A 60,948-nucleotide genomic window follows, 5' to 3' on the forward strand; every position below is an offset into this window, starting at 1 on the left:
GCTCCAATGCGTCATGCACTGTCTCTTTCTCGTGGGTAGAGCTGAAAGCCCTCTAAGTTTATAGATAATCAATATTTCTTCTTCTTCTTCTTCTTCTTCTTCTTTTTGGCAGTAATTGAAACTGTGTGTGTGTGTGCGTGTTGCCAAATATACTGCAGATTTCATGAAATATACTATTTCCACCATATTGTATTACTACACATGCCTATTGCAGGACAGCTAAACATACTGCTTTTCCTCGAAAACGTACCTTTTCGGCCCTGAAAATATATTGCAATGCTATTTACGAGGTTAACATCCCTGTTGTATTACCAAACTTGTAATGAACTTCCATCAGAATTAATAACTCAGATACCCTTTATAGATGTTCCGACCACAAGGCAGCCTAGTGTTCTCCGAATCCGGCTTGTTGGAGGGTCCAGTGCCAGAGAAGGGCGTGTCGAACTTAACTATAACGGAACATGGGGAACAGTCTGTGACGATATGTGGAGCCTAGCCGAGGCTGAGGTTGCGTGTCGGATGTTGGGGTACTCAGGGGCAGAGGAGGCCCATTATCGGGCTGAGTTCGGTGAGGGAGAGGGTCCCATCATCATGGACAATTTGCGTTGTTTGGGCAATGAAGAAAGTCTCGAAGACTGCTTACATAACGGTTTTTTGACACATGACTGTTACCACCATGAAGATGCCGGTGTGACGTGTTCCGGTAAGTTTTCGAGTACTGTAAAGTACTCTGTCTCTGTATGTTACGATAGTGAATATTACTTGATTTCTTTCCCAATTTTTGTAATCTTGATAACTATAATGACAAGAATATTACTCGGTTAGCTTCCCTTTCAAAGGTGGAATTAATAATTGTATGATGCGCAAAGAAGGGAATATACATGTAAATGAAACTGATGTCTTGTCCAGAGGAGTAGCTTCCAAAAGATGAACATGACACGTATCTTCGCTGTCTGGCTGTGGTCACACAAATCCAACAGGAACTGATGTAGCTGAGATTGAGGTAGAGGTACGACTAGCAGACGGAAGCAGTGACCGGGAAGGTCGAGTCGAGGTCAACTACAACGGCACGTGGAGCACGGTGTGTGACGACGGCTGGGACTACAGAGACGCTCGCGTTGTATGTCGGATGTTGGGATTCCCGGACGCAGCGATGGCTCTCTCGGGCGCACACTTTGGTCCCGGATTCGGGACCATCCTACTCGATGACGTCAATTGTTACGGTGGTGAGGCTAACCTGCTGTCTTGTTGGCATCGGGGAACCTACCAACATGACTGTGATCATTCAGAAGACGCATCAGTTGTCTGTGCGAGGAAAGGTATATTCTATTAACGTGTCTTTCTATACAATAGTCATTAACTAAACATAGGCCACCTTAACGAAATAACAGAACAAAAAATTAAACAACTAAATCATCACAGTGATACTACAATCCTTCATGGTTTAGATGCAAGAATGAACATGAAACCAACAGATACAACTCGACAAAATTATTCTAACATTGATTAAATGGAATACACAAGTCAACATTCTCAGACAATTGCAACTGATTGACAAATTGCCCTACATCGACGTAAATAGGGCAATTTGTCAATCAGTTGCAATGAAAACATCTCGACGGAAGAAAATCATGAATTTGAATTCTCAGACAACTTTGATATCGTCGTAGCTGTATACACACTGCATTGTACGAAGCAATGTGTTAATTATTTGCGATCAAGATCTCTGTCTCTAACCCTCTTCCTCTCCCATTATTTACTGGAATTCGATATCGTCCACTTAGTTTCTTATTGAAGGGAGAACCATTCATTTGCTCGCCTCCGTCTAATCAAGAGTTGAATCTCTTTCCCCGCGCATAAAGTAGCAGACATTTATTGTGTGAAAAGAATAAAATTTTAATGAATCTTTGAAAAAAAAAAAAACACAAGCACCTCATGTCTTACTTTTAGGTAGGCCTACTCTGGTCCTTCTACTTTCGTTTTGACCACTTTCACCTTTTTCTCCTGTCCTAGTGCGGCTGAGCGGAGCTAATTCTTACTACCAGGGAGTGGTCGAAATCTACTACGACGGCACGTGGAACACGATCTGCGATGACGACTGGGACATCATCGATGCCGGCGTGGTGTGTCGCATGCTGGGCTTTCTCGGCGCGGAGGAAGCAATCAGCCAAGAACGATTGGAGGGCACCTCAGGCAGGATTCTCCTCGACCACATACAATGTGACCCAGAGGACGAGGACATCCTTGACTGCTCCCACAGCGGGTTGTTCAGCCATAACTGTGGGCGCCGCAAGATCGCTGGTGTTGTTTGCTCGCAGGAAGTCAGAGACACGTCACGGATGCATTCATCAAGTATTAACCGTCTTTGAATTTTATAGATCACGTTGCAGGTGACACTACATTTGCTCCTGCGACAATTGCTCCTGCGACAATTGCTCCTGTCTTATTTTCTCCAAGGACTTTCGGTTGGGGTTAAGGTTGTGATAGGGTTGTAGGTTGGCTTGATATGAAAATTAGGAGTATGTTAAGATTTATGTTTGTGGGCAGATTCTATGTTTGGTTTAACGTGCAGATATTTCGTGGGAGCAAATGTCGCAGAAGCAAATGTCATGGAACCCATGTTGCAACGTATCAGTTTGACCGTAATACACGTACTTTTGCTAAAGTCCATGTAGACATCATAGTCACCCTAGAATTAAACATGCAGTTTTACTCTGTCTCTTTTTGTACAATACGGATTGTTCCACAATGATGATGTAGCTTTTTCTCTGTCTCCCAACCTATACGCACCTCATACGAAAAGTTTTCAAACTTATAGTGAGACATGTACTTAGAGATGAGATTGACCCCGACGAGGGTGGCTATGGCTCTCACTGCCCTTTTTTTGGCGAAAGAAAGCAAGTAACAAATCATCCAAGTCTGTATTATTCTTGTTTCCAGATGGAATTTAGCGTGCTGTTCGTGGCTGTCAAACATTAATGTTATCATACTGAAAGAGATCTTCTCCTCCCCAGCCATGCATTCAGAGCGCCCATGACAGTACTGTTCTTCCTGATTCTCTGAACCCTCATATACTTCTCAGCATCTTCTCATTTAGACCAGTCTAGAATTGGCATGTAGACTACCTCCAACCATTGCGATGTTTGTCGATGTGCCCTTCAGGATATCTTTACATGCTTAAAGTATTGCAAAGATGAATGACACACTATCTGTCGGCACATCGCATGGGCTATATTATATAATTGCCGGTCACCCCATTAAGTTCTATATATTTCATCAATCCAACAGGAATTGGTATAGCTGAGATACGGCTCGAGGTACGGCTTGCAGATGGCAGCAGTGACCGCGAAGGTCGAGTCGAGGTCAACTACAACGGCACATGGAGCACGGTGTGTGACGACGGCTGGGATTACAGGGCCGCCAGCGTTGTATGTCGAATGTTGGGATTCCCGGACGCAGCGATGGCTCTCTTGGGCGCACACTTTGGTCCCGGATCTGGGACCATCCTACTCGATGACGTCAGTTGTTATGGTAACGAGGCTAACCTGCTGACCTGCTGGCATTCGGGACTCTATCAAAACGATTGTGACCATTCAGAGGACGCGTCAGTCATTTGTGCGAGGAGAGGTAGACTTAACACTTTCTCATTTCTACATTAATTTACGTAACGTTTGGCTCCAAGAGGGTTAATACCGGTAATTAATCATCTTAGAATGCTATTCTAGCCGCCGAAGTCACAATTAGGGATTCTTCCCTCTTTGTAACAATCTTAATTTTCAAAGGCAGCATTTAAAGGGGAAAATGGAACGAATGATTATCAGAGCAAATGGACTGATAGTATAGGTTGTTACAGAAACACTGATAGTTTATATGTCACGGCCATCCGTACAGAACATTAAGCCTTTGAGGACGAGCTGATTTTGCTATAGCACACATTACCCTAGACACCTGCCTGAGTATACTCAGGACTAGTGTTCGATGGGTTAACTTGGAACATTATAGGCCTCCTTTCCACTTGATGTGAGTTTATATTAATGAAAGCACCTTGGTTCGACACTCCATTTCACTCGACACTCAAAACACGAGGAAACATTGTTTTATTTCTATTCAGTGCGGCTGGTTGGAAGTACTTCGGATTATCAGGGTACAGTCGAACTCTACTACGACGGCGAGTGGAATTCAGTCTGCGATGACGGATGGGACCTCGTCGATGCCGGCGTGGTGTGTTGCATGTTGGGATTTCCCGGTGCGGAGGAAGCACCGGACTTGGCACAATTTGGTAACGGTTCGGGCCAAATTCTTTTAGATGAGGTTCAATGTGTGGAGGGGAATGAAGACATCTTTGAGTGCCACCACAACGGAATGTTCGTCCATGACTGCACGCACAGGGAGGATGCTGGTGTTGTTTGTTCACAAGAAGGTATACCTGTCAAAAGTATGTACATGTAATTTACATACCGGTAATACCAAGGAAGTTTTATACATGGAGTTCTAACTGGCTGTAATTATTCAAACAGTTGTCAGATTTCTATTGATACACAAAAGAATTCCACAGGTGCACTTGTGCCTTTGATGATCGATGTTCCAATCCGCCGTCTTGCTGAGCAATCTGAAGATTCATTTTGAACGTTATCATAATGTTGGCCATATTTTGCTTATTTCTTTGTTAAATGAAATGAAATTTCACTTAATAATAAAGCATGTAAAACAAAAGTTGATTCCGTCCAGAAATTTGCACAAAAGTGTAAATCAGAGCTGTATCATGTGAAAATGTTTTAAAATGTACCATCCTGGAAAGCTGGGGCCGTATTCTGAGAGCTAATTAAGTGTCTGATTAGCACTTAATTACCGAATTGGTATTCTGAGAGCATGATTAAGTAGGGGGTATATTAACTACCATAGCAACAAGCGTTTTGGCGGGAAGGACCTACGCGTTTGCGCGTATCAATGCGCGTGCACCTCTGAGAGGACTTAAAGGGGCATAGTCCCGGTAGTGTAGATGGCGCTGTTGATGATACTGCCGAAGATTACCGAAGTAGAGCTGTCATCAAGAGTAAAGTGCGTAGGTGTTGCTAAGTAACGTTGCCTTTGTTGTCTTCTCTGCGCATCGCGCAGTCTGTAGTAATGCCAGGGTGCGTGCATATGTGCTTGTTATTATGACATCACAAAAGAAGTTTGCTGAAGCTTTCATCCCCCTCAGCCGAATCATGAGCCGAAGTGTGATCGGACCACTGACTACAGTGAATCGGTCTTCTTCGGACTCGGGAAAGTGGGCCAAAGCGTAAGCGCCAAAAGAAGTCGATAGCGTAGGTCTCTATAGGAAACTTGCGCCGTGCGCCCGCGTACGCATTTGACTAAAACACGGGGACCATGTACCTTTAATCACAGAGTTAATTACGAATCGGTATTCTGAGGGTGTAATTAAGTATGAAAGTTAATGGAAAACTTAATGATACCAAAGAGTGTCATTAACTACTCCGATATCACGCATTACATCGTGTTTTCTCTGCCAAAACGATGCTTACCGTCTTCGGTAACGGAGGAGCGGTTGAATCTTGTTATCATGGTATCCGTAGAATTCAGAGAAAAAAAGAAATATAGCCGATCTTCGAGGAATTTTGTCATTTTATGTGAGCAAAGAGGTTGAGATCTTCGTGTGCCTAGATGAGGGGTTGTAATCAAATCCCGGAGTGTGCGCACGGAGCTCTTGGGTTGTAATATTACAGGGGGCGTGCAGGAGCCCGTATTGAGGGCATATTTGCGCGTGTAATCATCATTTTGGCTTCTAACAACGCGTCTGATTGGATGGAATAACAATTAGATGGGAGGGACCTAAGATAATTACAGGGGACTTAATCATACCTTAATTACGTCCTCAGAATACCGATTTTACCCATGATTAAGGGCCTATTAAAGGTACATGGTCCCCGTGTTTTAGTCAAATGCGTACGCGGGCGCACGGCGCAAGTTTCCTATAGAGACCTACGCTATCGACTTCTTTTGGCGCTTACGCTTTGGCCCACTTTCCCGAGTCCGAAGAAGACCGATTCACTGTAGTCAGTGGTCCGATCACACTTCGGCTCATGATTCGGCTGAGGGGGATGAAAGCTTCAGCAAACTTCTTTTGTGATGTCATAATAACAAGCACATATGCACGCACCCTGGCATTACTACAGACTGCGCGATGCGCAGAGAAGACAACAAAGGCAACGTTACTTAGCAACACCTACGCACTTTACTCTTGATGACAGCTCTACTTCGGTAATCTTCGGCAGTATCATCAACAGCGCCATCTACACTACCGGGACTATGCCCCTTTAACTTCACGACTTAATCACGAAGTTAATTACAGACTTAATTACGACCTCAGAATACCACCCCTGGTTTTATCACTTTTCGACTTAATTTCCCCAATTAAAAGTAATATGGAATAATCTTCAAGTATAATTCTTTATTGATAGATATATCAGATTAGTGCCCGCATATGCCCAGTCGAGTAATTTTCATCTTCATTTCAGCATTTTTCCTCAATTTCTGTTCGCGCATCCTCGTGTCTGTACCACCTACCTTTTATAAGAAGGGATAGCGAAAAGTAATTACCATCACAAAGACATATCTTCCTTTGAAAGTGGCTGGTGACTATGCAATGAGACACGAGTCAATTGTCTTCGTGTCGGCGCGGCAGATCCTGTTTGGCACATGCTTCAAATAGTTTTGAGCGGCGGCTTTGAACATAGATCAAAGGGAATAACGCTCTGTTGTTACTCCATCTCTTCAACCTCCTTGGTTAGGGTATACGGACCGATGGAGTTACATGTGATTCCTAAATCAAAAAGCCGGTACAATTGTTAGATGCGCGAGTTTCGCCGACAAAAAAAAAAAAAAAAAAAAAAAAAAAAAGTAACATCGCTGTCTTCTGGCGCGCTAATAGAAGGTTTCCATGACACAATCCTTGGTGAAATAATTCCCTTGATATACCAGTCTTTCTCCGAGAATTCTCGAGAAGCCGACTTTAATGTCACTATAAGAAAATAATTCCATTTTACCTGCTAAATTTAAAAGCTTTTAAGAGTCCTTCAGATAGAAGATTGACAAGAACCATTTCTCCTGCAATCATTTCCCCAGTAGTCATCCTGGCGTATATAAGATTATGTACTTTCTTTATAAAGTGTCAGAAAATATCATGACAACCAAACTAACGTCATGCATATAAGTTATTTACACCGTCAGATGTGCTGTGCGGTCGATTTCACCTTCTTGACATAAAAATGATTACTATCGCGGCTTCGGTCTGGAATCGCTTGAGTCACTCCTCTCCGTTCGAATGAATGCTTCTATTTCTTGATCTTCACTCAAACCAACATAGATCATTTCGTAGACGGCGATCTGCAATTGTTACCCTCCCTCCGCCAGTCCCAGTGGGCGCGGCCATACGCGGGCGTGATTCTTGTATTCTCGGGTTCATCGTCGTCGTGGGGCAGGTTCTGCGCCGATACCTGGTCGCAGGAGAATTCAGATGTCGCCTGCAAGCAGCTTGGATTCCACGGCGCCTCCGAAGGGGTCTTTCCTGTATGTGTCCAAGCCTCATCGACTTTGATACCACATGTTACTGATGTATATCTAATTTATGTACAGAACCCGTGACATGAGTAGCTTTCAAATCTTGTGCGTTACAGTGATCGCCTTATAACATAAAAGCAACCGAAATATTTACTTGCGGCGACTGGCTACGTGTACCGGCAACCCCAGCTGGTAACATGGAAATTCAATTGTAATCGATGTGGCTTGAACTTAAATTGGGGTTAAACGTTTTGTCTCAGTGCAAATTATCTACCTCCGATCGTTTAGTCGAGTGTTATTTTCTGACATATCAGGACGACATCGATTCCGATGCTAGCCAGTGGACGAGCTATATTAGGGATGTCCAGTGCAGAGGCTGGGAATCCAGTCTCATGGAGTGCCGACACACGTGGTCTCAAGATGGGAACAATATCACGTGTCACAGCAACGAGTTGGCCAAGATAGCATGTCATGACGAACTCACCAGAGGACTTCCCGAAGGTTAATGATCTCTTGTTTACCACCATATATCATAATCACTGACAATTTCTTCTTTCCGACTACTTGATACTATTAAACTTACAACAATTTTGTCATGATTTATGTTAAGCACAATAATTTGCCGCACATGATTTCGCAAAATGAAAGTCTTGCATTAATATGACAACAGGGGTTTCAAATCTTTAAAGATGGAATCTGTCCATACAGCTGCAAATACTTGCTTTTCAAATTTCTATCTGGCATACTGTCTTGAAATGAAAAGACTTAACAATTTAGTATTTTTAGAAAAAAAATCGAAAAAAAAAAAACCGAACTAGCATTATAAAATAATAAAACTTTAATTTCAGGTTTGACATCCGATATGTGATAAGCTGAGATTTGATGATAGAACCTATGTATATCCTTTTCCTCCGAAGTTTGAGCAACGATACGTTTACATCGTACACTGTATATGAACAGACACACCATGCCAGTATGCCGAGATATCATAGACGAGGTTTGCATTTATAGTCTTAAGTCATTCTTCAACTATAATTTGCTCATTGGTAAAATAAGTATTTCACTTGCATTTCCCCTCCTAACTCTCAGAGCATTGGGAAGGCGACGGGGAAATGCAAATGGAAAACTGCTTGTCGGCCGGTGCATTTTTCGAAGGCGCGCTCCTGATGCAATATGCCAAGATCTGGGGAGCGGTGTGCGCTGATAGATGGTCCATGGCAAACGCCAAAGTCGCCTGCAGACAGCTGGACTTCGGAGGGGCAAACGCAAATCCTGAGGTACGATGGAATTATGTTGTATTTATAATAATCTACACGGGAAGCGTGAGGTTAATACATCACCCTCGTGAATAAACAAACGAAAGAAATCAGCAACGGATTTCATAACTGCGAACGTTTTAACTTTTTTTTTTTCTCGTATCTTGAATGTCTGTCCATTGTGGAAAATTGTTAAGTTATGCTTAAATGAGCTGTTATTCTCTTCTGACTATCATTTAGAAGCAAAGTGCAACATCTACCTATTTTGCAATCATGCAGAATCTTATGTTACAGTGACATCCATCTGCACATAGATAGAATAAGAAGGGGTATTTAGGGTGGATCTGTTTTCCATTCTGAGAGGGATTTTATGCACTTTTAATGCGATGCAATGACAGCCAAAAAAAAAAATAGTAATAATAATCATACTGACATGATATCACGACATTTACATGGGCCCTTGCTAAAGACACAGTGTACGTTGCAAGCACTATGGATTGTAACAAAACTAGAAACATGGAGGTACACAGGTAGGTTCAGTTTCGATTTAAAAAAAAAAGAAAGAAATGTTTGCAAGTCATTTCAAATAAAAAATGAAAATAAACCATGGATGTAGATTATAGTAAGTGAGATGAGAAATGCGGTGTAAGGGCCTCAATAAGCAACAAAGCTTCAACAGATCTTCAGCTACATTTCCCTGTCGTTTTTTGCTTTTGTTTTCTGTAGTTATGAAATCTTTCTACATTTACTCGTGAAACTCAACTTTTATCTACTGTATTTGGATTGGCAGGGTAATGTGGACTTGGGCATTGGTTCACGGAGAATCATGCTGAACAATATCGAATGCGATGGTTCGGAAACTACACTTGTGGACTGCCGCCACTCCGGGCTGGGAAACCCCGACAATCACTGTCAGAGCGGAGAGATAGCTGTCGTCTCGTGTTACGTCCTACCAGGCCGAAAGGATTCAAACCGTGAGTATTCTTGTCATAATTTAAGCAATGATGTGATTCAGTCATGATTATCAGCAGTTGTACGTTAGTAAATGTTGCTCTCTCGATTAAAAAAAAAAAAAAAAAAAAAAATCTCTAATTACATCGTCAAAGAGATATCTTGAACCAGTGCTGATAAATGTGAAGTTTGAGCTTCCAGTCCAAACAAATATTGTCATGTTAATTAAAGTAAGTATAATACTGAAGGCTAAAACAACAATCCCTAGATAATCCTTTAACCACAAGCATATCCTGTTTTGTGTTGTTTACCTAAACTCCAGGCTTGTACAAAGACATCCTCCTCTACACACGTCCAGTCGTATTCGTGGGGATCTTCATTTTGTCTGTCTATAAAATTGTGAGTGCCCACAATCGTCACGCGGTTTCCCAGCAAACAGGTACCAGTAGTAGAGAACATGGCCCGGACATGCAACACGATCTGACTGTAAGCTCGTCAATATCTCAACATTCACACCAGCCTACGCCTGAACCCAAAGTCATAACTGTAGCTCCACGTCAACTTACATCATCCTTGTCACTCGTGTCCGAAGAAGCACTAGAAGTACGGTCTTACACTAGTGAACAATCTGGAGCTACCGGATAAATCTAAACTGTGTCCAGTATTCCCTGGTTCCATTTTTTTTGCGGTGACCATCCGCACCAGTCCCGTCCTCCGGTACCCGTTTCTAGGCTAAGACGGACGTAGCCCAACATCCTCTAGTAGACCTGTGGCCCTCCGACATCTGTCGAGGTATCCGATCATCTGGCCTCCCCAAGCATGGGATGAGTAGACACACAACCAGGCAAAGGTCTATCGGGGCAGGGTCTAATTGCCACATGAGATCGCAATGACGCTAATTCAGAGCAAAACGGCGACGGTCGAATCATGGACCATTTTGGGAACTCTGATAACATTTTTTTTTTCTCATGAAGGAGAAACGTTATGAAGTTACGGTACAATTGCTGTTGAAGCTTCCAACCTCTGCAATCTGAACTGTGGTACATGTTCCCGATTGAAAATGTCAGATATGTGTCATTCTGCTACTAATGAATTCGAAATATGTGATGCAACAATTTGAGTTGCATCAGTACGTCATGCCATAATTGCACTTTCAGAATTTACATCTGAGCACCCATGATGTCAGTTTTTACATTTAGGCCTACTTCTTGTGTATAAATGTGTCTTGAGTTTTTATTCAATGGTAGTGATAGTAGACTATATTACAGTAATACTTACACACTACATGTGTCTTAAAATCATTACACTCGATATCTAATACAATCGATAGTTAACGAATTAAACGAATCAAGGGGTAAAAATCGAGTCTCAGACCTGTGTTGTGAAACGACATTTGCGAAATTTGAGTTACAGGAATTACACTGACAATGGTAATATGTATAAGTCTGACTGGTTGTAATGTCGCTGCTACGGTTTTAAACTTGCGAATGTTCATTGCAGGAAACTGCTCTAGAAAAAAGGAACTCTGGGGAATATTTCATCAAGCTTTGCACGATATTATATATTTGGTGGGAATGATGGCGTGATTTCAGTTGCTATAAATTAAGTGGATATACATGGGTTATTTGTGTATATATTCTTGTTATATACCTATTGCTATGTAAACATCTAAGATGGGAAGTGTCTCTAGTTCAAAGCAGAAGCAGGGCTGGCGCAACCGGGGCTTGGGCGCCTCCATTTGTTTTTCTATTGCAGAAGATGTACGGTTTTATTTTTTTTTTTGCCCCACCCCCTTTATGCAGAAAATTTAAGGTGAAACATATAGGCCTATTTTGTTTTCTTTTCTTTTCAGTTGATTAACCCCGGAAGTGGCATCAAAAATGTTGTTCTTTTTTCTTTCTTTTTTTTTTCTTTTTTTTTTTTTGGGGGGGGGGGCTTGTCAGCCCGTTTTGGTAGGCAAGTGGCAGCAAAATGCCGCCGCCCCCCCCCCCCCACATTATAAAAAATGAATCGATGTTCCTGCTCCCATAAAGTCGCCCCCTTAGCTAGAAAAACGTAGCATCGCCCCTGTAAAGTATATTCTAAGCGTTTGTGTTTGGATTGCATTGGCATATACATTTTAAATATTCATGGTTTCCTAATTCATGTATTTATATAACGCGTCGTGGAAAATAACCATGAACGTGTGCCATGGTACCTCTTTCCCAACCCCCGCAAAAGTCATGAAGTACGACATCAATACAAATTTTGAAACTCGTTAAACAAATGAACAAAGAATATATTTACACATCAGGAACTGGAACTAAGCAAGTGGACTATTAAAGAGAGAGAGAGAGAAATAACATTAAAGTGTCATTTATCCTGCCATCATATTACTATACTGATTCCGTTCATGATGCACAACTTGATAGATGCCATCTTTTGGACAATTATTCTAAAAGCTGGTCTCGTTCGTATACTGAGTACTCAGATCTATGTGTGTGACATTAAAAAAAAAAAAAAAAAACTGATGAGAAGACCTAGAAATTGAAATACAAACTAGATTTCTCCTCTTTATCAAAAGGGATCAAATACAGCTGAGAAATGCTATGTTTCTATCAATGAAGTACAGTAATTTTTGAATGAAGGAAATGTGTTCTGTTTTATGTGATAATCATTGTTTGCTTTAAAAATAAATTTGAGGCAACTACACGTATTGTCTCTTTTACCTTATGGACCGAAGCATTACTTATGCTCAGTACCTGCATGTGGGCCTTTTCCTTGTAGTACTGCTTTGAAATTAAATACTGTACAAGTGTCAACTTTATCCTTCTTGCAGTGTCTCAACATTTGAGATATGGAGAGGCATTTATTATATTAAACGTCTGTTTCATTCAATTTGTAAGCCCGTTCTACTCCTTCGTAATTCTGGGTTTTCAAAACCGTTGTTTCAATGCTTGCATTTACTTCAAATAATTTGGTAATGATGGAAACGGAATTATACGTGTATTTGTACTAGGTGTTACTGAAAACATTTCCCACATTTGATCCTGAATAGTTCAAAAACTGTACATCAGATAACACTGACATTGATGTGAGCAATAGCTGAGTAGTGTACATTTTTGTTGGAGGCAATTTTAAAATCACAGCATAATTCAGTTTCATGAAATTAAACATTAAGTTTTCAGTAAGGTTTCAGATTTTGCTCTATTTTCAACCCTCTGCACAAAACTTTAACTTTGCACAGAAGTCAATTGGTGTGAATGGGAGTGTGTAGTTGGCACCTAGACAATGGTCCTTGACAATGACCAGGAATTCACGAGGAATTCCACTATCACAGCTAGTCTTTATTCATTCTGAAATGTGGTGTATGCAAACACATGGAAACATGTGCTCACTTTTTTGGTTTTTCATGTGCATGCATTTCACCCTTTGCTAGGAATTCAAACTATCAGTGCCCAGGGCAATCCATCATGAATGATTAATAAGCATTCATGTGCCTTGGAGCAGAGCTCTGAACAGGTGGTATCCAGGGGCCCGTTTCATAAAACTTGTTATCAGTGCCAACTGCCACATTTTTATGACAAATTTGCTCTCAGCCGATCAGATGCAAGCATTTCAGTAGCTTGTCACATCTATGACAATTTGTCACTGATATAACAAGTTTTATGAAACGGGCCCCAGGTCCATTGTTCTGGGTCATTGTAAGTACACACTCTCATACACATCATCAGTTCCTGTGTAAAGTTCAGGTTTTGTACAGAGGGTGCAAATAAATCAAATTTGACCAAAATAGGGAACCTAACTTTGAAATTGACCATGGATGTCATGAAACTGGTATCGGTTTTCATATTCAAATTGCCTCCAACTAAATTGTACACTATTCAGTACTCGTACCAATGACAGTTTTATCTGATATATAGTTTTCGAGCTATTAAGCATCAAAAGTGGGAAATGTTTTTTTGTATAACACCTAGTATATCCAGAATCTTAAGAATTGACCTGTATTCACATTTTAATGCCACTGTAGAGGGATTACTTGCCACTGAGGCCTTTCCTCCCTATATATATATATATATACATATATATATACATTGTATATATATATATATTCCACCGGGTTGGGTCACGAAACAGTAACATATTGGTAAAAATTCAACATCAGTTTATTCAAGTTGAACTGAGTCTTTGGAACCATTAGTCATTATAAACATTTTTAAGCGAACTTTAAACAACAAACTTCATTTTAGATTTTTATGGCTGAATAAAAAGGGCCGAGGAGTGACAGCATTTTTTGAAATGTTGCATCCAATTTTTAAATAACATTTTAGATGTTGAATCTAGCAGGAAAACCAACACTTTGAAAATGTTGTCACTCCTCGGCCCTTTTAAATGCTAATTCAACATTTGTGTTTTTAGAGTGTATATATATATATATATATATATATATACATATATATATATGTATATGTATGTATATGTATATACATATATATATATGTAAGCTACGCACCGATTTTCTCCTTCCTTTCTCATATTATATATATATATATATATATATATATATATATATATATATATATATATGTATATATATACAAAAAAAAAAACGCAACAAGATTTGATTCAAACTTGTGAAAATTGTGTTAACTTTACACCAAAGTGAGTAGCAACATCTTAAATCCACATATTCCCTCTTTCCAGTGATATCTTAATATTCATACACGGTCATGGATGGCTGAGTATAATTCTTTTTGGACAATGGGTCAAATTGGACATGGGACAAAGTTTAGACACTGCAAGAATCAATGCACCTTATTAGAAATTAACTTAACAAATGGAATAATGAAATTAATAATCGCAACTTACCATTGTCTTCTTTGTGATATCTCATTTTAACAATACACTGCACATCCCATGCCCCTTAACATGGCCACCATTCCTTTCCACACAAAGATTAGCTCTTTTCTCCATCTCACGCACAGCCCTGCGAATCATTGGGGCTTGGTGGCGTAGAGCTTCAAACTCATCAGTGATTCTTTGTCAGGTGGAGGGGTAATGAACATATTGCTCTTGAGATAACCCCAAAGAAAAAAGTCACAACAAGTCAGATCCGGAGATCGTGGTGGCCACTCCACATCATGATACAAGGCAATCACCCGATTTCCAAATACCTCAGCCAATCTGTTTCTTACTGCAACTAGTCGATGGGCTGGTGCGCCATCATGTGCCCACCATAGGCGTCTGAACACACCCATTTGTTGCACAGGAAAAATTTCCATTAATTCAGGAATCACATGTTCATTTAAAATTTGTAAGTATCCATTTCCATTCATGTTGTTTTCAAAGAAGAAGGGCCCTAGGAGCAAACCGTTTCCACAAAGTCCAGCCAAGACATTCAGCTTTTCTCTACGAAAATCGACGTCATAGTTAAATGAAACTGAAACTTGGTCCCAAGTCCAATTTGACCCATTGTCCAAAAAGAATGATTACTCAGCCATCCATGACTGTGTAAGAATAAATAAGATATCATTGGAAAGAGGAGATTTGTGGCTTTAAGATGTTGCTACTCATTTTGGTGTTAAGTTAACACAATCTTCACAAATTTCACAAATTTGAAATTAAATCTTCTTGCATTTTTTTATACGCACTGTATAATACACGCATGTTATATTATATATTATTTTGCTCTACATACATCTTGCATGAACCAGAATGAACAAATTTCAATTATGCAAGTTTTCGATGAAGATGAATTTTGTTTTCTGAGTCCGTTTGTATGCAATGAAGGTAACCTATAGGTTATATGTGATGCGAACACCGTATCCGCATCACACAGGTACAATATCGTTCTTGAAGAATATTATAGTTGACAAAGTCTTTATTCTTCCAGCAGCTATGCAGTCTTAAAGACTTGAATATAAGTGACATAGTGGAAAGAGTCATGAATAGAACTAAAATGTAAGACTGCCAGAATGGTGAAGTGACCAATGACAAAATGTATTTATTTACTCATGTTTTCTTTAAAATTACAGGGTAGGCACATTCAGTTCGATAACTGCTTTACAATGCGGCGTCCTGTATACATACACAAAATATAAGATTACAATGCATTTATAGTAACATGATTCACACGATGACAGATCAATGACAGAAAAAAAAAAAAAAAAACTTAACTACATTTCTGTTACGTTTTATATATACTGGATATATCAAAGGTTACTATATAGTATACGGCCTTTGCAATTTGGAAAAGGGGAGAGTATATAATTTGGTGTTTGCATCAATATATCAGATATACTGTTTTTCGATGAAAGGATGTCAAAGGAAGCCTTCAAAAATGTTCTTCTGTCCATAAAATGCATTAAACTTTAGCAAATGTTGGGAAAGAAAAAAAAAACAAGTTAAGATTATCTGTTTATAGTTACTATATAGGCCATGACTGACATGCAAATGTACGATACTTATGTGATGCGGACACGAATTTTTGGTGTCCGCATCACATAGGAACAGCACAAGTTGTATCATAATCTGGCTAAAAAAAGGTTTGTGTGCATTATTCTCTTGTGCTAAAAGGACATTCTTTGATACTTTCACTGTTTGATTTGATTTGATTTGATTTGATTTAATGGTTTCTGTATCATCATTGCACATGCACATTCATGTACAAGCATAAATATAAGTTGTTCACAGAATATTTTTCCTTCATTGCCTTTGCACAGCAATGTACAACAAAATGTACAACAAACATACAACAATGAATGATACAGTGGGGCTACAGCATAAGCGTGGCTTGATTTGCGTGCAGCCCCCGTACATAGTTATATAAATTATATACATCGGAAGGAGAATAGAAGGTGGAATGACTTGCATAGAGATAGGATAGTTGAAAGGAGAAAGGGAAAGGAGAGGTCTGTCTGCTTTCACTAAAGGTTTATACAAAGTAAGATCACCTGTATCACTGATTAGCAAGGCATAACAAAATATTTTCTCACCGAGGTGCAGGTGAACAGTATAGTAAACAGGTCATGGTCGGTTACATATACGTAATAAATTAAATGCGTTGATACTTCTGCGAAAGAATTTCGTGTAACACATTAACAATGACAATGGAATTACTGATATCCAGAAAACAACATTGTTTTTACAGCTTTCCTAAAAGAGTACATGGACTTTAAACTTCGAATTTCAGAAGGAAGAGAATTCCAAACATCGGGTCCGGTGTGACCTGACAGATTTCAGAGCCATCACTGTTTTGGGATTATAAATGAAACTTGTCAGGTTGTCTTGTGGGATAAGAATGTATGTCCTTGTTTAATTGAAATAGTGAGAAAAAAGAAGATGGCAACTGACCATTATGTAAGCGAAACATAAAGAGTGAGTTTTGCAAAGGGTTGATGTTATTCACCTTAAGTGTTTTTAATTCTGCGAATAAAGGATCTGAATGGTCTCGATAACCTGAGTTGGTGCATATACGTATAGCTTTCTTTCGTAAAAGTAATATACTATCAATGTGGCTTTTTGAAGTTGCCCATACAATGTTGCAATATGAAATATGCGATCATATCAACGAATTATATAACATAAATAGAATATTCTGAGGGACATAATACCTTAACTATGAAGTATACCAACATTGCGAGACACTTTATCAGAGATATATTGCACATGAACGTTCCATTTCATATTTTCACTTTTTTAATATTCTTGGGTATTTGATACTTTCTTTTTGTTCCAATAATATACCATCCACCATAATTATTTAAGTGTTGCATTTCATTTTTATGCTTCTTATTATAAAAATACATAAAATTTGTCTTTTTCAGATTGAGTGATAATTTATTACTCTTAAACCACATAGATAATTTTGGTAATTCAGTATTGAGAGTTCTTAGGAGCGAATGAAAATCAGAATTGGAACAGAATACATTGGTGTCATCGGCAAACAATATATATCTTTACGAAATGACTAAAAATGATTAGGCCCTTTTACTCAGATTATATAATTTTCCATACTTTTTTTTGTATGCAACTTAATATGTACCTGCAGAAATATAGAATGTACCTATTATGTGATGCAGAAACCAAGGACACGGTGGTGGTACATAAACCTTGAAAACCTACTGCTGCAGCCTGCGTACGGGATACGTAGGCCGCTATATGGTTATCGCGTCGATCAGACTCTTATCATGGTTGGACCTACTACTTATCGACCGCCTAATGTTTATTTGCTTGATGAGAATATTTAACACTGAAATTCACTTAAAAACTTGACCTACGTGATTGAGAAAATCCAGCTCTATCAAATGCCGTTGTTCCCTTTTCGATTCGAATTTTCAGTGCAAAAATATCGCCGACGAACTTGCGTTTAAATAATGGCCTCGTTTCAGCTCCCCGCGGTAAATCGCGTTATTAGGATCGACCGCTGTTTTTGCATTGACAATGCACACAAACCGAGTTGTATTGAACACCGTGTTGTACGAAGCTTTTTAGAAGCCTTTTAGAAACTTCCATAGACATTATATTGTGCTGTCATTACGATTCGGTGAAAATATTCATTCGAAATTTTGTCCTTGATTAAAACCAAATGAACAGTGAATTATCGCGTTTTCCCACACCATCCTCATCTACATTCAAAGCCAATCCATTTTTATGTGCTTTGCGCGCAGAGAAGTGCGTACTAAGTGTTCAGTGCGCGAATAATACGCGGTCGGTTTCAATAAGGGTGGTCGATTTGTAGTAGGGCCCAGTGCCGTATATAAAGAGAGTCTGGCCAACTGGTGATGAATTCCACTACCTTTTTCAGTGTAGACTCTTTAATGAACAACGAAAGAAATACTTAAAAAAATATTACTGGAAATACCCCAACACTATGAAGATGGATCAATTATTTAATAGTCAAAAGAAAACAGTCCTTTCCAATTTATCCAAGTTTTGTAATTATATAATGACACATGTTTAGATTATTAGTATTTTTTATCCTTTTTGCAAATACTATACATGCCTTTTTACAGGCTGTGCCTTCTTTACAATTGATATGTAACTTATTTGTCTTTACATTCTCTCCTCCTTTTTTCTTCCCCTCTCTACTTCTTCTTCTTCTCGTTCCCGTCTCCATATTTCCTTCATTCTTGTTCACTTAGCGTATGGATTCATTTCCGTATGTCTTTGCGTTTTTCTTTTTCTGTTTCTATTTTTTCTTTTTTTTTTCCTGAACCAAAAGTCACTCGTATATCTTTTGTTAATTCACCAGTCTTGTGTCCTTCTCACTCTCCCTCTTCACCTCCATATCCCTTCTCTCTCTCTCGTCATATTTTCCTTTCTTTGTTTTTTGTTGGTTTTTTTTTTACCATATATCGTGTATATATTGTATATTTCTGTACATTTTTTTTTTCTTTTCATCAATCGCATTTCATTCTTATTTTGTTTGTTATAGTTGTTTTGTACACTTTTCAGAGTTATTTGCAATTATTATTTATTGATATTATAATGTGCTATATGTTTTTTATTGGACTCCGATACCCAGAGTTTGGGTTGTGAGTAAATAAACTTTCAAACTTTCAAACTTTCAAACTTGCTAATTTGGACGCCATGTCGTTACCGCGCGTATTACGCGTTACAGGGTTAGCGTGTACGCTCAGACGTAACAAAATAACCAAGCCAAATAAGGGGTAGTTAACAATGGGCACTGCGTATGAGCGCACTTCAGTAACGACATGGCGCCTGTAGATCACGGGACCAGCTTTTGACCAATCACAGGCTTCAAAACACATAAGCCAAAAACCGAGTTGGCCAGCACCATATACGTACATGCATGGCACATGCTTGAAAGTGAAGTTGTACTCAACTGTTTCTCAACCTTCTCAAATTGTAGATTCTAGTTAACAAACATGGGTACTAACGTTAGTATCCTTTTCTTCCCTTGGCGTTTGCTTCTCTTCCTCGTCGCCTGTAAGTTGTCAGAGTCGACAACTGGTGAGTAGAAATGTAACAAATAATAGATCTAACATTAACAAAGTTAGATCTACAATGCCTAACTAACGACTCTAACAACTGTTAACGGTGTTCTTTATCTAACTTAGTGCACTTCCAGTTTTCCATCCAAAACTTACAAGCCAAAGCCAGGCATAAAATACTAGTATTACTACTGTTCCATAATATTAATAAGGCATAGTCTATGCCAATACTCTGTTACTACAATGTTAGTAACATTTATTGTTATCGCAACTAAACTCTCGTTACAGATCCTTATTGAAGACCTAACGACATAGGGGTCTACCTACGTGTAACTACGCTAGAATAATAATTATAACTCTAGGCTCTAGACCACTACTCAAGTAGCGGTTAAACCAACGTTAGACGTCTAACGTTATATTATATAGACACCCCTACTTAGGGTCTACACACTCGCTCTTCGCGAGCGATCGCGGCCTAGGCCTATAAATTAACAGTTAAATAGGCTGTCTTTATAAATTATAGAAACACTAAACAGTGATACGGCACTGCGGGTTGTCTGCATGAATTTGAACTGAAGTTAGCGATCTACTTAGTAGTAGTACACTGTATATGCAACTTCTCTTTCGAGTAGGGCCTAGGTATCAAGAAAGAAAATCAATTTACAAAATGATACTGCAAGTTTATTGAAGTCGGATGAATAATCTTTTTCCACATCAATATGCAGTTACTAGTAATACTAATAGATCAAACAGACAGACACACACATACACACACACACACATAAGTAGTTACAGGTCTACTCATGTCTACCTAGGGTCTAGATCTAGGCCCTATTCTCAGTAACCGACTTCTCCAACTTGTCAAAATCATTGCACGTTGATAATCTAACGACATAACGTTAGCTCCCTGGTAGAGTCCGTTCGCATTGATGGCTAACTTCAGTTTCGGATTGTGCAGGCAGCAAAAAGTGATTTTGTTTCGAGCGACGACATGAAAGTCGACATCTTCCGATGACCGATTTGGTTCAAATCAACTTAAGTGATTGGAAATAAACTACAAATATCCTGTGATTTTGGTGCATTTTGGTTCAGCAGAATTTGAGATTATTCCTTTCTGTAGGTAGGCCTAGTAGTTACGTCTGTATGGCTACGATTGTCCGAAAGCACATGCCCAAAGTTCCGTTATTTCTGAATTAGATCCTACCTGAATTACCTACGATGACGCCCAGTAAGTTGAAAACTTGTAGAGGACCATTCAAAGGATTCAATCCTGAGCCTAAGGAGATCCATGTGATGTATCGACGGGATGGTCAGTGTATGCAATCTGGATTTAATAGTCTAGGGTTTCTAACTCTAAATTTGTTATGTTTCTGCTTCCAGTGATCATTGAGCTTAGACTTGAAGCTGTTCACCGATGTTGCCTCAACAGCTTGAACTGCACAAAGGCTAGAAGCTATTCAGTAGGCCTATTCCAAGTATTTACTAGGCCCTACTCTCTGACTGAAAGAGTTCAACCTTGTATTATTTCTAAAGTAAGCTCCTGTCGGCTGTAGAACAATCGATTGAAAAGGGTCTAGGAAGTATCGTACGCTGTAGCGTGTGTGTGTGTGTGTGTGTGTGTGTGTTTTTATCACGTTTTCATTAGGGATTGAGGTGTATAAGAGCTTTTTCATTATCATTTCAATGGATAGAATGTCATTTGTAACTTTACCACTATAGTGTAGAGGGAGGTACGTTCCTTGTTTGCGGCAGGGGTCCATGGCAGGGCAAGGTTAAAGATGCTGTCTGTGCTAGCCTTATTTTGAAAAATTGGCCTCTAAACGGGAAAGCTAACAGCTACTAAAATGGTTATTAGATACCCAACCTATTCATTTTAACACTCTGCAGATTTTCCGTTCGTAACACAGCCGAGTAGTGTTCTCCGAATCCGACTTGCTGGAGGCTCCAGTGCCAGAGAAGGACGTGTCGAACTTTACTACAACGGAACATGGGGAACAGTCTGTGACGATATGTGGGGCCTAGCCGATGGTGAGGTTGCGTGTCGGATGTTGGGGTACTCAGGGGCAGAGGAGGTCCATTATTGGGCCCAGTTCGGTGAGGGAGAGGGTCCCATCATCATGGACAATGTGCACTGCTTGGGCAGCGAGGAAAGTCTCGAAGACTGCTTACATAACGGTTTTTTGACACATGATGAGTGTTCTTTCTATCGAGGCGCCGGTGTGACGTGCTCCGGTGGTAAGTATGTGAGTAGCCGTAGGCGTCAGTAGTATCTTGCGATCATGGCCGTATACGCAGGACCATTTTTATTTATTTATTTATTTTTTTTATTTTATTTATTTTTTTTTTGGGGGGGGGACGTAATCAATATCACTTAATCCGATAAAACATTTTGTTATCAAGATTTTTAAAAGATACAATAGAAATGAAATATGTTAGGCAACGATGTCCATTTTGCTTATTTCCTGTACTAAAATGCATTTTCTCTATTGGTTTTCCTCATGAAACACATGACAACATCGCAATGGGATATTTTTGTCATTGTCGGCGAGTGCTGTCCACCTCCATAGATGTAGTACACAGTGAAGAAGCATTGGCGGGACAAGAATAAAAGTGACAAATACAAGTGCATGTAGTTAGTCATTCGTATTGCCCCTTATGTTTATTTTTGTTTTACCTTTTGCGTGACAATTTTCAAAATATTCCTGTAAAGGTACAGGTGTACAAAATATCGTGAAATTTCAAGTCTAAAAATGCAAAAGCCCCCTCGAGTGGAAAGAGGAATACCTTCACCCTCTCGCTCCCAAACGACTTCTGTATCAAAATTAGGTAGGCAAAGAAAGATACAGACGGTGAACAAGAGTTACCGGTGGCGGATACCATGACTTAGTTTTTGTATCCAAAATTTCCTACATATTTTACTAAAAGTGCACACAGTGCTGATTGTTAACCCTAAAAAATGGCGGGGGATAGATACCGGTAGAGTTTATCGCATCATGTGATACTAAATTTGAAAAAAAAAAAAAAGGCCATTAACACGATTATCACTAAACTTTTTGATTGCAAATTTCCAAATATGTCATCAAATTGTGCACCAGGTCATTGAATTTCAGTTCTTAAAATGTAAAATCTCGTGTATGTTAACCGCTCAAACAACCTCCCTTTAGTTCACGTGAACTGATGATCTGGGGGGCGTTTCATGAAGGAACTTGTCGGATAAAATGTCCGACAAGTCAATTATATCCGACAAGTTCAGATAAATCAGCCAATCAGACTAGAGAATTTCTCAAAACTTGTCGGATATAATTGACTTGTCGGACATATTATCCGACAAGTTCCTTCATGAAATGCCCCCCTGATGTTAAAGTACCCTTATCAGTATTCTTCAATGCTAAACATAAACGTATTTTTGCTGTCGTCACGAAAATCTAACAGGAAATAATCTGGCTGATGTCGAGTTGAAGATACGACTTGCAGACGGAAACAGTGACCGCGAAGGTCGAGTCGAGGTCAACTACAACGGCACATGGGGCACGGTGTGTGACGACGCTTGGGACGACGTCGACGCTGACGTCGTATGTCGGATGCTAGGCTTCCCAGGGGCAGTGATGGCTCTACCTCGCGCACACTTCGGACCCGGATCTGGAAGCATCCTACTTGATGACGTCAGTTGTTACGGTGGCGAAGCGACCCTTTTGTCCTGTTGGCATCGGGGAGTCTACAGTCATAACTGTGTTCATGCAGAGGACGCGTCAGTTATCTGTGCGAGGAAAGGTGAGGCTGTGTGCATTTGCTTTCACTTAATGCTATCTGTCACACGGGTCTACTGGAATAATACTGCAATCTCATTTACCATTCAACATAACAGTTTTATGTACCGAAACTATCAGTTACTACTTGTAACTGTAAATATTCAATCGTTATCATAACTCATGATGATCCCAGGAAATGAATTGAAACAATATACAAAGACGCTAAGTCTGTGTAGCTAGCGTATAGCGTTACGTACTCTTCCTTCATCCCATGGGGATCCATATGTTCATCCCAACAGCCTAGCACACCAAGCCATGGGTTTGGTACTGACGTGACTAACAACCCAACGATCGGCACGTTCTGCCGTTTACCCTGACAACTGTGTCACTGACCTTCCCGTTAGTCTACGGACACCATTGCTCTGCACCATAATGAGTCGTGGCTTGTTACCCAACATTCGACTTCTCTACTCCGAGCATCTTCCATTGCAATGTAATTATCTACTTGTTCATTGCACACATTCACTCGAACATTTCCATTCAACGAGGCTCTACAGCATCCTCAGCTTTGTACCCTGTGCTTTCAAATGTCAGCATGGTTCAATGCGGCACATCAGTGGCAATACAGCATCGCATTGGCGATTGTTCCTCGCGTTCCTCGCGACCACAAAGGTTCCCTGTTCCCTATACATTCCTTATTCCAAAAGTCCGCTATTTTGAATATGAAATGGAATCCGTTATTCCGAAGGATCGCTAACAAGACAATGAAAAAAAGGTTTGCTCTGAATTATATTCATAATTCCGAAAGTCAAATAATAACCAAAGAACCGTTAATCCGAAAATGAAATAAGGTTCGTTACTCAGTTATTTTCGAAGTTTCGAAGTGTTTGTTAGTCTTTACCTGTATCTTTTTGGTCGGGTTTACGAACCTTATTTTATTTTTGACTCTTAATACTTCTGATGATTATGTGATTAACGAACCTTTGGAATAACACTACAGATGTTTCTAATAACGAACCTATTTCATTTTAAGATTAATGGCCATCTATCGCAGAATTTCTGTGTTTCGGAAGAACGAGCCTTCGGAAAAACGAACCATATTTCATTTTCGGACTATCGAACTATCGGAATAACGAACACTACCCTGGGATTTTCCTTATCGCTCGCCACCCTTGCTTCATATGAACCAATAATTGTTCGAAAATGGCGATTTCTATTCAAACAATCTGAAATTAAAAATCGTTCGCTCATGAAGAGAGGCTCTGTAAGTGTTTGTTTGTCTATGTGATTTCTTAAGTGATCCGCAATTCATTATGACGGATCACATTTCTTATCGTTTTTCCTTTTATCAATGCCGATTAGAATTGACTTCGTTAAAAGGAGAAATTTGCTGTAATCGTGCTCATTGTATAATCAGCGAAGTTTGCGCCATTGACTTTAATGATGGTAATTTCGGGACCTGACTCTTACTTTGTTATGGCAAAATTTCGTTCTAACTACGTTTGTTGTAACGGTAGTGCACTGAAGTGAAGAGTGTAGAAGTTGCTGCAAAACGGTCATGATTCAAATGTCTCATGTACTGGTTGAATCATGGCCAAATTTGCTCATGCTGTTGAGTTTCCCATTAAACGGGACAAGAGTGCTCTCTGAATTTGTTATGACATTTCACAAGCTATCAAAGTCTATTATGACTTATACCCTTGCTTTCCAGAGCCTTGCGAATCTTGTAAAATGCTCAGCATTTCGTACACTATGGCTTGATAATTTCCATAAACCAATTAAGTTGCACGTGTCGTTTTGTCTCGTGTATCTGCTTCTTAGTGCGGCTGAGTGGTGGTGGTTCATACTATCAGGGTACGGTCGAACTCTACTACAACGGCACGTGGAATTCAGTCTGCGATGACTCCTGGGACCTCGTCGATGCCGACGTGGTGTGTCGCATGCTGGGATTTCCCGGTGCCGATGAAGCACCGGGAATGGCACGATTTGGCCATGGCTCGGGACGGATTCTCCTCGATAACGTGAACTGTCTATCATACGATGAGGACATCTTTGACTGCTCCCACAGCGGGTTTTACAGCCATAACTGTGTACACAGCGAAGATGCTGGTGTTGTGTGTACATTTGCAGGTATCGTAATCAGAATCAAACTCAAATCACCAGAAGTACTTTTATACCTGCTTCTACAGAAAACCCAGAGTGTTACAATGTGATTTATTTGTATGCAAAGTATTCTATATCTTCTGCCAGAAATTACAAATAAAAAGAAGTAAAAAAAAAAGAAGTAAACGGAATAGATTTTTCGCCAAATTTTATCAATTTTTAAAGCAAGCGAAGAAATTAGCTGAATATATGTCTGAAAAAAAAAAACACGATAAAGGTTTTGTATCCGATTTTAACTGGAATCGTATTCACATTATTCAGACTGTGTGTGTAGCTGCCTGTCAAATTGTACTATCTGTTTTATGTATCACACGATGTGACATTTATTTGTACCTTGATGTTGGAAAGTGAATAAAACCTCTGTGAAAAAAAAAAAAAAAAAGGTATCCTCGTAATGAACCTTCTTTCCATCCTTCCGATGGTAGAAAATGTACAACACACCACTTTTTTTCTTCTTCATTTGTGTTATTTTTCTGGCCAAGTTTGATAAATGCCAACAAACCTGAAACCCTAGTATACTACAACACTGTTGATAATGACCATTCTCTTTTACTTTTATATGCAAAATAACCTTAACAGGAACAACGCCACCTGCACTTGAACCAGAGGTGCGGCTTGCAGACGGAGGCAGTGACCGCGAAGGTCGAGTCGAGATCCTCTACGACGGCACGTGGAGCACGGTGTGTGACGATAGCTGGGATGACATCGACGCCGACGTTGTGTGCCGGATGTTGGGCTTTCCTGAGGCAGAGATGGCTCTCTCAGGCGCACATTTTGGTCCCGGATCCGGAAACATCCTACTCGATGAAATCAATTGTTATGGTACCGAGGCGACCCTTTTGTCCTGTTTGCATGCAGGACTTTACCAACATGACTGTCAGCACTCACAGGACGCGTCAGTCGTGTGTGAGAGGAAAGGTACGTTCTACTCTCTTACCTGCTTACTGGTACCATTGCTGGTTCAAAATGAGAACGATTATAGTTAATGACTGGTGTGTTGGTTGCTCTAGACCACTCAACCCTCTTAATGCTGAGTGTTACTGGGTGTAATTGTGCAACAAAGTCAGTCTATGCATTTGCTCTCCTAGAATATAATACGTTATATCTTGTCAAGATTTCTTTACCAAAGGAAAGGAGGGCGCTGCCGCGATGATAATTTTCACTGTCGACAGATACCGGAGCAGAATTATTCATTACTTCGTAAGTCAATTTAAGTATTGCCAGGTATAATTAGGCAATTCAAGTTTGATCGGCATCTTTTCTAATCAAAGCAATCTTGAATTCCAAACCAAAGTTTACGTTGTCATTGAAACGTTATTATCTAGTTAGCATGCTCTTCCTATTCCTATGTAACATGTTATATTCGCTGGAACATAAATTATTTTTCAAATAGTGCGGGTTTGATAATGAAGGCACCTATAGATCATCTTCTTCTCATTCATTCAAAAACAAACGAACAAACAGACCCGAAAATGAAAGAAGGATATCTTTTCATTTAAATTCAGTTCGGCTGAGCGGTGATGCTTCAGATTATCAGGGTACGGTCGAACTCTACTACGGCGGCACGTGGAACACGATCTGCGATGACGGATGGGACATCACCGCTGCCGGCGTGGTGTGTCGTATGCTGGGATTTCCCGGTGCGGAGGAGGCTCCGGGTTGGGCACGATTCGGTTCCGGCTCGGGCCAGATTCTTTTGGATAACGTATACTGCGTGGAGGAGAATGAAGACATCTTTGATTGCCACCACAACGGGATGTTCGTTCATGACTGCTCGCACAGCGAGGATGCTGGCGTCGTGTGTTCACGAGAAGGTATGTCAACCAAAGCCATCGATTTATACGTCAAGTTCAACGGCGTACAGACTCATGGAAACGCCCAAGACGACATCTACCATTTTAACTTGAACATGATTGCTTATGTATGTTGGTATAAGTGACGTGTGTATTTTTTCTTTTTGCTGCAGAAAATCTCTCGCAGTTAGCGTTAAGTAGAAATCTATTCAAAGTATGTTTCGAGATACAGTCAACCACAGATATTATTGACATACGGTTTTAACCGTCTAGATAATAAATCAGTATTATCACGTGTCCCTTATGCCTAAACATGTGTTTCTTCTTCTTCTTTACAACAGGTACTGTCACCAACAGCACTATTGGTTACATATTGTTGCTACCTTCCGTCCGGCAATATGAGTGGGTGCGTCCATACGCCGGAGCTGTCTTTGCATTCTTGGATCCGTCTTGGGGAGGGGTCTGCGCCGATACCTGGTCGCAGGAGAATTCAGATGTCGCCTGCAGGGAGCTTGGATTCCACGGCGCCTCCGATTCTAGGTTCATTCCTGTACGTCTACAATGCACTGCAATAAACTACAATTCTTTTAACACAACTGCCCTCAAAATAATCACCTTGAATACCATGAGCCAAACTTGATTCCAAGATACATTAGATTTTGTCCTATAGGCGTTTTTACTGAGGGGAAACTGTTTTCAGACCAGTTAAAATATAGTTACGTGTAATCTGGTCTTCACTTTAGTTTAATGAGTTAATCAGTGTACCATATATTGACCGTGGAGAACGTAATTTTGTACCTTTTATAAGATGTTGTTTGAAGCTATATTGTGACGTGTTAATCCATGTTATCAACTAGGTGATTTTTCTTTGCGTCACTGCCAGGACGATATCGAATCCGACACCAGCATGTGGACGATCACTGTCAGCGATGTCCAGTGCGGAGGATGGGAGCCCAGACTCTTGGAGTGCCAACACACATGGTCTCCAGACGGAAATGATATTACCTGCCACAGCAACGAGTTGGCCACAGTAGCATGTCATGACGAACTCACCAGGGGTCTTACCGAGGGTAGGCGAATAATATTGCTTCAGATTTCATGATAGCCTTTCACTTTGATTATTATGTTCCACTCGTGAGTTGAACTGATTTTAAATATATACCATAATTTAAATACCTACTAGAATCTGACAAGATCTGCCTTCATATTTTGTGAAATTTAGCACAACCATCACATATTCAGCAAGATTCACCTGCGTTTCATTTTCTGATTAGTTGTCGATTCATGTTTTGTTTCCTTGCCTTCACTCTCAGATCATCGGGAAGGCGACGGAGAAATCCGATTTGAAACGCCAGAGTATTCTTGGCGAAGTTCTCTGTACGACCAGCCTCAGGATGGCGTTATCTTGATGCAATATGCCGAGATTTGGGGAGCGGTGTGCGCTGATAGATGGTCCATGGCAAACGCCGAGGTCACCTGCAGACAGCTGGACTTCGGTGGGGCATATCACGCGGTACGTTTAGGGACTTGCGTTTGTGTGTGTGTGTGTGTGTGTGTGTGTGTGTGTGTGTGTTTATTTTAAGTATAGTATGCTCTTTTAGTTCGATGTTATTGCAAAGTGCAATGCCCGCATTGGGCAGAACTGTGTCGAGATACTAGTACATGTTCTGTACAAGTTTAGTGATTACGCACATGTATAAACAAGCATCAAATCTAATACAGTAAGCCACTGACCGATCTTCTGGGTAACGAGAGTTGAATTACGTATAGTCTCTTGATCATCCCTAGAAATTGCAAGCACTTAAACATACTGTGTATGGCATACTCTTCGTAACATAACAGCACCACAGGAGTTGCATAATTTCGTAAAATCAAACGGGTATCATGAGGAAAAAAAAGAACCCGTGTCCAAATTTGTCACTTACATCTTCTAGCACTTCTCGCTGATGACGTTGACTTCTAGGGCTTTGCATCCTTTCTTCGAGTTCTCCTGATGGTCAGAAAACTTGTCATAAGAACGTTTAAAAACCTTTTCTTAACTGGGGGTGGGAGGGGAGCTGCTATAAGACACCAACTCGTGGCGGTATGCAAAGTGATCATACGATGTCCGGAGTTCTCATGTATCCTCACAAAAATGGACATTAAAGTTGACGGTGGTCGCGGTTGAGAGGGCGCTTCTCTCAACACCCGCCCAGTGCGATAAGTAACTATAGGTCAATAAGCCAGTTCACAGTTTTAGCACTAGTCTGCAATGACCTCTCCAACCACAGACTTTGTAAAACATGGAATAGTCTTCAAGAGGAGCAGTTGAACACAGCCATGCAGGAAGTGGTAATTTACATGTCAATGCTGCATGAATGGCTTTTGTTAAATGTGGCTGAAAAGAATGCACATTCATCTGTAAATACCAATCTGCACCTGGTTCATTTATAACACAGGTTTTGAATACCTCAGTTGCAAATCCACTTCAAGAGAAGGTCTGCAATGATCTTTATCTACACATGCTCAGATTGGAACTGTGAACTGGCTTATAGATCGCTCTGCACGCACCGAAGTAGTTTATGTTAACTATCTAACATGTCGTGACATTTTGATGATAAATCAGGAAGTCTCGGCGAAGGTCAAACTACTGAGATCTACATTGTAATTCAATCTTTTGCTGCCCAGTGCACGAGCTTTTGCTTGGTACGCGATTGCACACGAGTTCCGTTTATTACAATCTGAAGCTATTGTCTTCAGGTACCTCTGAAGGGCCGGGTCTAGGGCAATTACCCCCTGGGCAATTACCCCGGACCCTTGCCATGGCCCTAATCCTAATCCTAATCCTGAACCTAATCCTAACCCTAAACCTAACCCTAATCTTTACTCTTACCTTACCACTATAACCAGTATTTAGCCGGGAGGTAATTGCTCTCTGGGGGTAATTGCCCGGATTCGCTCTGAAGGCCTAGCATGCCCGGGGATTTTCAAGACATTGCGAAAAACGGATGATTTGGGGCGACACACAGATGACCTGCGCCACGCGTTTTTATATGTCAATATCTATACCGATATGTTGGCAAACTGTCGATCGTTCGAAACGCAACTTTACTTAATAAATAGTTTCATATATTAACGTCCATAGATTTTTGTAACACATTGTGGCTTTATTTTTGTACTAGGTTTTGCGGCCAATTTCATTGTTTTGTCATTCAGTTTCATATCAGAAGCATTCATTTCGTCAAATTTGCTCAGGCATCGCAATACAATGTACCGTCATTCAAAATCGTTTTTCTTCGTTCAAATTGACTAATTTGCCAACCGATTTTGCATTTGCGCATTCTTTAAGGGCATCGAATGAGCATTCATTTTCGGCAATGTTTATTCAATTTCGTTTCCACCTGTCGCCACCTCTTTCCAAGATTTCAAATTCGCATAATTATGGACAAACAAGTTCTTAAAAGTATCACCCATAAACCTGTATGAGGCCCATTTAAAAGTACATTACCTGTACTGCGTTTTACATTGAATGTAAAACAAAAAAACGCCCACATGTGGATTACATATTGATGCAAACAAAAAAAGAAAAATGAAGATCGCAAAGCAGTGACCATAATTATAATAGATTTATCAAATGAAAATTATAAATGCAATAATAATGATGATCCTAATGAACATAAAAATGGGGATTATAGATGGAGAAAAGGCTCTACCAACGATTATCCAGGCGCGGTGGAGCACCCCAATTTGCATCTCATTATCGCCCCGTTCTATTTGAATTTCCAACGGGCATCCACGGCTGCCCGAAACTGTGTGCATGAAAAAGTCAAATCTTTATCTTCTCCTTGTGCCGCTATGCGTGCCGCTAGTAAACTCAAACTTCCCACACTATCTAAGTTTTTAAAAACATTCCTTTTGATGAAAAAATTATGAAATTTGCTGCACTAGAACTTGAGATATTAAAGCGTTTTGAAAATCACCTCTCGCAAAACATGCTCTCTGTTTTTTTCCGACTGGACTATGGCCGGGCTCCAATGTGTCCGAAATTGACAACATAAGTTTATCAGGCCTCAATCCATATATGGTGAAAGTTTTCGCTTGGTTCCACCTGTACTTTTTGAGAAATCAACATGTTTCTACAGGGTTTGGAATAGAAAATTGTAGTAAGCGAAACAATTGAAAATGACGTCATTTCTTTTCCCGTAATATTGGGCATGCGTGGTACGTAAGATTCAGGATTTCGTGCTCATTGTTGGTTTGCATGTGACGCAGTCAATTTTGCTGAGTGTCGCACGGCGGTGACTGCTGAGCTGCTGGCGCGCACGCTGCATGCAGCAAAGCGTTGTGTGCTGTGACATGCAACGCTACAGTCACGCGATTATATATACATGGGACCGACCTGTACGCTTTGCGTTCGTGTCATTTTTGACATCACCTTCTGTTTTTTCCCGACACAACCATGGCCGGGAATATTACGGTATGACATTTAAAATGCAAGCAGATAAATAAATTTCGGTGTACTTTGTTGGAATGGCGCTTTGGTTCCACAATCACACTTCGTGAATTTTAGGATGATTTTCGAGGCATATTTTTGGTAATTTTGCTCGCCAGGTTTTCGCTAAAATTTCACATTTTATCATTGTCAAATCCTTTAATATGTTATATGTGCATATTCGGACATGTTTTCAAATTCAAACTAACTCAATTTTAATCCGAAAATAGGTTTCCTTAAATTGTTATTAGCTTGAGAAGTTGTTTACTTTTTCTCAACTACGCGAGTACATGTTGTTTACTTTATGCAAATAAGAGGCTCGGCTGCCGATGGATTTCTGCGAGATAATTGGGGTGCTCCACCGCGCCTGATCTGGACATATCATACTCACTTATACTTATTTATAAGTGCACGTGCATTTTGAAATTGAATGCGCAATTGTAAAATTATTTTGCTCAAAACGAAATAGGTGTTTCAAGTGCTTATCGAGACCACCGCGCGAATTTGAATGCACAAACTTAGAAATATCCATGCCCAAACACGAAATTGAATGCTTGCATTCAAATTTGAAATTGTGTCAACTAATTTGGATGCCTTAAAAACGAATCTGAAAGCATTAAACGTGAAATCGTACACCGCTTCAAACATCACTGTTTACAAAATTGGCCGCGAAAACCTACATTGAAAAGTACAACATTGGACATAAGATTTGATTAGAACATATGAATTTAATTCAAACGTCTACTTTCATTAAATGTATTTGGATTGACAGGGAAATGTAGCTCTCGATGAAAGTTTTTGGGGAATCATGGTCAACGACATAGAATGTGACGGATGGGAAACAGTACTGGTGGACTGTCGCCACTCCGGGTTAGGAAACCGCGACAATGTGTGTCAGAGCGGAGAGATAGCTTACGTCTCGTGCTATGCTAAACCGGAACATCCAGACCCAAATACCAACCGTGAGTCTTTATACCACTTAATAGATGATGCGATGTACTTATCTTCACCAGCAGTTATTGCGTTCCATAATATGCACTAGCAGATATAAAACTCCCCTAATCTGCCATCAATGTGATAAGGCCCAGCCAGTCAGAAAGGAGATGTAGGCTTGTTCTGTCAGCCCTCACAATTGAAACAACTCACAATTGAAACAACATCCTTTGGAGTTTGAGCTTCGTTAACAAATTTGGTTATTATTTTGATATGTCATATTATAACCTCGTAAATCAAAGGTCTTTCTACTATTTGTTTCCTGAATCACAGGCTTCAAAAGAGACATCATCCTATACATGCTTCCGGTTCTATTCGTGGTGATCTGCATCATTTCGGTCGTTATGATAGTGAGGGCCCATAACTGGCGTGCAGTTTCCCAGCAAACAGGTACCAGTCAGGGGCAGGCAGAGCCGGATACACAGCACGGCCTGACCGTGGGCGCCCGTATGACAGGACATTCCCCCCAACCTGGTGCAGATCCTACTGTCATTATCGTTGGCCAATCTCAAGTGACATCTGCCATCCAACCTACCTTCCAGGAAGAATCAGGGATGCAACCATACGGCGGAAAGTCTGGTGCTACATCTCCCGGTTTCCATGGCCACCATCCGCAACAGACGCTTCCTCCGGTGGCGGTCTCTCACTCGCCTGGAGAGGGCGTGGCCCTACCTCCACCAGCAGACCTCTACCCTCTCCCGCCTGTTGCACGCCCTGCCCCTGCGACTTCTACTCAACAAGGGATAAGTGGCCCAACTGCCCAGAACCAGCCGACTCCATGAGCTTGAAGTGTCGCTAATTCAAAGTTGAATCTTAATTCATGATTTTTGAAGTCATGAATGATGTACCCTGTAGCTCTTTCTCGAAGAAAGACTCTGTTGTACTTCCAGGGTCCCGTTGCATAAACTTTTTTAGCAACCTTAGAAAATTCTGGTTGGGATTTGCCCAACCTGAATTTTTAAAGGTTGCTAATGTAAGAATGTAAATTCCGTTGCATAAAAACTCTGGTTGGGAGCTTCCAACCGGAATTTTGTGATTTCAACCGGAAAAAAATCTGGTTGGAGTTTTATGCAACGGGCCCCAGATATGAGTAACGAGTCACAATGAACTACAGTTAAGTTTTTATGCCCTGGATACTACAATTGTAACGATGTCATACGCTCTAATATTTTAATTGAATGAATCTATTCTGTTCCTCTTGTTGGAGAAAGATTCTGTTTGATGTATAAAATTCATACTATGTGTACATGTATAATGTGACAATGGCCCTAGCATGCCATCTGCACATTGGAGCTACTTTATCAAATTCATGCAAAAAGGTAAGAAACATGCACACATGTACCTTACATAGAAATGATATTGATTCATGACTGGTTGGCACAATCGTCATTTCCCTTACAACAAACAAACAAACAAAACACACACACACACACACACATGAATTAAACTCAACTCAATTAAGTCACCACCATAAAGTGAAAAGACAAAAACGTGCTGAAGATATTTTTGGGCAGAAGTAAATCATAAATGTTTTATTCAATAAAAATTGTCACTATTTACACATGAAACAAGATCAAACATCAATTAAAAAACCACACCAGTGCATAGACTCTCAGCATGTTTATCTAATATCCAAGCAGCTGGCAATTTATAAATCAAAGCTGACAGTGATTTCATCAGCTGCCGCAATAGATTCTTTGGCATTTTACATAATTACAGCATTTTATCTCATTGTACAGTGCAGTTCAAAGTCATCCAGCTGCCATTTACAAGCCGTATCATTCTTTCACTGATGGTATGTCCCACAAAAATATGAACACTTTCAGGGCAAATTACTACCTTGTAAGCCATGGGCTTAGACAGGGAAATAACAGACATCAAACTTCCAGTACATGAAAGTTAATACAGGTCTTACCTTCACTTAAATGAGCTAAATGTAAAACAACAACAACAAACAAACAAACAACCAAACAAAAAACCAAACCTCAATTACTGTTATATTGAACATGCCCATTATGCTCATATTACCTACTGGTATTTTTCATAGACTTATACCCTTTTGAACAAAACAATACAATGTACAGTGTATCATATAGTTATGCACCTACATGTATCTTCAAATATGAACAAAACACATATACATGACAAGAAAGAGATAATATTTCAGTGTTGTTACAATAGAGTGACAAGATATGATAGAATGGTAAGACTAACATTCAAAATAACATTTTCAATATTTAACTTCATGCTTAATTACCCATCTACATGTTTAATATTTTTGAATGAAACAAGACATCATTTAATGTGTATTCTTCAGATCTACATATTTGAACGGAGGTAACGAGGCAACATGCAAGGTTTTTAAAGAAACTGTATACAGCTGTAATGATTTAATACTCCTGGTAGTGAATCTGAAGAATACACCATGCTTGATAGACACGGGGTAACACATTCATTTTATTGCTAAATATACTGCAAGAAACTGGAATGGTTATGCTTTTGTGCATTCACAGAACAGAAGAGTTGATGGTTTAAAATGCCAGGTCAAATGGACACGGTAGATTTTATTTTTGAGACCTACACAAAACTTACTTGGGAGTCATTATCATATATTTTACATTCCTATTGCGTGATATATTCAAGAACCCAGAAAAATAATAATCCTTTCCCATATTACAGCAAAGTCAGAAATGATCTGTGAGCATTCACGTGCTTGCCCTGGTAAAAGACATTATTATAACTTGCACTGATTGTAAATGCTGCCACTAATTGTTATTTCTGAGTGCTTTGTGTTTTGTGGCCCTAATCGATCTTTCAGCATGACATAATTCGTATGACATATCTAAGTTGCAATTATTCATTTTGGCCAGCAAATTGAACAAGCTTTATTGTTATCAAGGAAAAACTTTTGTTCTCAGGTTGTGCATAAAATTTTGATCTGTTGGAAAAGTGCCTTTATTAGCCAGTGGCAACCAGAATTAATTTTGGAGGATGAAATATCCTGATGCACTTTATATTGAAGTATGTACAAGAGTGTCTACGTATTACCAGATGAGGTGTATCAATTACACGTCAATAAATGTATGAGGATACAGTTTAAGTCTTTGTAAAATGCTGCTTTACTTCTTTAAATTTCTACACTTTTACACATCTTAATGGATTTCGGACAGCAATATTGAAGCCTGATTTGGATAAGTTAGTCTACAATTTTTGAGAAAGTGTGACGTTTTATATAAGTTTATATCATATGGGCATTTGATGACATAAATGGTACCCTGGGGTACCAGAAAAAAATCGGCCATTTTGTTGAATTATTTTTTTTTTTTTTTAGGGCTGTACCCTGGGTTACCAAAAAGTGGGAAATTAATTTTTTTGTGTGTGATTAATTCTTCAACATTCAATTATGGCCATTGTTCTTGTAAAAAAAACCCTCTTCATCCTGTAGTTTTCTCAATTAATCCCTTGTTAACGTTATGAGTAACTATTTTACAGTGTATCATTGATATTGTTTCATGCTGTTATGATACTTGTACACCCTGTATTATTATTTATATTGATTCCCCATGAAATAGCTATCTTGTGTACTGATGCTATCTATGTTCAACAGTCATAATAATTTCATGTATATTGGAGAATAAAACAATCCAATTGAATAATAAAAAAGAACATTAAATAATCAAATGTTATTGTCTTTTATGCATATTTTGTTTGGCACAAAGTGCACAAAGCTTACAAAATTACGGGATCGAAACTACGTCTACGAGATCGTAACTTTGGCACAGCTAGCGGGCTATTATAATAGTGCGTGTAGTCAGTGCATGAAGCGCTATACTGAGTATCGCACCGTACCACGGGTCAGTACAGTGCGCATATGTAACGCAGTAACTCTGCGGTTGTACTCGAGTGAACGTGAGATGGCGCTACACAACGTGGTACCCCGGCTTACTACGATACCCCGGGGTAGCGCGTGGTGCATCATTTTGCAAAATAGAGTCTGACAGTTCCAGTACAGAGCCAACATTTCAAAGGTAATGTTGGGTGATAAAAAATATTTACATTTTTGATCTGATGCTCTGATTCCTACAAGCAAAAATGACTTGTAGCAAAAAGATAATTCTGTGAGTTCATAAGCAGGTTTTACAAAACTGTGCATTTGATTTTCATCCAACATTAACAAACTGCTATGCACTTAAGTTCTGTAATCAATGAATTGGTCAAGCATAACATACTGTTGTTCAAAGTTTCACATACATGTGAAAGACAAACTTCACAAAAAATGACATACACAATTACAACCACGCTGGACAGCTAGAGAGACAAGATATGAACGAAATGGATCCAGCACTCTTGAAACGGAAGCAGAGAGTGAGATGAAATACTGTATACCATCTGAGATGTCCTGGTCATTACGGCATTCCTTAATATTTGCTGCATCTCTAAGGCAAACAATATAAATGCCCTAATACACATACAACTTTTGTTTTCTTTAAACATACCTTACATGTACATTGACCATGGTAGCAATGTGGTACCAAGCCCATAACCAGTTGCACAAGTTGATTTAGAATGAACCTGAAAATGTGGGTCAATGAAGTTGAGTTTGAAAGTTTTTAGGATAAATCTACATCTTAAGAATGAGCAAGAAACTTTAGTGTAGTAGATTTTGTTGTTGTTGAGCCAAAGTATTTTGGTTTGACAATGATTTTGCATTACATTTCAGCATTACATTCCAGGCAAAAAACTGCAAGAAACCCTCCTATTTTTTTTTAATGTTCACAACATCAGACTTTACTTCATATTTCGCAGGGATAGGAATATGCAACCTGACATCATATTGGCATATGTCATGAAAAATCTCTCCTATCTAGATCTGATCTGCACTAAAAAAGCTCATGCAGCAACTTTGCGCCAGCTGTTAAGGGGCTAAGATCACAAATTGCCTTCACATAACAATCAATGTCTGTCAAAATGTGGCCAACGTCCACAGCAGGAACTATGCAATAATAATAAGTTTCTACAATCAGCATAACGAAAGAAAAAGACAATTCTTCGAAAATGGATACAAGCAGAATACACTGTATCTTCCTCTCACAGTTTTGGTCGTAAAAGTGACTCCTGGGCAACAGTCACAGCCAGAGTGCCGTCACGCCTCCAGAATCGCCCAAATGACATTCCACGACCATGGCCTGTGAGATAAACATAGTAAATGTATGATGAATATGCTGCAGTATGAGGGATTACTCATATAGACTGCATGAACACAACTACAACGCCAGGGTCATCATTCATATGTAAGAGACATGAATATGTAAAGCAATGGGGACCAGCCATATGTTGACAACTTGGATGACTTTTAAGATGATGAAAAAGTTTCTCTAATACTGTAAAAGTGGAAATTTTTGGGGTGATGAAATTTTCGTGCAACCACAAACTAGCCCTAAAATAAAAGCACACGAATATTTTTGCTTGCCGTTTGTTCCTGTACTTGGTGTCTTGATTCCGCGGAATTGAAAACATGCGAAACTCTTCTCACCCTGCCAAGCTCAAAAAATTAGTCGCGCGAAAATATCCACTTTTACAGCAGGAGTAATTAAGTAATACATTACTATCTACTGTATTTCCCATGTATTTCATAGTGAGCTTACTTTTTTGGGAAAAGAGACACTATAATCATTTCATATTGCCTTGGTGCACAATTAGGAGCACAAACTCACCCACCTGTGAAATCTATCTCACATACACGTAATGATTTTTGAGAAATTATGCTTCCAAAATTGTTGGCATCTTTACAGTAATACTTCCAAAATACAAGATATGCAGATACTTATAATTGGATTTAGGCAAATACATATCTCCAAATCAATGGCATATCTAGGCTCCGTTTTATCAAAAGATATAATCAATTGTATATTCCCTTACCACACAGGCTGCCATCAACTTATGATAGAAATCAACTATATAACCAGGGCTCGACACTAACGGTGGCCTGGTGGCCCGGGGCCACCAAAAACGCACGTCGGGCCACCAAAATTTCAGAAATGAAGAATTTGGTGGCCTGATCGGGCCACCAAAAAAGGTCGGATGTTTGCCTTTGGGCCACCAAAAATAAAAGTTAGTGTGGAGCCCTGATATAACAAATTATAACTCTTCATAAAACAGGCCCTGGTATACAATATTACATTGTGTTTTGTTTGTTTTCGTCAAATCGTGATGCATTACTGCTGGAGTGTCTTGATTACCTGACTGTGGACTTTCACACTCGTACAGCATCCATTCATCGATGCGGAAAGGTGCATGAAACCACATGGAATGGTCCAGAGAGCAGATCATACCAAGGGCCTTGTCCCTGTTGGGCATGGTGGGGATTCTGGCAAGGAAGAGGTCTGAAATGTAGGCTACACAGCAGTGCTGCATATTTATTCCATTCTCACCTGGCGTTGTACAAATACACATGTTTGTTTGTTTTTTTGTTTGTGTGTGTGTGTGTGTTTTATGATGTTTTATCATAAAAAATAAGAAAGATACAAAGAGAGAAAATACATATCAGATTTTATATACTTATATAATATATACAGCTTTGGGCAGATTTCACTGAAATAACTGCCATTCATTTGATCTCACACTGCACTGAACTTGAAAGAAAAAACACTGCTTTTTAATATAAGAAGATACTACAACACAAAATATGTTTACAAAAATATACCTAATTGTCCTGATATCATCAATCCAATCAGATACACTGAATTATAAATAAACTAGATATATCGCTACGGCGAATGATATGCCTCCGCCATAATGCATGGTTGTCCTAATAGGTCTATAGTACAATGTCTTGACAATGTGTGACGACAGTTTCACACTATTGGCAAAATATTAAAATGACAGGTTTGCCACAAATGTGCTGAATGTTCACTTTCCTAGAACTAGGTTCAATTGGATGAATGATGAAAATGTCAGAGTGCAGGTATTTGGGGAACTGATGATTTTTACTTGACTTTTGACCCTTTTATAAGTTTATGCATTGAGTAATTTTCAAGGTATTGAGAAAAAGTATAATTTCAGTATCAAATGGGAAAATAGCATTATCTAAACCTGGCCTTTGACCTTTGACCTCACAGTTCCAAAGAGAATCACTGTTAGGTTGAACATGCATAAATATGTAAGTTTCATGATGATACCTTGAGTTACTTTTGAGATATGGAGGAAAAAGTGCAATTCAGCACTTTCACTTGACCTTTGACCTTTTGACCTTTGACCTTTTGGCAAGAAACTTCCCACAGAATATATATTGGGTAATACATGCATACATCAAGTAAAAAAAAAAAAGAAAAAAAAACCTTCAGGCATTGCATAAATATAAAGAAAGTAGTGATATTTTGAGGAGTTGACCTTGACCTTTGACCCCCTGACCTTTGAACGATGACCCCCAACTTCCCTAGATAATCACTGCCCATTAGAACAAGCATATATACTAAGTTCCATGACGATACCTTTAACTATTTGCGAGATATGGAGAAAAACATGAACTTTCAACCTTTTTTTTTCACAAAATATCCTGTGACCTTTGACCTTTGACCCCGTGACCCTAAAATCCAAACAAAGTATTATCCCCCTAGGATATACCCTCATACCAAGTTTGATGTAAAACCACTACACGGTTCTTGAGATATTGACAAAAACAAAACGGGACGGACAGACGGACGGACGGACGACCCGAAAACATAATGCCTCCGGCCACTTCGTTGGCGGAGGCATAAATAGAACAGGTCTCCCTACACAAGCACGAAGCAGGAATAAGTTCATTGTAATTAACCACAGCACTTGGCCTGGATGCCTCTGCCTTATTGTTACATAATTCACCTCAGTACATATGAAACATTATACGATGTGGACTTACCATTTACTGAATTATCCTGAAAAAGAGGACACTTTATATTTCATACAAAACTACCCTCATCCACAAACTGACAAAAGACAAGCAAAGTTCCATGAAATTGGCTCATGAAATGGTACTCATGCAAAAGTTTGCTGTTTTACAGTATATTTTGCCAAAAGTAGACTGCTAAAAAAAAATGGTCTATGGGTGCTTGAAATCATGCTATATTTGAGAAAGATTACACAAATTGCTTCAGCAATAAAATACAATACTGCTAAAGTCCTTCTTGGCACGCCTGAGTGACTACAAAAACCAGCATACTAAAGGAACACACTAGTTTCAAATGAACAGGGGTTAATGACTAACCCGAGTTTTCTCCAATATGACCTTTGACCTTCACCCAGGTGAGGAGAACAGGGTCAGCAGGTTCACATCTTGAGAGATCCAGAAGTTCTTCTCTGCCAATCCTCTTGGATTCAAATGGGATTTCCTGAGCTATCTGCTTCTGCGCCCATTTTCTTGCTTTTTCTGGGAGATCAGGATTTCTAAGGACAGAAAATTCAATCAATACTGGTTCATTTACATCATAAGGCCACAGTTTAATGAGGAATTTCTTAAAGACAGGACAAATCTGCATTCAAACACTTTCAAATCAGATTCTAATTCACTGAAGCTTACCACTAACAAAAGGCAGTCCCATACCCATCCCCTATCCCCTAGATCCTGATTCCTGTATCAGGAAGAATTGCAATCCAAAGCTCAAAATCATCTGTTCTATGTTACCATCTGCAACTACAGGACTGTTTCATTATTTCAAATGTAGAGAGTTTGGCAACTATGTGACAAAAGGCAGAAAAAAAGGGCTGCAATATACATCTGAAATCAGAGAAAGGGATATTTAGAATTTCTTTGAATCATAAAATCGATTCAATTAACATGAACCATAGGTCTTCCATATGATAACAGAAAAGTCTTTCCATATGAGGCATCAATTGAGCTTTTGAAAGTGCATACAAACATGTAAGAAAAGAGACACAGAAAGGGATTTTGCAAAGGGAAATGTGTGCTGAGGCACCTACTTTACATATTTCTTGAGCTCTTCTATGTCTGTCATCATGGTATCGGGATCTGGAACGGACGGCATGCTGTACTGATGCTGGAACGGGGATTCCTCATAGCGCTGGTATGATGCCATCATGGTAAGGATGGTACGCCCTTTCTGGGTTGCCTCCACAGTGCGTGTGCTGAAGCTACCTCCATCACGTTGGTTGTGGACACGGTAGAGGACCGGTAGGCTGGAATCCCCTGGTAAACACAGAAACTCCCACTTAATGACTGGTAGACCACAGCAATATTAATTTCTCCTTTATCAACAGGTGGCAATGTTCAACCAGAGATCAATAATCAGTTAAATTCTAGACTTTTCAACATCTGAGGGCATTTCATGAAGTGTTTTGTATGACAAAACTGTTGGACGAATTTGCTCTCAGCCAATCAGATGCAAGGATTTCAGTAGCTTGTAAGTTAAATCAAATGTCAAAAAAAAGATATCTGACAAAACCCTTCATAAAATGGCCCCCGTTACAAACTCTACGGTCAAAATGTGCATCACTGAACACAGTTTGTAAAATCCTCATCCCACTGTGTGATATCAACAAGAGCAGTGCAGAGAGGGTCCTCTGTTTTTTGTGGCTGATGCTGCATCACCTAGTAGTATAATAACATTATGTATGCTTTAAACTTTATATTCAGAAAACACTCACTTCACCTGTAATGTATCACTCTTTCAAGAAACAAAAATATTACAAATCCTCTTCCAATCCCTTGCACTGTTCAGATGGAATAAAAGATCACAATTCTTTTCACACAGAATTTCACCAGTTCTATGTCTCAGGATATCCTTTAGAAGAACTTGGAAATGTTCATGTTCTGAAAAAACATCTAAAAAATGAAATAGGACAATGACTACTAATGCATTTCACTAACACATAGCAAAGAGCTTTGAGGTTGAGTAATGTCACGTGAACAAATGCAGCAGAATGTTCAAGCAATTAAATCACTTCAGATGTCAAACAGGGGGTGTTTCATTAAGTTAGTCAGCGCTAACAAGTTGTCAGTCTCTGACAATTTCAGGGTTTGAAAAGCTTTTTTTTTTTTAGTCTTTACCTGCTCTCACAAAGTAGGAATGGAGAGAGTGGATGGTGAGGTCTTTAGACACTGTCTTTCCTGCGGCCACCATTGCCTGACCAATGACCTGACCTCCAAAGAGACGGCTTGTCCCTGGCCATGAGTGCCACATGTGAGAAGCTCTGAAGGAACAAAACAGGAGAAGAAAAAGAAGGGGGAAAAAATGAGAGTGCTGAAGTAATATTTGTACTAGGTAAGGTTTGATTAAAAAACAAATTCTTGAACCCGTTTCTCAAAACATCATATTCACATGCAGATATAACCATCGATAGGGTATTTAGCATACAGGTCTATGAATGTGAAAAAAGAAGAAGATAGAATTCAAGAAAGTTGGTAGAAAGATTGAAGTTGAGGTACGTCATCACAACACCACCACGATAATAACCTAACTGGCCTTTCTTTCTATCGGTATACCAACATTTTGAAATCTGGTTGAGTAAAACTGCATTGTTACATAGTCTCTATAATATAGCACTTAAATTTGACAGACAATGATCTCCACAACCAGAGCTCAGAAGATATAATGGGAGACTAAAACTAAATACCAAAGTTGACAACTGACGAGTCATAACAGTCAATAGAAAGAAGGTGAAGTGCCATTTGGTACAGTGCACTTCTGTTATACTGAACACGATTGAAACAACAAAGTAAAAATTCAGGTCCAAAATCATTGTCATTATGTTGAAGTACCGCGTACACTTTATTGTTCAGCTAAAACAAAATTTTGATATCACAAAAGAAAACTGTCATTCCCAAGGACTTTGTTAAAATGGGCATTGAGTGTATGTGGTAGTGTTCCCCTAAAACACTACTAGTATTACATCTGTTCTCATTGAATACTTGCTGATGGAGAGTTGTGTCATATCTGCCCTAGTGCCTGGTCAGAATGAACAGCACTCAGAAATGATTGATACATGGAGGATACAATTCACTTTCACAAAGGCAAGTTTTTTTTTTTTTTTCAGTTGGCTACTATACAGCTGTAAAAAAAAAAAAAAAATGAATGTAAATCAATTGTTTATAGTTTTGTCCTAAGTCTGCACAATAATAGGGGGCAGAGAGCAGAGTTTTTCAATATTATGTTGCTTTTTTTTCATTCACAGAGATAAGCATCTGTGGTGTAATGATTATTAATACAGTCAAACCTGCCTTAGCGGCCACCTGTCTATAGCGGCCACCTGTCTATAGCGGCCACTGAAAAATCCCCCCGAGAGAAAAGCCCTGTTAAAGACCCTGTGTATAGCGGCCACCTGTCTGACGCGGCCAGCGGCCACAAATTTTGTTTCCCGCGGTAGATTTTAACCTGTCTACAGCGGCCACAGAGCCGGTAATTCAGCGTGTTTTTCTGACTTGTGGCCGTGCCAGACATTCATGGGCAACTTTCAGTGATCGCCACCGCTGCAATCGTCACTTATTCAGACATAATAATGCACTAGTGTTAAGCTTTCTTCACGACTGTACAACATGCTACTATGCAACAATTCATGAACACCGGCATTGTTCAATGCATGAAACACACGTGTGCATACGGACGCATGTACATGTACACTAAGTACATATTATACCTATGCGATGTATACAGCGATGATACATGTACATGCATAGGCAATGCACACATATAGTTGGATAACCTGTCTATAGCGGCCACCTGTCTATAACGGCCACTTTTTTCGTTTCCCTTGGGTGGCCGCTATAGACAGGTTTGACTGTATATCCTTACATGATGCTTGCCTGCACATCCACCTTAGAGGAACAAAGCATTCATTAAAGCCCAGTATTTGGCAATATCAAGAGAAAACATTTGATGCAAGATAATGAAATGCCATGGATGCTTCTCTAAGTGTTATTTGATGGACCATTCTGGTCACCTGGTCTGTGCAAGTTCATTCTTTCTTTCTCATATGAATGCAACAAATTAATATCAAACTTCTTAGAATGATTGTTTTACTTTAAAAACAAGTGAAGTACCTATAACCACCTGAAAAAAAAAGGTAATTCATACAATTATATCAAAATGTAAACATGAGCTATGAACTCATACAAGATTTGAATGAAGATATAAAGGTTTAAATTTATAAGAGCACCAGAATGATAATTTTGTATCTTAATCTTTCTTAATTTTACTTTTTGTTTTCATTGGGTATAATCAGGCCAAACAGGGTCATGCTTCTATAGTCTATAGAGTACCTTGGTAGCAGACCCAGTTTGCGGCAGGTTAAGGCCTTTTCAAGGGTATTTAGTAGTATTCTGGTAACACAGGCAACAGAAATTAAATAATTTTTTCTTTTATTGGAAGAAGTACCAAAGGCCTTTGACACTGCATCACAATTTTGTATGGTGGACAATTACCCTAGTAATAATAATCAATTTTATGTAGAAAATTTGCAACCACCATGAGGACCCAGTTCTGGTTCTGTTTCTGGTTGTATACTGCACACAACGCCCTGGTGGGCTATCACGGTACAGTGGTCGAGGTCATTTGCAGCAGCAACAATTAAATCTTAAAGTGTGCTTTTTGGGTTATACTAAACACATCTATATTTAATAGATCTGCTTTGAATTTGTCAAGGTTGTGGGCCGTTTTCACACTATCTGGTAGTAGGTTCCACTCTGGAATAGTGCAAGCGTAGAGGGAATACTTAAGACAATCCTTACTGAATTTAGGCCTCTCATAGGAAAATTCTCCATGAAGTCGACGAGTACGATAATTTCCTTTGTGGGTGAATTTCTCTACATTGTTTGGGATCAGTCCATGGGTTTCTTTGTAGATGGTTGTAAGTCTGGCTCTAATACGACGGTCTTCAAGGGTCTCCCATCCAAGTCTTTGGACCAGGGAAGACGAGCTGGTTTCTCTGTTGTAATTGCTGGTTACAAATCGTGCAGCTCTATTTTGGATATTTTCAATCGATGATATGTGTACCTTGTGGTAAGGATCCCAGATGGCATGGCAGTATTCCAATCTTGGGCGTACCAGTGATTTATAAGCAATTGACTTAACTTCAGGAGGACAGCAGTGAATGTTTCTTCTCAAGAGCCCCAGCATGCTGTTTGCCTTGTTGCATATTTTGTGTATATGACGCGACCAGGTAAGATCTTTAGATATCTCGACTCCCAGATATGAGTAGTGTTCCACTTCAGCAAAGTTTGCAGCAGGGGGGTCCAGTCTGCAGCACCCCACACAAAAATGTCCCCTGGTTTCTTCAAACATTAAAATTTTGGAAAAAACCAAATATTTTCTGATGGTCCAACTAGTTTTCAGCTTGTTAGAACACTTTATTTGGATTCATTATCTCAATCCTTCACGATTTCATAGTTTTTCAAGATCGCATGTATTTCATCAATGTCCACCCAATTTGACATGTAAAATAGCCCTATGTGTGTAAATCCCATAGGGGTGCCGCAAACCGGACCCATCCCCGACATTTTGGTCACTGCATGTTGCAATCCTCAAAACTGACAAAGGAAATGAATTTTAGAATATTTATCACAGTTACACGAGGAATCCTTACCATGCCAGGCCTCTTTTCATAGTAAGATTTTGTATAAAGATACAAACAAGGGATGATGGTGGTTGCCTAGCAACAGAACAAAATCTTAACGTTTTGTTAAGAAAGTCATAGTTTTTTAAAAACAGTGTGACACAGAAGGTTTAAATTAGAAATATGAAGGCCACCATCCGAGTTATTTCATGATTCTGGTATCAAAAGAAAGCTCTTCAGTTGCTCTTCAAATAAAACAATTTAGAAAAAAAAAAATACCCTTCTACTTTTGAAGATATATGGTTAGATATTTCTAGGGGTGCTGCAAACTGGACCCCGGTACCCCTGCAGCAAACTGGTGCCCCGACTCTAGAGCTAACACTTAACTCTTTTCTGATGCAATACTGATGACATACTACAGTAGCCTGACTAGTAACCGCTCACTTTGATACTTTATTGTGAATAACTTTACCAAATTATCTTCTTCCCGATCCAATCCTGTGAAATGTGGTTGACGATATTGCTCTTTCTTATGTATGTTACGATCATCTGCTCACGAAGTCCTGTAACGGAATAAACGCGCGATACCTTCGTCGTTACATCCTGTACTAGCAGCCGCTCACCCCTGACTAGTAGCCGCTCACCATAATACATGGCGCGCGCGCCCACACATACAAGGCTCTGAAGGAGCTAAGTCCCTTTCTGAATGATGCTAACTAGCAAAGGGCAAGTCTGCCAACACGTGTGCCTAGCCTGAGATAAACAAAAAATTTCGGCAGCAAACGGTGTGATGGATATTCTATATAATTGTATTCAATTTCCATGTCCGAATTCGAACAATCTAATATCACATTCATGTTCGGTTTGTTGTTTTTCACTTTCTTTATTGTGTAAGTATGCTGCATTGGACATGTGTCGTATTTATTATTATGTGGAAGACGGGTCTGCTTTATAGTTGCGAAAATAGAATTTTATAGATACATGGGAATCCCGTTATAACAAGATCGTCGGTTCCGGGTGATTTTGCTCGTCATATCCGGGTTCTCGTTGTATCCGAACGCTTGTGGAATTTACACTTTATATGTAAATGCTCTATTAAAATTGGGTTACCTGCATTTTTTTATGACGACGTCATATTGATGAACAGAAAAACAAGAAATGCGACAGGAAAATGAGAGAGCATTCTCGCGATAATTACAATTATTTTTGTTCTAGACACATGTTATCAAATATTTCAGATTTGACAAATCATATAATCATATCGTATATGGGGCCTTCCTTCTGTTAGCCCCATGCTGATCAATCTGCACATCCTGAGAAGAGAGAGAGAGAGAGAGAGATGAAGCAAAATTTATGCAACTATACAGGTAAAGTATCGCGCTATATCAAGGCTGCGTTTAGCGTAACTTGCGTGGATGAAAGCTGTGAGTAAAATCCGAGTTTATCTTTCATTCTATGACAAATTACTGATATAAACCACGTGTACTATGGTGAAAGTTTACACCACAATTTATACTCTCATCTTTTATTTCTTCCAGGGAAACAGCTTCCCGGTTGTGATGCCTGAGGTTGAATGCGTACTTTGCGTGAATGTTTTACCCAACGAGATTGACGGGTCAATGCCATTTTATTAAAAAACGAAAACCACGTATAGATACCGGCTAACTGTGGATTGCAAAATCGAGTGAAATAGTACTTGTATTTCGATAGGCTATAGTTGACTTAATTAAAATTTTAGCATACGATCCCATCGTATTTTAATGTTGACATTTAATTCAATTCATCTTATCAAAGTTACGTAAATGGGTATGTAACTGAGCGGCCAATGTTTGCGAAAGCAGCGAATAATGGCAGATTCTAACTTTCGTCAGGGCTAGGTAACGGTTGCGATCAAACTCAAGAACAGTTTTCATTTTAACAAGCAGTTCTTTCTTATCGCAAAGGATTTTTGAACATGTTCAAAGCTCCCAAAACATACAATTCGCTGTGTTCGCCGCTCAGAGATATTCCCGTTACGTATCTTTGGAAACATTTCGGATGCGTAAACACATGCACATCACTGTACACCATTTTTTCTTGTTTAAGCCATTAGATAACGTTAATTCGATTTGTAGCGTTTGTGATAACATTTCGGCATAAATAGCGACGGCTATAACTTCTAAATATTCCGATGCTGTTCCATCACGGCCCTCGAGACTTTATGAACTTGTGGCGCCGTTATCACCTTGATTGCTTCTGTTTGGCACTGGCATAGTTATGTTAGTCTGTTTGAACGAAACGATAGTTCAAATAATTTACGGAGAATTAACCTTTTCTGGTTTTGAAATAAAGCGTGATCTTGCCCACTGTTAAGTTCGGCTTAAAAGAGAATAAGTTGTCGTTATATCCGCACAAATTCATTTTTGCTTTTCTCTGTTTTAGGGCCCGAAAATTATCTCGCAATAGCCGGAACTCCAAATCTCCATTTAGGCTAACATGCAAATTTATTTGGGACCGGACGTTTCATCTCGTTATAAGCGGATTCTCGTTGTATCCGATCTCGTTAGAACAGGATTCCCCTGTATACAAGTTATGAAATAGCCATTATTCATAATGTACTGAACTGAATGATTCATGAGGTCTTTGATGTATAGCGATCAATTAAAACATTTAAAACGCAGAATAGATCCAATGCAAATGAATTCACGTGCATTATGCCCTCCGCTGTTTAGTCTAATATTCCTTTTCTTTTTTCTTTTTCTTTTTTTCTTTTTGCTTTCTGTTTCTTCCATTTTTTTCTAAGATCATTTCAAGTTGTACAAACGTGACAAACAAGGAACTTCAAAGAAATCCATTCAATTATATATAATGTCAATGTCTCACAACTTTTCCGACAAAGCTTTAGTTATAAACATCATTAATCACCCTTCCATTAAAAGCGTAGACGGCATGCTCTGTCAATGTCTGTAGGCATAGAGTATAGATTTCAGAACTGGCATAAAATGGTTTTAGGCTCAAAACTTTCCATAAAACAAAAGGCTTACCGGTATACATCATTGTACAAAATACAGAAACATATAGCTTGAAAAAAATAAATTTAACCTTTTACCAAAGTGTGGACTTTGATACCTCCCGTTTCAAGGTCACATAACTTATAAACTGGCAAAATCAGGGTGTTAAAATTCTTACACCAACATGGTGTAAACATAATTATCTTAACACCGTTGATAACGCCAGGATTCACCCAAATCGGCCACCATTGATAAAACGTAATGTTTAAATTGAACCTCTAAATACCAAAGTGTGATTGCCTGGATGTCATGGAGGCAAACCACGCCCGTAACCAGGCTTTTTTTCCCTATGGAGGTGGGGAGGGGGGGGTGCGTAATTAAGAAAAGAAAACTGACTTTTCATGCATGCAAAAAATATTGTTTCGTTAGCGCCGACAATCTCGCTCAGCGGGAGGAGGAGGAGGAGGAGGTGGGGGTTGCCTCGTACCTTTATGATCACACATTGATATAATCTCTTGTTGATCATTGCATCCCAATTTCCATGGAATAAGTATATGAAAAAGGACAAGAAGTATACATATTTATACAGTTCTCTCTAAAAAAAAAAAATCGAGTGAAAATATTCACTCTTAAAAGAGTGAATACAAAAAATAGTGAATTTAGAGTGAAATTGGAGTGAATTTTGAGTGAAAATGTTTATTTTCACTCATTTTGGAGTGACGTCAGGGATCACTCGAAGATTTTGGAGTGATCCCTGACGTCGATCACTCCAAAACGAGTGAAAATGAACGTTTTCACTCGAAATTCACTCCTATTTCACTCTAAATTCACTCCTTTTTTTGTATTCACTCTTTTAAGAGTAAATAATTATTTTCACTCGAATTTTTTTAGAGAGTTCACCACACAAGCTTTTAATTCTATATATATATATATATATATATATATATATATATATATATATATATTGAATGGAAAGTCCCCCAGACATTCTGGTGAATTTAGGGAATGCTGAAAAAGAATAAAAACATACCAGTTATGGGCACTTCGAAAAATGTTATTATAAAAAAAAAAGTATATCTGCAAACATTTCATAAACAGGCAAATCTACAGCAAGGCTGGCGATCTTTTCAAACATTGTATACCTTCAAACATGTAATACTTATGATGATAAATCTTACGAATGTAAGAGTATGTTTGTGCTTAAAATTTCGGTCATATTAGTAATTTTCGTTAAATATGTCTGAAAATAAAGATGCATAAAAGCAAACTTCAGTGGTATAACTATATATATATATATTTATTTTATTTTATTTTTTGTATACAGCAAAAATATTATATTGGATATAGTCATAACAGCAATATCACTTTTGAGTCCTGTAAATATCTGTATATCTCAGCCGCTCGATCATACGTATTATTTGCTTTATAATGTCGACGCACATACATACTTCTGAGAAAAGAAAAAGTCAATATAATCTACACACACCTCAACGCTATTTTGAATACACAGTTATTCAGAATATTATTTTGAAAATTCCATTTAAATACAATATGAACAAGATCATGTTTTCACTGGTACGTGTTATCCAAAAGGAAGAAGGAAAAAGAAAGAGACTGCGATCATGCTCCCCTTTCAGTTCAGCAGAAAGGACACCGATACATTATTTTAATGTCTTCTTCAACCTTATTTTTTAGTTCACTGCATTCCAAGTGCAACCATGTGTCACAAAAATCATAAGAAACCCATTGATCTTTTACGGCCTTCTTCTTTCCTGCATGCTGGGCATACATATCCAACATCATCTGATTCAATTCCTTCCTTTTTGTTCCTCTTCTTTTTTTTTTTCTTTTCTTCTACGCTATTCTCCTTCGTAGAGTCATCTTCTTTGTTTTCTTTTCTCTTGTTTTACATTTCTTCTTCCAAACTCACTTCTCTCTCTCTCTCTCTCTCTCTCTCTTTTTGCACTCAGTTTCTTCCAACTTCATTTCCTCCTTCTGTTTTATATCTTCTTTATGGTTCTATTTATTTTCTTCTATCCTCATCGCAATCCCATCTCTGTGATCTTTCTTTCTATTTCCTGTACCGAACTTCATCTCTTCTATCTTCTTCTTTAGTTCTTCCCTCTTCTTTCTCAATGTCTTTGTGCCTTCTTCTATTTTTCCTTTGTTTCTCTCTCTTTCTCTTCCTTTCTTTTCTTCAACTCTCTTTTCTGTTTGGATTTCATGTGAGTTATGAAATCATCTCCTGATATTGCTTCAGTAGCTGCAATTTCCTTTTTTGACTTCCTGGAACGTGTACTTTGGGGAAACTCGATTATAATGTTCGAGAGACGTGGAAATTTTTATTCTAAACCTTATTTCATTTTTGGATTAACGAACCTTATGAATAACGAGTTGTGAAACCGTCATGTATGATATGTATGTAAATAATCATAGGCCTATATATATCTATTTATTTATAGCAATGTCACAATAGAGGAATGCATTAAATGTCAATTGCTTTGATTATACAAGTAATTCAAAATCTAAATTTACGGGGGCCTCCCATTTCGTCGGGGATCCAAGAGGATACTAGCTAGTTAGCGGGGAGGAGGGGGGAGGTAAGTAAATCAATGTGATCTGAAAGCGCACGCGCCACATACACACGTATTATAATGGGGGGGGGGGGGTGAGCGGTTACTAGTCAAGTGCTATCTTTGTACGAGTTTCGAACTTCTTTTGTTCGCGTACGCAATTCCACGTAAATACGTACACTAACTATCATTCAGTTATTTGCCGACAGTTGTCAGGTCGACGACTAGCGCCTACTCGTACGACTTATCTCAACTTTGCGGGATTTTAACTAAAAAATCACGACCTACTCACTAACTTCAGTAGACGAGACCTTTCCGGCCATCAGGAATCTCCGGATGTGGCTAATTGCATTTAAACATCATAAAATAGTCGTGAATACTTTGAATATTGCAATTTGTTTGAGCATCGAATTCTTAGCATTGCGCACACGCGTACTGCAGTGCGTGCAGTGCGTATTCGAGAATGTAGGGCAGATATTCGCGGTCATCATCAACTACACTCGTGCGCTAAGGGGTGAGCGGTTACTAGTCAGGCTACTGTACTTTATTTATTGATATTCTAAGCAAAACGTCTATGGTTTCTAGTCTAACACTAAAAACATCAGACATGCGGCCGCAGACCGTGATGGGTGGGGGTATCGTCGTTGTCATTGAATGACATTGAGCCTGTTATATAGTTGATGGCCCTGAGATTTCGCGTGTGCGTTCCGATCGATGCACTACGAATGTGGGCAGTAGCAGGGCCAATCGCCCGACCCAGTCACACAGTTCAGCTGAAAACAAGGCTATATAATCTCGAAGTTTACATATTATTCTTACATCTACAATCAATATGATGAGGCCAACCATTTTATACCTAAACAAGTAGGGGTCCAGCTCCTCAAGATCAAGAACCGTGCTCACGAGCACACTGCGTAAGTCATCGTCTGATTTCGCCTCATCAACGCCTCCTCCTCCGGCTCGCGCTCCGCTGCCGGTGTTGTTGGCATTCGCAGGCGACTCCATCGATGAAAGTGAGTATGCCCTACTGCCAGTTATATTACTAGTTAAAGATCGGGATAACAGCGCCTTTCTACAGTTCCACGATGAAATCACTTTGGAGCAAGTGTCCCTGCTTACAGTCCAGACCGAAGCTAAGCGGCGGGCGGTTATCATTCTGTATGTACGCTGCTGGAGCAACAACCGCGGGATAGCGTCGGGGACGAAGCAGCAGTGCAACACAATTCTCACGTTGATGAACTAGTAAAACGGTATACTGCCGTACTGCTGCTGGGGATGGGGGGGGGGGGGCAGTGTGTTGGGGGTAGGGCTTCGGTTGTATCTATCTACGCACGCTTGCATGCTACGCATATGAACACTGTAATTACGCAATCTCTCGTTCTCACGATCATCCACACATCCACGCGATCTCTCCAGTCTCACACCGGACCTAACCTCTGATCCACAGGAATGCAGCACTTTTTGGGCATTGGAGCTATTCTTCCTACGGAGTAAAAGGCCAGAGTTCTGGTTGACCTGTACTTGACGTCAATCTGAATATTCATCATATCGCAAGTGACCCTGCAAAATTATCGCTTATGCAACTTCTGTTTACAGAACCGGAACACAGCACACACAGAACATGCAGTTTAGCGGTACAAAATACCGACTGCGCCTGTTGTGAGTTGCAGTGTAACGTCACGTGTGTGGCTGTTCAAAGAGAAATTTTGAAGCCGAACATAACACCGAAGCCGAACCGCACCCGTAACGTGACCAGCTCACCCACAGCCATTTACTGCATTGGAGGCAAAAATTGCAGACATTTCTGATTTCTGAAGTGGTTGCAGTTCATCAGTTCTTTGGTTTATTGTTTGCTATATTATAGTGCATGGTGAGTATACACTAGGTCGCCATCCTTCGTCTGCTAAAAAGTTTACTTTTGATATAAAAAGGCTAAAATATCATGCTATTAATATTCAGGGAGGTGAAACTCACCTCGACATACATCATGCAGGGTGAGGTTACCTCTGTCTGTGCTGTGTTCTCTGTTTTCGTCTTTAATTGTTTTTGTTTTTCAAGTAAGCTAAGAGATTGCTGCTGCGCTTGTCCTGCCACACCTCACTTTTTTTTTGTCTAGCCTTTGCTTGTTCATTGTAAAGCAAAGTTTAATAATCATCTATTCCCATGGTGATAGGAATGATCCAGTCTTGTAAATAGTTAAGCGTAACCTCATCTACACAATTATATATCATACAATATTTTTGTACTGAAAATTTTTAGGTGGGGCCTAGACATGATTTTGCCTATAATTGTTAGTTCTCTACTTCTAAGATCTGCACAATGTTTATACTTGAGACAGAATTCATGTGAATGTATACTTGGTATTTGGTTGGGATCCTCCTGAATACTCCCACTGGAGTTTTAACTGGAGGTGCCGGAGCAGTAGAGAGGGTGGCCGGAGGGTGAACGTACTGCTCAGATACTCCAACCCCAAGCACCTTCTAATCTGGAGATTCTCCCGCCTGAAGCCCCTAGCAAACGGGTGACTCCAACTTGATGTGCGCGAAGTGCGAAATTCTTTGCGGCCGGGATCCAGAGCCCTTAGCGGGCCTTGGAAGCTCTAGGGTTCTAGATGCTCTCTCGTGCTATCTAAGACTTATTTTTCAACATACAATGAAATTAAGTAAGAAATTATTTCAAGGGGGAGACACAGAGCCAGAGAGGGAGAAATCTCAAGCGGGGGAACGGGAGATTTTGCAAAACTGGGCTTTTGGCGGGAGTCTCTGCGTAGGGAGGATGTATAATTTTTACATAGCATATGGAGGAAACTCATATTTGACTATTAACTGCATCAATTGTTCTGGTCTGTACCAGGCATTTTCATGAAACTTCAGGAGAAATTAAAAATGGACAGCTATAAAAGCATCAAAGACAAGTATGGGATTAGGTCTTCCCTTCCCAATACAAGTGAGTATTTGGAGTATGGTATGTGATGTAATGATGAATAACAAGGGGGGGGGGTTGAATGCAGTATCTAAGATGTTTCTAGCTTGAATGAATACAATTATGCTAATTCAGTAAAAGCAGATATGCAAAATTTCCTTTTTTGAGTTGATATAGGGACATAGTACAAATTTGTGGGAGATGGCTATAGATACAGTCAACCTTGCTTGAATCAATCTTACCTAAGTCGAATAATCACCTAAGTTGAAGGTCTTTCCAAGTACAGTTGAACCTCTCGTATCCGGACAAGTCGGGACCGGGGCTCATCCGGATAAGGGATTTGGCCGGATACGGGAGACTCGGTGCTTTATACATACTATACATACACATGTACTGATGTTGCCCATTGTAGTACCACATGTAGTAATGTGTATACTGCAACCTTTTCATTGTTACACTCGGTAACAGACCCCAAAATAGAGGTGTATGCTAATGTTGGAAGTAATTTGTAATTCATGTGACGATGTGTGTTTGTGTAGGAGTTCTCGAGGAGTTGGGAATCCCCCTTTCCTCCCGTAATTATTTTTTAAAAAAAAATCACGGTGAGATTGCGTCGGTATAATAGAGAGATCCGGATAAAGGGAGGCCGGATAAGAGAGGTTCAACTGTACTCAATACCTCTTTATGTTCTATTGATTTTAATCCCTCACAAGTCAAAGCTATTTGTTCAGTCCAAATAGATTCAACTTGGGCAAGGTTGACTGTATTTAGATGGACCATAATCCTCACTTAAGTTCTTCTGTACCGTACCTTTGTAAAAGATGTTTGTGCTGATCTGATGTTATTAGTTACATACCAATTTGTAAGTGGTTGTCATAACTTTAGATTTTATATTTCATCTTGGCAGAGCTAATTGTCAGTAGGTGGAACCAGCAACATGGTTGCGAACAGCACTTTGATCATCGATGACTACAATCTCGCACTATGTGGGTTTGTCACTATCGGCATGCAACTCTCTTTCTTCGTCGTCGCGGCAACATGCAAATTTGACAAGGTAACAGACTTTGCTGGGGGCACCAACTTCGTTGTTCTTGCTGTCCTGACATTCTTTCTGGCAAGGGTATGTATGATTTCACAGGTTTTGCGAGCATGTTAGCTAAGGTGATTTCCCAAATTTGTGTTGGGATTTTTGAAAGGATTGTAGGTTGCGAGATATACATTTAAGATGTAATGTAAACTGCACTCTGTCAAAATCATTCATTGACTTTGAATATGAATTTTATATTTCAATATTTAAACACCAATAGAATTGTGGGCGGATATGGTTCATATCTCATTTGACGGCTGTGACTGATGTTATATTGTTTTGTGAAAAAATTTGAAACATCAAAATTAATGTGCATTCTCATCGTCAGACCAACTTGGATCTACATTCCTCTTCTCTTTGATTCAATCAAGGACAACTTGAAATTGATAACTTTTAACTTGAGATTGCTACTTCTACTTTCTTGTTTCTTGTTTTCACCTTTCCAGGTTTCAATAAAATTGTAGCCTTGAAAGTTATCTCATTGAAATAAAAGGGCAAACCTTATATTTAGTCCATTTTTCCCTCAATTAAAACACAACTTTTATCAGTATTTTGACGTACCCTCTTTCCTGCAGACATACGGAGTGCGACAGATTGTGGCCACTGTCTTGGTGGTTTTGTGGGGCATTCGTTTGTCTGGCTACCTTCTCTACAGGATCATCAAAATTGGCGAGGACAAAAGATTTGATGAAAGGAGGGAAAACTGCCTCAAGTTTGCCATATTTTGGATTTTCCAGGTAGGTATGAATATGTAAATTTGTGGGTTATGAGTGGTTTTTGTCTTGACTTTTTTTTTTTTTTTATAACCTAGATTGAGCAGAATTCTTCAAACCCAGCATTTGAAACCTCTCCATGTTTTTGGTTCATGGGGCATTCTGTTGAACTTGTCTGTAATGTACATTTCACTTTGAAATCATGATTTAAAAAGAATTTCATGGACTTTAATCAAACTTTATTTCAGAATTCAGTGATAAAGACACTTCCACAATACTGCTTACCTTTTGGTTAGGAGTCTGTCAGAGCCACATAGTTTTAGAAATCATTTGTGCTGTGGACAAACTTGTAAGTACCCTGGTAATGCAAGAGTTAAATGCTATGTGGAAGAATAATATGATTTATTGCGCATATTAAGAATCTTTTCTCCGAGATCAACCCTTGGTATAAATTAAGTCAACCTGACTCTAACTCTCCCAACCCCTAGTATTAATTAAGTCAACCTAACTCAAACTCTCACATGTCTTTGCTTGATAAGCATGCATGAAAGATTTTCCTTCAGTCATGATTGACAGTACTATGATTATATTGAAATTATGAATAGCATATACCAACTATATGCTTTCTCAACTTTTCTACTGCTATTACAGGCTGTGTGGGTCTTCACAGTCAGCTTACCTGTCATATTCATCAATGCTCCAAAGAATGATGAAGACTTGCAGTTTGATGCCCTCGACTACGTGGGCACGATTCTCTTTGCCCTGGGCCTGCTGATTGAGGCCGTTGCGGACCAGCAGAAATTCAACTTCCGCAACAATCCAGAGAATAGAGGGAAATGGTGTCAAGTGGGTAAGTTGTGACTGTCCAGAGTTGAACAGAAGGTGCTGATCTATCCCACTGAAATGCTTACACCTAGTCAGGGAAACCTGGTGTAAACCCACTCGTGATACAAGTTGTTATATAGTACCTTCTACAGAGTTGAAATGAGAGAATTATTGTGGAGCATCATATGTGAAATCTTTATCTAAATCTTCATACAACTTTATTTATGAAATGTTTTCATGGTTTGATTGTTTGTTGAATGGTTATAATGAAATTCCGACGTAACTAAAGAAAACTGCTGGTCCCAAGGACTTTGTAATAATGGGGGTCCGCTGTAGTGTCCTCTGCTCCAATACCTTTCTCTATACAGATGTGCACAAAAAGAGGGCTCCTTCCCAAATACGAACCACATTGGGGTTTTTGTGGAATGTTTATAATGGCTGGGGATGGAGGGGTCTTGTAGCTGCTCCTTGGGTTTGCCTAGACTGGCTAACCCAGACCTGCTTTATGCGATGATTAGTCTTGGCTTGTAACATTAGAGAAACATGTGATGTCAGTATCTCACTATGCATAGCTGTAGTGACATTTGGTATATTGTATTGAGTATTGTTCCTCATTGTATTATTCAATAACGTATCCGCTGTAGGTCATGTTCTATCATAATACTATTTTGTGTGTGTGTTTCAAAAAGCAGAAATAGAACAATAATCCAAGCCAAAACATTTACCAGTAGTAACACACCTTCAATTTTGTATGTCATTGTAAAAATATTTTCAGAAATTACTGTGAAAAAGGAATGTTTCATAGGGGTTAATTTAACTTGGCTCTGATCTGTATCAATCTCTCTCTTGATATACTACATGACATTTTTCCTCACTGTTAGTCATTGGTCTCGTAATAACTATGATTTCTGTAGATAGAAATCAAACAGACAAGCATGCATAGGAAATCTGGAACTTCTATGTTCAGCAGTTTTAGTGCAAATTATCTCTTGTTTTCCACCTAACACTACCCCAAAAGGTCCAATTGCCATTAAATGCAACAGATTTTAGCTGAAAATGTGAATATGTGACTTAAATAAGAGGATTTATTTGTAATGTTTTCACCAGATACATCCACATTTTTAGGAATTGTATACCAGTAATTTTTGTTTGTAAACCCGAGAATATCTAACCAGCAAGGTCTGCAGAGTTTCAGTGAAGCCTAGTGTAGGCCTAATTGTGATCTACACACATCGACTCACTAGTCGCCATTCACTGTTGTCATTGTCTGTTTCTTATGACTTTGTGATTGTCTGTCTGCCTCTGTCAGGGCTGTGGAGTTGGTCCCGGCATCCCAACTACTTTGGTGAGATCATGCTCTGGTGGGGAATGTTCATCATGAGCTGCAGTGTGCTGACCGGTCCAGAGTGGGCAGCAGTGGTCAGCCCACTCTTCATCACCACTATCCTCCTCTTTCTCAGTGGCATCCCCCTTTTAGAGGAGAGTTCTGACAAGAAATACGGAGAGTGAGTATATGCATACAGCAGGGCTCGACATTAGTTGTGGCCCCATGGCCCAGTGGTGGCCCAGGACCATATGGGCCACAAGAGAAACAAGTTAGTGTCTAGCCCTACATAACATTCAGATTACTGGGGCCTCTTACTTTTCTTTTTTTTTTCATAATATAATAAATGCCTCACAATCATGCATTGTATCAACAATACTTATCACTGCTATATTTAATGAACCAGTGTGAACATGGCCTTGCTTTAATAGATTCTTAATTCATTTGATCAGTCTATCATTTTTCATGGAGATGTGCATTACAATGTTCACATTTGTAGTACATCTGTCCCAGTACTATATTTCTTTATGAACATGCACATGATCACACATTGACTGCATTTACCATGTTGCAATGTACCATTATGCTGTATTCATATTCAAACATATATTATGCTATGAATTTGCATTCTGAAATTTTGTCATAGCTATTTGCAAATGTGTGGTATGTGTCACTCTTTATGGCTTATATTTGAATGCCTAATTAAGAAATGTTGATTTTAGATTGTCTAGGTCTCCATCTTGTTTTTGTCGGGGTGTATGACACCATCGTTTGTATGGTCAGGAATTGCAAGCTTTTTCATTATTGTTGAAGAAGAGTTTAGGAATTTCACCTTGCGTGAGCTCCTTCACTGTGTGGTTTTATACAAATTGTCAGCTGAGAATCAGAAACGAAGGGCGCTATCGCATTCTAAGATTTGAGCATATAAAAATGAAACAATAAATTTTCATGAAATAGAAGTTTTTTTTCGAAAGAGGGTAGAGTTATAAGCATTGTTCCAAATATAGGGTGAAGTAGTGCCCTTGTGGTTTTTAATTTTTGTGTGCTATCGCATTCTAAGATTTGAGCATATAAAAATGAAACAATACAGTTTTATGAAATAAAAGTTTTTTGAAAGAGTGTAGACTTAAAAGCATTGTTCCAAATATAGGGTAAAATAGTGCCCTTGTGGTTTTAATTTTTGTAACAGTTAACTGAAAATGAACATGATTTAAAGTTTCCACCATAATGTAGAGGAGATTGAGCTCTACAACATGATACCAATAACTCAATCCAACCCCCCCCCCTCCCCCCCCCCCCCCCCCCCCCCCCCCCGGAAAAAAAAAAATGTGTTAAAGCCCTTCTGGTTCTCAGCCAACAATATGTAAGATGTCCCAAACTTCTCTGTAAAGTAGACTCATTCAACTTCACTAGAATGCAGTATCCTAGGACTTCTCATAACTCCTCCTCTCTTCCAACTCTAGGCTAGATTCCTACCAGGTGTACAAGCAGTCTGTGAGCCCCCTCTTCCTGATTTGGCCACGCCTCTACAAAGGCCTACCGTCTGCCGTCAAATGTCTCTTCTGCTGCGAGTTCCCCTTTTACAACCACATCTCTGAGGCCGGAGGAGGGGAGGCACAAACTCCTCCTGCGGACGAATCCACAGGAATTGCCAGAGCCTAATGAGTGGTCCTCTCCTCGTTGCTGTAAAATTGCATCGATAAGAAGCGGGTTGGGTCAGAATATCGCCATGGTAACTGGTGCTGGATCATTCTTCCAACACTTGGAGCGATATGTTGTTACATTGTTACTGCCTTCTGTATCCCATTGCATATATACAGTCAACCTTTCTAAGTTGAATCTATTTGGACTTAGGAAATAGCTTCAACTTCGAGAGAATGTGAAATATGAGGGATTAAAATAAATTAAATAGAAAATAAAGAGAAGAGGACTTGAAAAGACCTTCGGCTTAGGCGATTATTCAACTTACACGAGGTTGACTTTTAAGCAAGGTTGGCTGTATTGTAGAATGATATGTTGTCTTCATCCCTAGTCAAGTTATTGTTTGAACTGGATACTATGTGGCAGTATTGTCCACAATGAGATGATAATGGTACAAGGG

The 60,948-nt window shown here is 39.4% G+C and overlaps 4 protein-coding genes across 4 annotated transcripts; 3 read left to right on the forward strand and 1 right to left on the reverse strand.

The window, feature by feature from the left end:
* The first annotated feature begins 6,506 nt into the window (after window positions 1–6,506).
* On the forward strand, window positions 6,507–12,651 carry LOC140232675 (scavenger receptor cysteine-rich type 1 protein M130-like). The gene is made up of 5 exons (XM_072312781.1): window positions 6,507–7,569; window positions 7,875–8,061; window positions 8,650–8,837; window positions 9,607–9,790; window positions 10,090–12,651. Exons 2-5 carry the CDS (start codon window positions 7,953–7,955, stop codon window positions 10,410–10,412), a joined length of 804 nt encoding a protein of 267 aa, XP_072168882.1. The 5' UTR covers window positions 6,507–7,569; window positions 7,875–7,952; the 3' UTR covers window positions 10,413–12,651.
* A 9,077-nt stretch (window positions 12,652–21,728) lies between these two features.
* On the forward strand, window positions 21,729–35,971 carry LOC140232683 (scavenger receptor cysteine-rich domain-containing protein DMBT1-like). Its single transcript, XM_072312795.1, has 10 exons — window positions 21,729–21,937; window positions 23,135–23,473; window positions 25,273–25,581; window positions 26,194–26,532; window positions 27,120–27,428; window positions 27,749–27,957; window positions 28,291–28,477; window positions 28,721–28,920; window positions 32,651–32,840; window positions 33,145–35,971. The coding sequence occupies exons 1-10, from the start codon at window positions 21,748–21,750 to the stop codon at window positions 33,651–33,653; spliced, it is 2,781 nt and encodes a 926-aa protein (XP_072168896.1). The 5' UTR covers window positions 21,729–21,747; the 3' UTR covers window positions 33,654–35,971.
* A 1,977-nt stretch (window positions 35,972–37,948) lies between these two features.
* On the reverse strand, window positions 37,949–52,981 carry LOC140233376 (acyl-coenzyme A thioesterase 8-like). The gene is made up of 6 exons (XM_072313482.1): window positions 52,833–52,981; window positions 42,914–43,056; window positions 41,827–42,052; window positions 41,114–41,292; window positions 39,111–39,302; window positions 37,949–38,057 (listed from the first exon to the last, which is right to left on the reverse strand). Exons 1-6 carry the CDS (start codon window positions 52,979–52,981, stop codon window positions 37,960–37,962), a joined length of 987 nt encoding a protein of 328 aa, XP_072169583.1. The 3' UTR covers window positions 37,949–37,959.
* A 2,724-nt stretch (window positions 52,982–55,705) lies between these two features.
* On the forward strand, window positions 55,706–60,509 carry LOC140233377 (uncharacterized). The gene is made up of 5 exons (XM_072313483.1): window positions 55,706–56,018; window positions 56,561–56,722; window positions 57,350–57,548; window positions 58,833–59,028; window positions 60,311–60,509. Exons 1-5 carry the CDS (start codon window positions 55,836–55,838, stop codon window positions 60,507–60,509), a joined length of 939 nt encoding a protein of 312 aa, XP_072169584.1. The 5' UTR covers window positions 55,706–55,835.
* Window positions 60,510–60,948: the final 439 nt, after the last annotated feature.

Source organism: Diadema setosum, chromosome 9, assembly GCF_964275005.1.
Source record: "Diadema setosum chromosome 9, eeDiaSeto1, whole genome shotgun sequence".
In the NCBI taxonomy this organism is placed as follows: Eukaryota; Metazoa; Echinodermata; class Echinoidea; order Diadematoida; family Diadematidae; genus Diadema; species Diadema setosum.

What these genes read in the sequence shown, in the direction of transcription:
- LOC140232683 (XM_072312795.1), top strand. Translation starts at nt 21,748, where the DNA reads ATGTTGGGGTACTCAGGGGCAGAGGAGGTCCATTATTGGGCCCAGTTC. An exon ending in AGTTATCTGTGCGAGGAAAG is followed by an intron (nt 23,474 to 25,272) that starts GTGAGGCTGTGT and finishes TCTGCTTCTTAG; the next exon opens with TGCGGCTGAGTGGTGGTGGT. An exon ending in CACCAGGGGTCTTACCGAGG is followed by an intron (nt 28,478 to 28,720) that starts GTAGGCGAATAA and finishes CTTCACTCTCAG; the next exon opens with ATCATCGGGAAGGCGACGGA.
- LOC140233376 (XM_072313482.1), bottom strand. Translation starts at nt 52,981, where the DNA reads ATGGAGTCGCCTGCGAATGCCAACAACACCGGCAGCGGAGCGCGAGCC. An exon ending in TTCCTACTTTGTGAGAGCAG is followed by an intron (nt 42,053 to 42,913) that starts GTAAAGACTAAA and finishes TGTGTTTACCAG; the next exon opens with GGGATTCCAGCCTACCGGTC. An exon ending in GAGCTCAAGAAATATGTAAA is followed by an intron (nt 41,293 to 41,826) that starts GTAGGTGCCTCA and finishes TTCTGTCCTTAG; the next exon opens with AAATCCTGATCTCCCAGAAA.
- LOC140233377 (XM_072313483.1), top strand. Translation starts at nt 55,836, where the DNA reads ATGGTTGCGAACAGCACTTTGATCATCGATGACTACAATCTCGCACTA. An exon ending in TGACATTCTTTCTGGCAAGG is followed by an intron (nt 56,019 to 56,560) that starts GTATGTATGATT and finishes TCTTTCCTGCAG; the next exon opens with ACATACGGAGTGCGACAGAT. An exon ending in CCATATTTTGGATTTTCCAG is followed by an intron (nt 56,723 to 57,349) that starts GTAGGTATGAAT and finishes CTGCTATTACAG; the next exon opens with GCTGTGTGGGTCTTCACAGT.
- LOC140232675 (XM_072312781.1), top strand. Translation starts at nt 7,953, where the DNA reads ATGGAGTGCCGACACACGTGGTCTCAAGATGGGAACAATATCACGTGT. An exon ending in GGGCAAACGCAAATCCTGAG is followed by an intron (nt 8,838 to 9,606) that starts GTACGATGGAAT and finishes TTGGATTGGCAG; the next exon opens with GGTAATGTGGACTTGGGCAT. An exon ending in AGGCCGAAAGGATTCAAACC is followed by an intron (nt 9,791 to 10,089) that starts GTGAGTATTCTT and finishes CCTAAACTCCAG; the next exon opens with GCTTGTACAAAGACATCCTC.